Source organism: Oryza glaberrima, chromosome 4 (genome assembly GCF_000147395.1).
Source record: "Oryza glaberrima chromosome 4, OglaRS2, whole genome shotgun sequence".
Classification (NCBI taxonomy): domain Eukaryota; kingdom Viridiplantae; phylum Streptophyta; class Magnoliopsida; order Poales; family Poaceae; genus Oryza; species Oryza glaberrima.
This window is the reverse complement of record NC_068329.1, coordinates 25,817,112-25,888,198: the sequence shown is the minus strand read 5'-3', so window position 1 is coordinate 25,888,198 and position 71,087 is coordinate 25,817,112. Positions and strand designations below refer to the sequence as shown.

At 42.3% G+C, this 71,087-nt stretch overlaps 7 protein-coding genes and 1 pseudogene across 7 annotated transcripts; 6 read left to right on the top strand and 2 right to left on the bottom strand.

Moving 5' to 3' along the window:
* Positions 1-3,975: 3,975 nt before the first annotated feature.
* LOC127771983 (B3 domain-containing protein Os04g0581400-like) lies at positions 3,976-8,726 on the top strand. Its single transcript, XM_052297948.1, has one exon. It carries the CDS (start codon positions 4,639-4,641, stop codon positions 5,920-5,922), a length of 1,284 nt encoding a protein of 427 aa, XP_052153908.1. The 5' UTR covers positions 3,976-4,638; the 3' UTR covers positions 5,923-8,726.
* Positions 8,727-18,431: 9,705 nt separating this feature from the next.
* LOC127769610 (mitochondrial import inner membrane translocase subunit Tim13-like) lies at positions 18,432-21,651 on the top strand. The gene is made up of 2 exons (XM_052295209.1): positions 18,432-18,652; positions 21,215-21,651. Exons 1-2 carry the CDS (start codon positions 18,542-18,544, stop codon positions 21,362-21,364), a joined length of 261 nt encoding a protein of 86 aa, XP_052151169.1. The 5' UTR covers positions 18,432-18,541; the 3' UTR covers positions 21,365-21,651.
* Positions 21,652-31,105: 9,454 nt separating this feature from the next.
* Positions 31,106-33,183, top strand: LOC127769930 (protein DMR6-LIKE OXYGENASE 1-like). Its single transcript, XM_052295590.1, has 4 exons — positions 31,106-31,431; positions 31,540-31,787; positions 31,907-32,228; positions 32,328-33,183. The coding sequence occupies exons 1-4, from the start codon at positions 31,204-31,206 to the stop codon at positions 32,586-32,588; spliced, it is 1,059 nt and encodes a 352-aa protein (XP_052151550.1). The 5' UTR covers positions 31,106-31,203; the 3' UTR covers positions 32,589-33,183.
* A 693-nt stretch (positions 33,184-33,876) lies between these two features.
* On the bottom strand, positions 33,877-40,565 carry LOC127771357 (flavanone 3-dioxygenase 2-like). Its single transcript, XM_052297248.1, has 4 exons — positions 40,281-40,565; positions 39,768-40,015; positions 34,702-35,029; positions 33,877-34,385 (listed from the first exon to the last, which is right to left on the bottom strand). The coding sequence occupies exons 1-4, from the start codon at positions 40,479-40,481 to the stop codon at positions 34,140-34,142; spliced, it is 1,023 nt and encodes a 340-aa protein (XP_052153208.1). The 5' UTR covers positions 40,482-40,565; the 3' UTR covers positions 33,877-34,139.
* A 5,609-nt stretch (positions 40,566-46,174) lies between these two features.
* LOC127770025 (uncharacterized) lies at positions 46,175-47,055 on the top strand (annotated as a pseudogene).
* Positions 47,056-47,502: 447 nt separating this feature from the next.
* Positions 47,503-48,336, top strand: LOC127771762 (probable E3 ubiquitin-protein ligase ATL45). Its single transcript, XM_052297698.1, has one exon. The coding sequence runs from the start codon at positions 47,549-47,551 to the stop codon at positions 48,068-48,070; it is 522 nt and encodes a 173-aa protein (XP_052153658.1). The 5' UTR covers positions 47,503-47,548; the 3' UTR covers positions 48,071-48,336.
* Positions 48,337-52,727: 4,391 nt separating this feature from the next.
* On the top strand, positions 52,728-53,588 carry LOC127770013 (putative RING-H2 finger protein ATL50). The gene has a single exon (XM_052295681.1). It carries the CDS (start codon positions 52,903-52,905, stop codon positions 53,389-53,391), a length of 489 nt encoding a protein of 162 aa, XP_052151641.1. The 5' UTR covers positions 52,728-52,902; the 3' UTR covers positions 53,392-53,588.
* A 3,561-nt stretch (positions 53,589-57,149) lies between these two features.
* LOC127771503 (MADS-box transcription factor 17) lies at positions 57,150-63,097 on the bottom strand. The gene is made up of 8 exons (XM_052297422.1): positions 62,660-63,097; positions 60,638-60,722; positions 60,172-60,233; positions 59,987-60,086; positions 59,243-59,284; positions 57,846-57,887; positions 57,547-57,686; positions 57,150-57,464 (listed from the first exon to the last, which is right to left on the bottom strand). Exons 1-8 carry the CDS (start codon positions 62,839-62,841, stop codon positions 57,368-57,370), a joined length of 750 nt encoding a protein of 249 aa, XP_052153382.1. The 5' UTR covers positions 62,842-63,097; the 3' UTR covers positions 57,150-57,367.
* Between the last annotated feature and the right edge of the window lie 7,990 nt (positions 63,098-71,087).

The following is a 71,087-nucleotide window of genomic DNA, read 5'->3' as shown; positions in this document are numbered from 1 at the left end:
CACAGAATTACCATAAAATCAATAAGCAAAAAAAACATACGTACTTAGTACCATTGTAAAAAAATGATGATATTTAAAATATATTTACTATTATTTAATGATAAAACATATTACTCTATAAATTTACATAAATATCACCGTCGATTTTCATTTAAATTGGTGGACCCGATTAATATTTAGAACATTAGATTAGATGTCTAAAAGTCCATTAAACATCTAAAAAATGCTCATAATAGCCATATGACATCCTACAAGCGCTCCTAAGTTGCCATGTGATGCTCTAATAAATTAGTGAAATTATTAAAAATTCTAAAATAACAAAACATAGTTTCATTAAATTTGGTGGACCCATTATTTACAACCATTAGATTAATTTTCAAGAAAAAATTCCTTTCCTAAACCTGGGCCCACCTAAGACTGTATGTATAAGTTACTCGTTTTTTTTTACAAAAACGAACGTACGTATGTACGCCTCCTCTTCCTTCAATTCATTTCTCCACTTTTCACCTATTCCTTCTCCTATTTTCATGCCTTATTAGTTAGATAAGCAATAATTTTGTGTTAAACAATTAAGCTTCTAAATCACACAACTAATTTCTGATCCGCGTAAATCTTTAGATTATTTATAACTAAATTACAGTTGAAGACCAAATTTCACTACTATTTACCTTTGAAAAAAATGCCATTTTGGTTTAGATTTCCTGACTTTTGCGTGCCTTTCAAGTAATTATAAAAACATATAAAATAATGATAATAATATAGATTTTATCATCATACATAACTTCATAATAATTAAATTAGGTCTACAATCATAAAAGTAAAATGAATATTCTATGAGTAATGTTTCAAAAATATGTTTGTTAGAAAGCAAAACCTATGCAAAAAATAAGCAACTATAACATCTAACTCACACAACTAATATTTCATAAACTTATGTCTTTAGATTATTTGATTATTTTACATTTAAAGACAGAGGAATGCTTTAAAAAGCTACTCCCCCATTATAACATTAGAATAAGTCAAAATAACATTACTAGATTGTAGTGTTCGTATTTTTAATATCTACTGTGAATATACTGGAAAAGACAAGTACAAAGGATATATTTTAATCAATCAATAAATTGTTTTTCAATTTTTAGGTAAAAAACTAATTGCAACTAAAACACTACAACCCGGTAAAAATAATTATTAAAACTATATCCACGCGCAATCTCTTCCCTTCAACTCTCTCTTCCTCTTAAATCATAATGTTAACTTATTTGAATTTTTGCTTTATTTATAATTAAATAGATAATTTAAGATCCATGATACCCATATTTCACTATATAAAAATGAAAATACGTGATTTAAACATAGACACCGTTCCTTTGCATGGTAACCAAATAGAAAAAAGACAGACCATAATACAAAATGAAAATAAGTATTATATTATCGTAAATCATTGTACATCCTCTGAGCGCACTTAAGGCGTCACGTGTTACACCCTAAATAAAAATAAAACTTTACAAATTGGAAGAAAAATCATCTGACCATCAGTTTCCACTTAAGTATGTAGATCCATTATTTTCAACCAATAGATATACTTTTTAGAAAATCTTAAGCCGCAATGTGTTATGTTTTAAAAATTAGAAAAAATAACAAAAAAAATTGAGAAAAAAATAGATCATCGGTTTTACTTAAATCATTTAGAAAAATAGAAAAAAAACACCTCTCCACTTCGCCCTCCCCCCCCCCCAACATACGTACAACACGGCACTACTCGTCCCATCCCTTCTCGGCTTGAGCTCTCCACTCTACCCCTTCCTGTTTATATAGCCAAAAGTAATAAAAATATTAAAACATGCATAAATTGCAAGGTATGCATCTGATTCTAATCTAAATATTGTTGTATTTATAATTAAAACAATGATTTAAAGATCCAAAAAGCCTATATTTTGAACTGGTATAAAATATAAAATAAAGTAGGTAATAGAAAATATAATAAGTTCGTAAAAAATGGGTTCTTACATTTCACTAAAATTAGACCAACCATTGCATGTTCCATTTTCATAACAATTTTAAAATGCTTAGACATTAATGGCCTTACATCTATCCTATATCATAGCATTATGACTTTCTCCATATATTATTAAATATATAAACCGCACTAAGGTTCGCAGTATATAGTTCTTTGAAAAGTTATATTTGTTACTATTAAATTTAAAATTTTGGATTCATGTTAACTAGGTATATTCTTTTGAAAAAGATAGTATAGATCGCACAAATCAGAAGGAAGCGAGGTATATGACATGTCTTTATTAATTTATATGTAAGTATGTAACAACTTGCATCAACTTAAACCTACTAGAAGGAGAACTACTTGATGGTACAAATAAAACATATTTATTAACAATATAGTTCTTTAGAATTCGTAAAAAAATAAAGCATGTAAACATTCTATTAAAAAAATGGCCAAACACCTTAGTTCTAGTTTACACTTGATTTGTTAGACATGTTTTCCAAACAAACTGAATCGAACTTCCTTCTATATAATAAAGAGATCATAGATAATTATTAATACAGATGTATTAAATATGATATATTTTTAAACCTAACAAATATCTTGGAAAAATTATCAAAGCAAAATGCCAAAGAACAGCGAAGGCTTCACCTGATGTGTCTTATTCAAATAAAAAAAAGTACTTTTAAACATAATAGGTGTCAGCCGATTGATATTCTGTTTATATAGATATTTCAAACGCAATGTACAATCAGGGTTGGAAATTTCGGCCATTTCAGACCCCTCCGATACGATATTATTTTGGCCAAATTTTTTTATTTTTTCATGAATTTTGGTAATATTTGTTCAAATTCAACTAAATTTTGTTCAAAATTTCGGACCGAAATTTTGGTGATGCCCTATGAAATCGGCTAAACTGAAAAGTTTAATCATGTGTACAATACATGCCCGCGCGAATGCGCGGGCGACTTTCCTAGTTATAAAAGAAAATTATTATAATTAAATATTAAAATAGGGAACTCGGTTACGGTTAAGTACGGATATTCTATTGTTATATAGTAGTTATTACCCGTAGGTAACTATCAGAATCAATCCAATGTTTGATAATCCACTAAACCTCCGACTATATGGAAGGGTTTCTATCATGAATACGTACATAGACACAGAATGTCAAATCTTCTACCGTGGTCAACTCTGACGTCTATTTACATCAATATGCATATATATGATCTCCCTTGTCATCACTTACAGTATCACCCTTTTAATTTGGGCCAATAACACTAGTCGCAACTCGCAAATGCTATCAGCTATCCAGCCGTTGTTTTTCCTCTCCGGGCTCTTATACGACCATCTCACCACCATACATGCGCACCGTCAATGATCCTTCCGCCCTGTGGCTACGGTCAAGGGAGAAAGTGTGCTCCCCTGATGGACCACACGGGTGTTGCTCTCTGAAAGAACATTTCATATTTATATGCTACTGCAAATGATGGCGCATCACTGGAGACATTTTTATAACCGCGAATCATGTGACCATCAGTGGCTAATACAGCTTTGCATCACGTACTGGATAGGAGCGCGCGTGAATCCTAGGTTTTTACACAAGACCGAAATTAATACAGACGATGGCAGAGGCAGAATTAGGACCAGCTGATACAATACTCCTAATATAGATTACTAATCCAATGTAAGTGCAAGTGCTAGCAATCCACAGTCACCTTCCAGGAATCTTCTAGGGCAGGTCCCTCACACCCTCCCCCTCCACATCGCTTCGGCGCACTCTTCGCTTCCACTCCCCATCTCCCACCGGTGGGCCGGAACGCGAGCGCAGGCAGGCGCAGAAGCAGCAGCAGCAGCTTTCCTCACACAGCCTCACACAAGCCTACCCAAACAACAAGCAGAAAAAGGTAAAAAGCAGCACCATCAATTCCCATTACCTAATTACCGGGCTGCAGTTACATGCCCTGCCCGGCCTAGTAGCTTCCCCTCCTTTCTTCTCCCACCGCGCGCACCCCACCACGCCGATCGAAAACCCAACCCCCAACCCCTCCCTCGCGCTCGCTCGCAGCAAGATCCAAACGCGCGCGCGCGAGGCAGGCCGGTCAATGCCAGCGCGAGCCGCAGCAGCAGCAGCAGCAGCCCGCATCATCCCTCCTCTCTGGCTGTGGCGCTGGATTGGCTAGATTAGATGAGATCGCCTCCTCCTCCCCGGCCGGGCCTCGCGCGCGCGTGTCGTCTCCGAGCCGGTCAAAATTCGTTCTCGCATACGCGACGCGAGAGGGCGCACACACGCAAACACGCGCGCGGCGCGGCGCGCGCAGGTAGGTAGATAGATAGATGAGATAGATAGGCTCGTACCATACCACGGCTTGGGAGATAGATCCCGTCCTCCTCTCTCTCTCCGACTCTCCCTGTCTCCTCTCCTCCTATCTCTCTCTCGCTCGCTCGCTCGCTCGCTCTCCCGGCCCCCTCCCGCTGCGCGCCGCGCCGGCGGGACGACCGCATCGCCATCACATCTCCACGCCGCGTGCGACGGAGGCACGCTGGAAAAGGGGACGCGATCGAGGTGGACGCCGGAGGCAGAGGCGGAGCGGAGGGCGCCGCCGCTAGGGGGAGGTAGTAGTATCTACTAGATATATATGGAGTTTGCTACAACGAGTAGTAGGTTTTCCAAGGAAGAGGAGGAGGAGGAGGAAGGGGAACAGGAGATGGAGCAGGAGCAGGATGAAGAGGAGGAGGAGGCGGAGGCCTCGCCCCGCGAGATCCCCTTCATGACGTCGGCGGCGGCGGCGGCCACCGCCTCATCGTCCTCCCCGACATCGGTCTCCCCTTCCGCCACCGCTTCCGCGGCGGCGTCCACGTCGGCGTCGGGCTCTCCCTTCCGGTCGAGCGACGGCGCGGGAGCGTCGGGGAGTGGCGGCGGCGGTGGCGGCGAGGACGTGGAGGTGATCGAGAAGGAGCACATGTTCGACAAGGTGGTGACGCCGAGCGACGTGGGGAAGCTGAACCGGCTGGTGATCCCGAAGCAGCACGCCGAGAAGTACTTCCCGCTGGACTCGGCGGCGAACGAGAAGGGCCTTCTCCTCAGCTTCGAGGACCGAACCGGCAAGCTATGGCGCTTCCGCTACTCCTACTGGAACAGCAGCCAGAGCTACGTCATGACCAAGGGTTGGAGCCGCTTCGTCAAGGAGAAGCGCCTCGACGCCGGGGACACCGTCTCCTTCTGCCGCGGCGCCGCCGAGGCCACCCGCGACCGCCTCTTCATCGACTGGAAGCGCCGCGCCGACGTCCGCGACCCGCACCGCTTCCAGCGCCTACCGCTCCCCATGACCTCGCCCTACGGCCCGTGGGGCGGCGGCGCGGGCGCCTTCTTCATGCCGCCCGCGCCGCCCGCCACGCTCTACGAGCATCACCGCTTTCGCCAGGGCTTCGACTTCCGCAACATCAACCCCGCTGTGCCGGCGAGGCAGCTCGTCTTCTTCGGCTCCCCGGGGACGGGGATTCATCAGCACCCGCCCTTGCCACCGCCGCCGCCGCCACCTCCGCCTCCTCACCAACTCCACATTACGGTGCACCACCCGAGCCCCGTAGTCACCGCCGGCCTGCCCATGGTTGTCGACTCGGTGCCGCACGTCAACAACCCAGCGGCGGCATCGAAGCGCGTCCGGCTGTTCGGAGTCAACCTCGATAACCCACATCCGGACGGCGGCCAGTCGTCGAGCGGCCACGACGCCGGCCACGACGCCAATGCATTGTCGCTACGGATGCCCGGGTGGCAAAGGCCTGCACCATTGAGGTCGCTGGAATTGCCTCCACACATGCCGGCTGGTGCAGCTGGAGCGGAGTCCTCTGCCGCGTCGTCGCCGTCGTCATCGTCGTCATCCAAGAGAGAGGCGCACTCCTCGTTGGATCTCGATCTGTGAAGAGGGATCAGGCCACCTCGATCGATCGGGAGCGTACCAAAGGAAAGTTCAAAAAATCCTTCTTCCGTCTGCTGCCTTCTTCTACTTCTCCACCTTTTGCAATTCTCCATCATAACTTTGATCATAGAGTTAGCATAACTTTTGGTTTCCTTTTTTGTTTTTGGCCATTCACATTCTTATGTTTGTTTGAGAATATATAGAGAAAAATTAGGCGAATTAATGAATTATTAATGTTTTTATTTGGGTTTAGATATCTCATTCTTCTTATTCAAGCACCAAAGTACTATTGCGTTTTATTTCTTCGTGCTGTTATATTCCCATCCCGATTTTACTGGGTGATTCCTCGGCAGCTTGGAAGGTGAATCCTTTTTACCCTTACATATGATAACACACCTCCAAATTTGCACCCCCAAAGCTTTACGCTTCAAAGATCTGAATCATATCACCATAAAGTGCCATATGCTTGTCCTTATTGCATCATATATATATTTGTGCGATCTCTCTACTATCCTCCTAGATTGAAGTGGCAACACAATTCCCGAAAGACAAGGCGACCACATTGACGGAAGATTAAGGGAGCTGCGAACAGCACTCCAGTCCTCATGCATATACATATGGAGATAAGACACTTCTGGTACTTCAGGTCAGCCCTTTAAACTCTAAATTATCTCTTCCATTCTTTGTACTTCACTTCTCGTCATCTCTTACATTTAGTATGCGCTGAATGCTGGCATTGTTTTCATCTTCATGCCTTTTTGCCGGTGTGCTGAAGTCTTTTCGTTCAATTCTCTGTCCATAGATACTATAATATGTACCATCTGTTTGATCACGATCGATGGCATGGATCATGTGGTAGGCATGCACTAGGAAGAACAAATTAACTTTTTTTTTCTCCTTCTGTTGTGTTTTTTACCCAAGTCGAACAAAAAAATAACCCCCACAGTGGGCCAAATTACGTCTAGTTTGGATTGTCTGGGCCTTGAGTGGCATACACTCCAAGAGTTCTTTATGGTCTTGGCAGTCTGTAAAGAGGGGCACCGGGCACTTGCAACTGGCCTTAACTTCTTTGTACGTCTCTTAAGAATTTATGGGGGAGGAGGACCTCAGTTCTAACTTCTTACTGTTGCTGTAGGAGTAGGAACAGTGTTGTGCGTAGATGTACACATCTCTTGCAGTAGTAGTCTTGGTTGCTATTCTGTTCTTGTCCTTTTTGTGTACGAATCAGTAAGAGAGAGCATGTGTGTGCGTTTATGTATACACACAAATTTTCTTTTCTTCTCCCTCTTCTCCTTTTCACTGCAGTGAGTAGGTACGGCGTGTATGTTTGCTGGGAGCAACGGGGGCAATGACACCCACTGACTCGGCAATAGGTATCCATAACTAGCAAGGTGTAGGATGGGGATCCTTTTGCACAGGTAAGGCCAGAATAGATATATAGATGCTGTGCCTGCTTACAAAAGTACTTTTGGTCCATTGTATGCTGGAAAAAGGAGTGGGGAGTTATGGGGAGGTAAAAAGAAAAAAAAAAACAGAGAACGAGACTGTCTATATGTATATGTGTCTACTTGTTTTTCCTTTCCATTGCATGGTTTTTCTCTTCGTTTTCTTTTCTGACCATTCACTCCATCCATGTTGAACCTGCAATCAAGCTTATTTCTTCCACATGATGTTTGTTGACGCACCTGATTGGTGTGGTCTTTAGGAAACAAGAGAAATTTGACTATCTTTGAGAAAGTATCTTGAGGTATCTAATATGGAGGTACCATGTTTTGTATTAAAAAATATGGTATCTCTCGATATATTTTCAAGAATGGTAAAATTATCCTTCTCAATATATGTATATATATACCTTTTCATTCATCCAACATACTAGTAGTTTCTTAGTGCATATCTAGATTGTTTTGCTGTGCTTCCTTCCTCCATTCACAGTTACTCAAGAAGAAACGTGTGCCACTTTGTATAGACTCACTTCTGTGTAATCTTCTAATAGTGGTAAATCACAAAATATGTACATATATTATTTTGTATAGTTGGTCTAGATAAGAATGAGAAACTCAAGTATCTCTTATCTCATAATTTTGTCAGAGAACTAACTCATATCACTTTTGCATCAATTGCGCAATTCATTAATTTATTATATTTAAAAATAAATTGCATAAACATATATAGATATATTCAAGTAAAAGAATAATATATATGCTCTCTCCTTTTCTTAATATACAAAGTCAGTTAGTTCAGAAAAAAGAGAGTATTTTTTCCCCTAAGACCGAACAATTAGAAGTCATATGCAATCAATTTAGAAGTTTGGATTTTCGAAGGCAGAAAGAGAGTTCAGAAGTTCTCTGCATTGTTTTGCATGAAAACGTCATAAACAATGACTTGCCTGAACTAGCTTGCAATTCAACTACTGTCAGGAGCCAATCATACGGAAATCGACGGAAAACCTTTGCATGGGGATTATTATAATTGGGCACATCTTCAACCATAGGGAACTAAGGTTGTAGATTTACTACTAGTTAAGTAATTAATTACCTTCTCTTCTCAAACAACACAATTAATTCGTTTTTTTAGAAAAAACAAAAAGTCTTTGTTATATCGCAGCAAGTTTGTTACTGATTTTCTAAATCCAGTCAGGTGTCTATATATAGATAGATATGTAACATTTTGTTTTTTGATAGAAGAGTCATATGCTGTGTTGGTAGTAAGACTTTAGCATTGTTGACTACATGCTACAATTTTGCTGGAGGTTGGAGAACGAAATGTGTTGGGAGTTTTTGATAGTGCTAGACGGAAAAAAAAAAGGGACAACACTCAACCGTATTACATGCATGGACTATCTACAGTGAAACACATGTGTTAATTAATCATCTTCAAGAAATTATTTGTGCATATTTCTTCATTTTTCTTGATTCTTCATCCATATATGAGGAAAGGTTTTTATTGCTGAATATGCCAGAACTAGTAGTGGAAGATGTAAGCAATGTCATGTGTAGTGGTTAATAGATCTAGCGTATGATTTTTATCTATGTATCAACTTTTAAACAGCTGGTGGTTGTCTGCACACTGCTTAATGCACAATACTGATTTCAATATGCATTTGTAACATAATTATGGAAATGCTGGAAGCCTGGAACTACATATATGCAAATTATGTATCATGTTTAATGCACTTATTTCTTCTTTTCTATGTTAATATATAAGTATGGTTTACATAGCTCGTATCAGTATACTGTATAGTTCAACATATTCTAGATGATGTGATTTCCCATGCACACAATATATATATATTTGACAATATATTTCTCAAAAAAATATGAAAAAATGGTGTTGATCCATAAAAGCCATATTTGTTTGTTTTACAAAATGCATGCCGGTATGCAACACGTGTTCAAACTAGTAAATACTCAATCTACTAAAAATGATAAATTAAGTGGGGTATTGGTTGTTTATGCTACTTCAGATTGTATTAATAGATGATAGTAACATGCATGCATGTACATGTATGAGATTGAGAGGACAATCTATAGTACTAGTTTTATCCATTTATGATATGTAGATAATTGTATTTATCTATAGTTTCAACCTTTTTAAATGGAGTATGCATAGAATACTTTTGTAGTTAAAGTTTGTATATACCTGTCATACTACACTATACAGGGGCGAGCCAGGAAATTCTCAAACCTATTGCTGACCCATATGTTATATTATATATTTCCAAACTTTCCGTGGAACTGTCATATATATTCTAATTAGGATTATGGGTCCGAGTTAGCCTGGGGATCAAGCCCAAATTACATACTCCCTTCGTCTCAAGAAAAAAATAATCAAACTTTAGCTATAAATCTGAACATTTGGTTGTCCACACTCATAGTCAGAAGAAAAAATAAATCCTAGCTATGTATATGGACATAATTTGGCTATGTACACGGATATAGGGTATGTGTAGATAAAAACTACTAGAGTAGCAAGGGTTTGGTACAGATAGTACGTCCACAATCCTGATGGGAATAGCTAGAATTAATGAGTAGTAGCTAGCTAGCTAGAGTAGATGCAATCTGCAGGGTGCAAAAAAAAAACCATAGTGGTACTACTACGCAATTGTGGGGTCACTGGCTCACTGCCAAGAAAGTTTCACGTATAGTTGATCTCCCTAGGCATTTGGAGAATTATGTATTTAAGGGAGATGAGACATGATCACATGAAATGTGTAGTCATTGAGAACCTGATAAGTTGGTGTATATATGTATGCACCAGTCCAATGTATGTAGTGTTTGGCATGGAAAACTCCATCGTGCATACATACTTAATTGAATATCAACAAATTAAGGTTTCTACCATTTAATTACATATGTGTATTCCTGTGAGAAAGGAAGCACAGCAAGATATATAGCATTACAAAATTGTTGGTTGTGTTCTTGTAAAGTTTCATGAATAGATGATGTGTTAGGTAGCAAGGTGATGCTCGATGTCATTCCTCTTCTAGTAAGCTAATTAATGATCGCATAATGCGTTGTGTATGTGTGACACGTTAAGTGTCAGTAACCATACAATGCATGCTAGGCATATATCCCTTATTATCAACTAATGTGTATCTATTTCTTCTATCTTTGACTGATCTCTCTTAACCCTTCGTGCCAGGTCCAGTATCAACATATGTGTAGCTGTTTCTCATGGCATCATAATTGATTTTTCATGTACATTGTGCCGATGCTAGGAAACGACCGTCACAGTTAAGTTACCTTTTTCGTACTCCCCCATCCCCCTGCAGGCTCCCTTCCCATCCTCACCCCCAAAATCCCGAGGGAATCAGGAATTAATCATGCACTTCGTATCCATCTTGTTACATTGTTAAAGGTAGATATGTTTGTGCAAGCCTTTATTACTAGTAATGAAATCGTGAAAGACAGGTAGGAAATCTAATTGATTAGTAATTGACAACTACTCAAACATGAAGTAATCAGAACCGGTCACTGACAAACAGTTCGAGCTAAATTGTCCTTACCTTGGTGCTTTTATGTCCAAAAACTTCTATTCTCTCCGTTCCAGAATATAAAAAGTTTTAGATTTGGACACGGTTATTAAAAAGTAGGTACACCCTCCGTCCCATTTTAAGTGCAACTGTGAGTTTTCGTGTCCAATTTTGATCGTCCGTCTTATTTGAAAACTTTTTATAATTAGTATTTTTGTTGTTATGAGATGATAAAACATGAATAGTATTTTACTCGTGACTTATGTTTTTAAATTTTTTCAAAAATTATTCAAATAAGACGGACGATCAAAGTTGGGCGCGAGAAATCATGGCTGCACTTAAAATGGGACGGATGGAGTAGAAGTGAGGATTGTGATTGGATGAGTAGTAGAGGTAGGTGAGAAAATTGAATGGTGGAGGATTGTAATTGATTGGAAAGAGAATGTTGGTGGAGAAATTATATTTTGGGACAAATTCTAAAGGCTAAAAGTTGTTATATTTTGGGACGGATGGAGTTCCAAATATTGATATGGCATAAATAAGGATATATAGTTGTCCCATCTTTGGACCCACTCCTACATTGACTTGCAGATAATAGGGATAGAGTTCATGTTGTAGAAATCTTTCTTATGTGCAACATGTAGGTCCTAGTAATGAAATTACACACACTGCAAGAAAATGGGTAGTAGGATGGAACCATAAGGTGGATCCCACTATTTGTCCCAGCCATCACAATGAATCCATCATGTGACATGGTATGTGGAAATTATGGCCTAACACAAATGCTTTCATACAATTCCATGATTCCTCAGGTGAATCCATGTAATCTTTACTAAAACTTACAATATGTATCAAGACTTAAATGTCTTAGCCGATATTGCACAAGCTAGGTTGACACTCCGCTCAATTATATGGCGACATCCCTATAGTTGTCATCTTATAGGCTAGCACCTTGGATGCCAGGATGTTTTTCTTTTAAAAAAGAATTCTAGAAAAAAACAAGTTATATTATCCCTCTTATTTGGCATGGCAATGCCTTAAGCTGGGATCTGACACAATTTTAACTTCTAATGTCAACATCCACGTAACTTTAACTTCAAGTATTGGACTTCTACACAATTTTAAGATTGTAAAAAAAAAACACCTTTTCTATTGTTTTGATTTGTCTTTCGTACATACGTGTGGCTATGTGAGTACTGAGTATACTATATCTGCTCCTTGGTTATCATCTTAGTACAATTTGATTATATATACCGGAGAGCCAGCACACTGGCACGTACTACGTATATATGTATGCGATGAGCCAGCTTTCAGGAGCAATCAGTATAAGCCCACAGTACGCCGTACGCCGAGAGTCCAGATCTTGTGAGCAGTTGCACGCGGCGTACGAGTCCCTACAAGCTAGCATCACGGCGATCGACAAGTGGCCCAGCCATCCGTTGCCACATGTCCCGAAAGAACGTGCACACACTCAAAAAAAGGAGATGCATGCCGGCCGGTCGGCCGGCGTCCAGTTCTTCCTCTCCTGTCATGCATGCATGCGCGAGCTGATCCACGCCAGAAACTAAAAACTGCAAAAGGAAGGGTACACAGTTACGGCTAGCTAAGCTAGTCCATGCATGCTCAGGACATCTAGTCCAAGAGCAGGCTAGCTCGCAGCTTTAATTTATGTGCGTACGTTAGTGCTCCTATACCTACTTATATATACACACCACATGATGATCATCAGTACACTGCAGGCTTTTTTTTTTTCTTCAGATGTAGGAGTACACTCTCTATCCCTAAATCAAGTTTACTTTTATATATTAAGGGTGTGTTTAGTTCACGCTAAAATTGAAAGTTTGATTGAAATTGGAACGATGTGATGAAAAAGTTAGAAGTTTGTGTGTGTAGGAAAGTTTTGATATGATGAAAAAGTTGAAAGTTTGAAGAAAAAGTTGGGAACTAAACCATACCTAATTTACTACTCTCCTTCCCTAACAGATTCTAGGTATCCTAATTCACAGACAAAATCCCTTGTATTTTAAAGACGATGAGAGTACTCTAGCTATGAGATTTTTTCCTCATATTTACGCAGAAACACTATATTGAAATTTAATTTTGATTTGATATGCAACTCAAATTAATTGTAACATGCATATTAATTTTAAAAGTATATGGATTTTAATATATACAATTGCTACATTGGATTTTCAATGGACAATTTTACTTTCTATACAACTAATTATTGATCAATCTACACTGTTATAGTTTAAACCTTGGCACATTTTATTTTTTTTTCGTTTTTCCTTCTTCAATTACTATGCCTTCGTAGCAAATATGGTACCTCCTGTTTAAACTCGCCTATCTATCTAGCTATTTACCTATAACCGTAGTATACTCTAATAGAGCTCCCACTTAAACAAAAAACTATTGATTAGGTGGATTGTATGATCATGGCCATAGACTGTAGTATTGAGTGTTTCTTATTAAATAAAACATGCAACTAGGAATATCTTGTGGTCCTTATTTTTATTTTTATTTTTTACAAATTTTAATACTGTCAAAATTCAGAACAAAGAGTAAATATGAACCCAAATCAGAGACTCAATTTAGTAAATTTATTAATTTAATTATGAAATTCAAAATAATATTAATTAAGCAACTTGTAACTGACATGTGTACTCATCATTTAAGTCAAAGTCGTTAAGAAAAAAAGCAAATATTTAGCATATGATGAAAATTTAATAATTAGTGTAATATCCAACAAACAACTTCCAGGATTTAAAATGCCCCACAAAGATAGCATTATTACGGGCTACAACAGATCAGGGTAAGGTATATGCGTATTTTGTTGGAGCTTGCCAAATACACCTGGCCCTGTTTGAGAGAGCTTGTCCCAGCTGCAGCTTTTCCTAAAAGCTGCTTCTGCTAGAAGCTGCCCCAAATAGTCCACAGCTTCTGATTCTGAAAAATGAACTAAGAAGCCAGAAGCAAGAGAAGCTGGATTTCAGAGCTTTTCCAGATTCTCAGAAGCTGGCTACCAAACAGCTGCTTCTCAGAATTTAAAGCTCCCCCATACAGGCCCTAAGTGTTTTAATGTGGGGCACTATGTCTAGTCGTTTCTTTTCACTACTAATTTGTTGTTTGAGAATTGTTAAAACAAAGTTACTGTGGGACTGAGGTGTGTATGTACTTCCTCCTCCTAAAAAAAGTATAACCCAGGAGATATATCTAGACATGCAGGTTATACATCTCTACGATTTTTTTGGATGAAGGAGTACCTATAACTGTGGTCTAACATATCTTAACTGGCTTGACCGGAAATAAAATAGTACACATTATGGTGCGCGCGTTTTCGTCCCCGTCACGCACGTTTCCATATACCATCGCCGGAGAGGCAGTAATATCCTGCTGAATTTTTATCGCATGTCGGCATGCATGGACGGTGTACGACTAATCCACATCATGCATATTCATGTGTGATATATGCGATGTAAGCCAAAGTAAATTAGTACTAGTAGTAGTAGCAGCTGGCCACGTCGATGGTACTATGCATTAATAAGGTTAACTTGGTACGATAGGTACGACCACACATGACAGGGGATGAGTACTAGAACAAATCCAGACGAACTGGATACTATGGCCTTCTCAAAACAAAAATTTTTACACTGTCTAAATGTTTAAATGTTTAAACATATGTATGAAATATTAAATGTAAGAAAAAAATCAATTACGCATATGACATGTAAATTACGAGATAAATCTTTTAAGCCTAATTACGCTATGATTTGATAATGTAGTGCTACAGTAAACATTTACTAAAAACGGATTAATTAAGCTTAATAAATTTGTCTCGTAGTTTTCTGACGGAATCTGTAATTTGCTTTAAATATGTGTATACGTATATCCGATGTGAGAACCAAACCTAAAAATTTTCCCAAACTAAACAAGGCCTATATGTAGTAGCTTGCCAGCCGTACTAGTGTAGTATTTCTATACGGGTTTAAGCACTCCCTTCGTCTTATAAAAATCAATCTAATATTGGATATGACACATTCTAATACATATAGATTCGTTGTATTAGAATGTATCATATCTAATTTTAGATTTGTTTTTGGGACGGAGGAGTAGAAACTAGAAACTAAGGGGGAAATTATCATCATTATGCATATTAACAGTAATTAATTAGACGACACAGGGCAGGAGGGTGGGAGATCAGCCAGCAAGGCGGCCGGCCAGCCGAGCCGGCGGCAGCTCTGACACAACACAGTAATATATATTTTCTTGATTATTTTTGTTCATGACCGTAAGTCAGTAGTACAATAGAGAGATGGAGACAAAGCCGCATGGCAGATCAGGTGCAACACCAGGCAACAAACAACGCTGCCACGCAGGCGGCATGGCATGCATGCGCGCGCACAAGCTAGCAGCCGATCGACCGAGAGGAGAGGAGAGGGATATGCGCGCGGCGATCGAGACGATGCGATGCGATGCACCCACACACATGCATGCACAGATTGGAGAAACATGGCCGGCAGCCATACGATGATGTCATGATGGCGCTCCGTTCCTGATATACATTCCCGTCACGCCACGTACGCGCATGCGTTGAGGATGGGAGCTCGCGAGGACGACGATGGAGAGGATGGCCGTTGAGGAAAGTTGGGAGCATTTTGCCGAATGGGTAGGCGCGCGCGATGATAATAATAACCAGCTAGAGCCTAGAGGCTAGCTAGTAGCTAGAGCATATAGTGATATGTAGATACTCCTATCTCAAGGAAAAAGGTTTCTTCCCCCCAAAAAAACTGAAAATGACGACTCAGCGGAAAGAGGGATGGAGATGGCGAAGGACTCAAAGACGAGGAGATGCCATTGCCCATTGCCATCCATCTGATCTCCATCCAGGCCAGGGAAGTAGTAGGCTCCATTGATTAGTAGTTTGGGCAGCGGGGAGGAGGGAGAGGGGGCCCATCCGGAAAAGCCTAGCTAGCCTGGCACTGACACATGGGGCCGGCGCATGACACAGGACGACGCGCAGGGTGGTCCTCCACGCGTTAGGGCCGGAAATTATTGTAGTAAGACGAACGAACTATATATCCAGGGGCGCACACTGACGCGCGGCACAGTTGTTTCAAGACTTTCGATCCCGTGCACTGCTGCTGCTAGCTTCCCGCGTAGATAGTCTGAAAACATCGTCTCCGAAGTAGATTATGTGGCCAGTTAATGTTATCGATCATGGTAGTATTTGTGAACGCGTGTATGAAAACCTGCGCCCGAGAGGCTGTTTGCTGAAACATTAATTTGTACAGTATCGGTTTTGTTCGGTTAATCCTCCGGAGAAGGATTGGAGGGGATTGAGGTCTTGGGTTGAACAAGCCTGTGGTTGGTACATTCTACTAGTAGTTGGTATTGCTCCCGGAAATATATATACCGAAATTTGACAAATAAAAAAGTTCTGTATTTTGACAGGGAACTTCTAACCACCTTATAAGAGTGAGATGGTCATTTCCAAACCTGCTGGGTTAATGGGTTTAATTGAGTTGATGGTTATATTAATTTCCATAAACTTTTTAATTATTCGTAAGAAATTAATCTGAGGTGCAAAAATCCAGACGGAATAGTATATAGTGGGGCTTCCGGGGAGGCATCAACTGCAGGCCAAGCATTATTAACCTTTGCAGGTCCTCCAGCGAGTAGCCTAGCTACTTGACCGCCGAAATTCTATGCCCCAGCGAGGGCAATGATCTGCTGCAGGTTGGTTTGTGGCTGCACCACTCCACGAATTACCACTGATTATTATATTATGTCTCCAATACTCATGTTGTACACTGTGTACGCTGTCAGTCCTGAGCCCTCGCAACAAAAAAAACAACAATAAAACCGCCCTGGTTTCACGTAGGTAACGTATTCAATTCCACGGTTCGGAGGCCCGGAGCTGCCATGTTAGGCACTTGCACATACACAGTGCGCTGCGCGGCGCGAAGCATGCAGCAGCGCAGGCAAAGTACTCGGTGCCATGCATGCCACCCCTGGGTTAATTTACGTACGCCCACCAGGCGAGCGAGATCGAGAGATGGGCGCGCGCAGTCAGGCGCATGCAGATTGCAGAAGCAGCTGCAGCAGCATCAGCTGCAGATCGATCAGAGCCCCCATCGCATGCATGCGTTGTTGCTTTCATGAACAGGGCTCTCCTCCTTGCCCCCTAGCTCCCACCATCTAGCCATAGCGAAGAAGCCCAGTAAAATGATTTGATCTTTTTTTCTCCTCCCCTCTCTCCCCCATTAGATCGATTGATCGATCGATCAGAGAGCGCCTTTTGATTGATCTCGCGCGCTCGCGGGCCGCAGTTGCAGCAGGCAGGGCGCAGGTGGGGGACCCGAGGTAGCTTAGCTGCTAGTAGGACGACGTACGCCCCGCGCGCCCGCAGGCTTTTGCATGTCGCGCGCTGGCTTGGCTCGCTAGCTTGGAAAGCGCTGGCCGGCAGAGCTCAGCTCGCTACCAGCCACGCCGCTGCAGCAGTTCACCACCACACCCCCCTCCTCTTGATGCCCTCGATCTCCCCTCCTGTTTACCGTTTTCTCCGCCGCGTACTTTGTTACTACCGCGGCACCCCCCCTGCACCTGCACAGCTAGCTGCACTGCGCCCCCACTGCCCCTGTCTGTCTCTCACACTGCTCACAGGGGGAGCAGCTTCACGGGCAGGTGAAACAAGCCTTGCACATATACAGCGCACAGCTATTAATTAATCAGTTAGCTCTCTGCTGATTTGCTAATAACTGAAGTAAAGCTTCATTTAATCGTGTATATAGCTGTACTGAAGACGACGCCTGAGCTAATGTGATTGCAACGTGAGACACGGACGGATGCGAGTGTGTACTGTCCGTGCTTGGTGTGCATCGTCAGAGAGAGAGGATGCAAACGCAAATGCCCCTGATGGCGACGTAACGTGGATGCAAGTGCAGCTTCGCGACGACCTGTGCGTACTGCAGTGCGGCGTCACCTATCTCGTGGGCGCTTTCTTAGATTAGTATCCGTTACTGGTTCCTGAAGTAGACCATGCGGGGTAAAGCGGCGACAGCGTTCGCTGTCGAGCAAGCTAAGCCCCAAGGGTTCTTGACACTTGAGGTAACAAATGGAGAGAAAAAAGAAAGTGTGTGTGTAGCTCGGGTCGCCAAAAAGCAAAGCCACATTCGATGCTCCCACATCGACGGTTTCGGTAATGTCCAACAACTACGGGTTCGGAATCCGTTCTGTCGCCGCGTTATCGATGATGATTGATGGATTGATTTTGAGAACTCGAAGGATCACCGAACCTAGTATTTCTAGTGTAGTACTTGTTGCCCACAAAAGAAGAGACGGACTCGACGGGGCCCTGTACGCAACTAGGCCGAGGTGGCTACCGGCCTACAGCCTGAGCTGACTATATATGGGCCTCGGTGCCACAACATTATGGCCCATAAGGCCCAACAATGAAACTATTTGGGCCATTTTGGGCCTAGGGTTATGGCCCACGCCACAAGCCCACAAGACGCCGTGGGCACTAGCCACCGCCCACCGCCCACCGCGCCGTCGTATAACTCTCTCCATGTCTTGCTGAGGAAGAAGAAGCCGACCAGCGCGCAGCTTTGACGCGGAAGAGTTGGAGGGAGCCGCCGCTCGCCGGAGATCATGGACTCGTTCTCGTCGCCGTCGTCGGCGGGGTCGACTGCGTCCACGGAGCATCTCATGGAACAGATCAAGGCCCAGCTCGCGCAGGCCTACGCGCAGGAGTTCCTCGAGGTGAGATTACTGGAGCCTTCCTCGGATCGACGGTATTATCAGTTTGTGGGTGTGCGCATCTGTAGAGGATTCTCTTCTGTGCTGGATTTCAAATTGGAGCTCTTAAGGTGAAACCAATTGATTTATCCTTTTAGCTTGGCACCGGTTTGAATCCCCAAATCTCGCGTCTAATTAGGGGCGATGCAATGTTTTTTTTTTTTTTGAAAGGAGGGCAAAAGCTTTGCCTCGTATATTGATAGAGATGGAGAAAATACAGAGCGATAGAATTATGTACAGGGCTAGTCTAAAAAAGAACTAAGCCCGCAAAAGGTGATGGTTAAGTGGTATCTCCTAAGATTCCGAACTCTTGAAGCTTAGAGGCTCCTGCTTTGACCCATGCCCGACCTTCCTCTTTTATCTTGGCGAGGATGGATGCCGGTGGCAATGCAGTGTTTCGAAAAATTCTTGCATTTCGCTCACACCATATTTCCCAGGAGACCAAGATCACCAGAGTACGCAGGGGAATGCGGGGGTTGTTGGGAGAATCTACCACAAGGTTCCACCATTGTTCTACCGAGTCGCAATCGCTCCATTTGATCATTTGGAGGTCGGTTTGAGTATAGGGGCAATGCTATGAGAGCTCTAGTTTGATTGAATATGCTTGCCAAATCAGTACCATGCGAACATGTTGTTTTGGCTAGTGTTGCGTAAAATCTGTTTGATTAAGCCTCAATTGGAACAAAAAAAAAAACGTGCCACAATGCCACTGTTTTGCGGTAGGTTTGGACTTTGGAGAAGATCAAGCACAGCTGACTGTGTTTGCTTAAGTTAATTTAGCTTGTGGTCTTGAAACCTTTTGGTTTGCAGCTCTGTGCATTGTTTATCCGTTGTTCACGATCAGGTTTCTACAGAGCTTTGTTGCCGTTGTTCACAATGGTCAATTTGCCATTAACTTCTCTTCAACGCAAATTCTTAATTGATATAGTTTCTTTAATTTACCTTACCTCAATCATAACCATGCTTAGTTCTTCAGGAACATCAGGGTGCATTGGCCCTGTTTTGATTATGTAGGAAAGTAGATCCCACCCTTCTTATCTTCTTCTTAAAGTTATACACTTATACTGTGTACTTCTGTAGGTTCAACTATGCTCCTTAAGAGCGCTACCAGACTGTTACTTCTATCATTTCACACTTCAAACTGAACATCATGGCTTGTTATCTCTGTAAAGGCGAAAATATCATCTGCAAAGTGATCAAATATAGCATTTGTTTCCTAGTAAATCCAAATTGAATACCTTTGTTTTCATTAGATGGATGCCATATAGCATTCCGAACTGTCATACAAACCAAAGAGAATATTGTTACTTAGACTGATTGCTAGCTTAACTAATTCCTACTTCCTAGTTTAGTATTATTGTTTTTAAATTTTGTTGATTCATGGAACCAAGGATTTTACATAAATACATTAAGAGCTTGACAGCAAACCTTATTCCTTCTTTTTGTACCAGAACTATTTAAAGGGATTTTTTCTTTTGCTAACCTCAAGACATGTGTGCGTGTATTTGTGCTATGAAAACAAGGGACATGAACACATCTGTGTTAGGATTTTGCATTTCTGATTCATGGGATGTGTGGTCCATATTGGACTGTTTATAGTGCACTATTCTAGTGTACAGCTGATGCTGAAGTGCTGAACCCTTGTTCAAAACTGCTTCAAACTGAAAATCACCCTTAAAACTGCTTTCCATTCATGAATGCCTTTCTTCTGATAGATGTCTCTAATCGGTATGCAGTTATGTATGTTCAAACTGGATGCTTTCAGTCTAGTTATAAAATCATCTTCAATTTTTATATGTTTCCAATTAGATACCGAAAGAAACAATTTTAGTTTGTAACACTAGCAATGATCAGCTAATGTATACCTTTGAAGTTTTCCTGTTCAATACCAAGTTGAATTTATGTCAGTTTTTTTTAGTATGACTATCACCAATTTTGTTTAGGAGCCTAGCGGCCTAGTGAGCAATGGCTTGTAGACATACAGAAGGGTTGCTGTTTACATCTGATAGCTGAAATACATAATATTATATCAATTGAGACGGTTTAACGATCTGCATTGATAAGCTTTACTGAATATTCTGTATGATATACTTATTTTCCAAATTTGATTCAGTGTTCCAATTGGCTCAGCATGCTTTACCTTGCCCTTTTTGGGGTTGAATGTGATGAGCAAGTCTCTGAATCTTGTATCAGTCCAACTATCTAGTCAATCAGGGAGACACTGACTTAATTTAATTGTAGTGCATAATCTTCCAGTTTCTAATTGTGTGTAGACTATATCTCATCGGTTTGTTTGTCCATGGTGAAACCCAGGGGATGAAATTTAAATGGTAAAAGTTGTAGCACTGGAGCAAAAAGACATGGAGTAGATATAAGTTTGTCATGTCATTGTTGAAACTAGAAAGCATTATACTTGCATGACCAGATGTACCACATACGTCCTTATTTCACATTAACTGTCTAGAAAACTACATTTAGGTATGTATTGATTTTGGGATGCTTACATTTTTCTTCTTGATGTTGCAGACTGTTGGAAACAAATGCTTTGCAAAGTGTGTCACTAAACCAGGAACAAGCTTGAGTGGAAGTGAGAGTAGCTGCATATCACGGTGTGTTGATCGGTACATTGAGGCAACTGGTATTGTCAGCCGTGCTTTGTTCAGTTCGCAGCGCTAGGAAGCATTCAGGAATTTGATGGCTCTCAATGGTTTCTTAGGATGATGAAAGTGAACCTATCAGAATATGGCATCCATCTTTTATTTTTTCTGCCATTTGTCTTCTAAGAAAGTGCTATGCTTTTCTGCATACTAATTTAGAAAAGGCACATGGTGATAAACCATAAATGTGCAATATTTTTGTATTTAAGTTCATGCAATTGTTCATGGTCTCTTTTCATCCTTTGATGGAGAAATGCACCAATGGATTTGTGTGCAGGCTATCATATGCCATCGCGGTTTGCAGCACTAAGTTCCCTGTAGACCTTGCTTGAAATTTGGGTTAACAATGGCACAGCTTCCCTGAAGCTGGTCTAGACAAATAACCTGTGTACTGAACTACTGATAATTGTGCATGACTGTCCTATGCCCTTAACCTTTCTGATGAATACTGCAAGTGTCTGTCCTTCTTGTTTGTAAAGTTTGCAGCAGCTACCTTCTCCGAGAAATATTTGCGACGCAGACCCAATTCACCAAGGTTGAGAGGGAAGATCTAGGGAAGCATAAAGATGGAAGAGTAACCCGGTAAGTACATCGGAGCTTATTGCGCTCCATACTCTTCTGTATTGCGGAGGTTTGCAGCAATTATAGACGGGCTTTTGACAGTTTGAATGTTTCACAGGCTTCACTGGGACGGTGAAATTTGCTCCGAACCTTAACACGGGCATCATAGATCCTCTTCATTCAAGGTGAATGAGATGGTGGTGCAGCTCTGCAGTTAGCTCTCTCTTCAAGGAAGATGGTGATGCAGCGTCTTGGGCGACATGGAGATCATCTGCAGCAGGCTCGAGCTCGAGAAATGTCTCTTCGAGGGATATCTCAATCTTGCTGCTGCTCCCGATGTTGTTCCTCACGATCTGCATCAGCTCCTTGGCGACGCCGAGCATGCAGAGCCCGTTCTGGGCGCTCAGCATGTACATCACGGCGAGCTCGAACATCTTCCTCACCTCCTCGTTCGGCGCCGGCAGCTGCTTCCCGGTGAGGAGCGTCGGGTCGATGACCTCATGAAGCCTCCCTTCCCTCAGCTTGGGCGCAACCGAGTCGAACGGATGCTGGTGCTCAGCCCCGTCAGCAGCTCCAGCGTACCGCCGGCGAAGTGCTCGTGCACCGGGTTGCTGGAGTTGGGGCAGAAGCCGACGGCGCGGGCGATGTTCCGGTGCGAGACCTCGGAGAGGAGCTGATCCTCTGCACCGCGACCACGGTGCCGTGACTGCCGTCGTCGAGAACGGCGTGGACCGTGACGTCCACGACGTTGACGACCTTGTCGGAACCTCTTGGTCACCTCGTCCTGTCGTCCAGCTGCTCGTACGTGAACTGCCTCGCGTTGCACGCGCCCCCGAGGATCTTGGGGATGCACGCCGGGTCGATGTCCCAGTCCTATAGGGTGTCCTTGGAAGGCTGCCGCGAGGAAGAAGAGCGAGACGAAAGAACTTATCCGTGGAATGGGGATCAGCTAGTGGAGATTGATGGGCAAATGCGACCAATCAATGGAACGCATGGAGTGTGTAATTACCGGCAAGAGCAACTGACTTCTTGGTGCAAAACCTTCCCTGGCAACACTCCATGCCGCAGAAGTGGTTGTAGGACCCCCGCGTCGCTCTCGTGCGGGCGGCTCGGGGGGGGGGGGGGGGGGCGAAACCCTAGCCGCCCGCGCCGCCACACCTCCTCCTCTTTCTCCACCTCGCCGCCATTGGAGCACGTCAGCGGTGAGCCAGGAAGGCGGCGGCGAGGCCTTCCACTTTGGCGACCCTTTCCTTGGCGCAAGGAAGGCGGAGTTGAGCTAACGACACCTACCACCACGGTCGGAGGCGACGACGGCGAGGCGCCTCGGGGTGGTGGCGGATCCGGTGCTTCTGTAGCTGGATCTGGCTGCCCCACGTCTAGTTCGGGCGGCGCAACGGCCAGGGATCGGCTGCAGCGCGCGGTGGGCCGTGGGGCGTCGCGGGCCAGCGCAGGGCGGCGACGCGGCATGGCCTGGGCGGAGGACGGTAGATCCAACGCCCTGTGGCCGGATCTGGCCGCCCCACGCTCGGCGCGATGGCCGGGGCTCGGAGGCGGCGCTTGTGTCGCGGCACGGCGCAGGCGTCGGTGGGGCGCTGTGGCCCAGCGCACGGTGGCCATCTGCGGTCGGGTGACGGCCTAGGGTAAGCGTGGCGTGGCCTAGGCAGACGGCGGCGGTGGCCCTCCCGGAGGGCGTGGCCAGAACATGGCCCATGGTCGGCGTGATGCGGCATGGGCGGTCGGACGGCGACGGTGAGGTGGTTCGCTCGGAGACTGCAGTCTGGCCATTTGGTGCAGCGGTGGTGGCGTTGGGGTGTACATGGCAGTTCGTATGCCCCGAGGCTGGGTGTAAAGGGAGTGATGGCAGTGCTAACGGAGCTAGTGGCGGTGGGTCGTCTTCCTCGTTGCCGGTCTGCACCCTCACTCTTCTCACTCTTCCTGGAGTTCCTCCCCTTCTCTTTGGGGAGTTCCTATGTTGGATTGAGGTGGCAGTTGGTTAGCGAGGGGAGCTCAGAGCCTCAGACCACCGACGCGACGCCGTCCAGTTCCAGGCTCTCCTTCAGCCAAAACTGGCAAGGAGGCCGGCGAATGGCGGGATGGAGGAGGCATGGGCCAGTTCCTAGAGGTTTCTCCGACCTCGACAGCTTATGTTGAGTTTTTTTTCTTTTAACTTCATTCCTTCTTAATATACTTGGATGACCTTCCAGGTGAAAAAACACTCCCTGTCGTCACTTTCCTGCCCAGAATTGCTGCAGGCTAAACATGCATACAAGCAAACATTAAGTATTTGAATTCGAAAGTTCTCGGACTCACAGTGATTGCTCGCGTGACACACGGCGGGCACAATCATGGAGAGTATACATGTGCCTTTTGAGCAGACAGTGCCCCGTGCAAAACCGTCCCCGATGAGGTCGGTGTCGTATGCACACCACATGCCACCGCGCACCGCCGTGGCATTGACGAGGACCACACCATCAGCGCAAGTCACCATCTCGCTGCCCTTTGGCACGTTCCACTCTACCTCGACCCCCCTCACAATACCTAGCGCCACTCCTGCCGCGGCCGACCAGTTCTTGACCCAGCTCGAAAACTCCCGGCATTCGAACTCTGTGAAAGCCCACATGCTGCTGTCGGACAGTGGATAGCAGCACTCTGACTTAGCACTAGCCGCGGCGCGGCCGCAGGTAGCAACTTCTTTGCAACTGACGCGACAAAGGGAGGAGTCCTCGCAGGCGTAGAGGCGGAGAATGTTGGCCGGCCCGGCGTGACAGCAAGAAAGGGCACGGCATTGAGAGCGGTCGCCGGGGAGGATGGACAGGAGAACACGGCGTAGGCGGGGTCGCACGGGGACGGCGATGCGGGAGCGTAATCGAGGAGGTGGGAAACTCTTTAAATAGAAATTAACCCAATTATCTAGACAAGAAAACCCAGTCGTTGATGTTTTTTCTGATGAAAAGAAGCCTACTTTGGATTCCTCAACCACAGGTTGAGTTTCATTTGCGTCCCCTAACTAATGCAAATCGAATCTCTCGATGCTTTGAATGACGGTTCCATCTTACATGACGTCAGGTGGCATGCTGACTAAGTATTTATCTAACGTGACGCTTACTTATAACATAACAACTTAAAAACGTGGGTCCCATATGTTAGTCACAAGAAAAAAAAATCATGGGTTCACATGTTAGCCCTTTATTGTTTCTTTTCTCTCTGCTTCCCTTCCTCTATCTATCTCTTGCTTATCCCTCTGTCGCTCTATAGCCTGCCGGTGGCCGGCTAGAAGCCGCAGCAGCAGCTTCTAGATAAGTGGCGGGAGGAAAGAAAGGAGATGAACAAAAGCAAAATTCTTTGCATTAAATCAATCGTTCTGGAGGCGCTAAGGATTTGGAGCTGCCAAGAGCACAAAAGGAAGTGACGCTCTCCATGTAGGTGGTGGCGTTGCTCATCTCGTTCGCTTCGGCTGCTTCCTTTCAACCATCGTCCCCTTGGTCGTTCCTTTTCTTTTTTTTTTTCTGATTGTTATGTCTAGCATCAGCAAGGCCAGATCTTTAACCCTTTGTTCATGAAAAAGAACTTATGTTCGTTCTTTTAAAATGAAAAAGGACCCCTCTTTTCCCAAGTTTACGAATAGTTTATTACTTTATACTACCTTGTTTTTAAGTGCCGCAAAGCTAATAGTGATTTTATTAGACTTGTAATTGTAATGGTTGAAAGTAATACCCCGTTTCAAAATATAGCAATATAATACTGTAAAACGTATCATATCACTATGAATTTAAACGTATATTATATTCTGATTTATAGTGGTAGGATATGTCTCATCTGATACTATATTACTATATATTACTATATTTTAGGACGAACGCATTATTATTTTTTTTAACAAAGCAGCACAAATGCTAGGGACATTCTCCATTTTAGAAAGTATAAAGGGCAATAGGCCGCACTTACTGGAACCTACATTCATTTTTCTGAGCATCTTCCAGGGGGCAGCCACTAGACAGCACCTCCCTACAGGCCTATAAGAAAGAAACGGTTCTGCTGGCTGTGTTTTATACTCATCTTTTCAACTTTTGCTCTTTTATTTTTCACGTATATGTTTTTCTCAACTGTTAAACGGTATATTTTATTAAAAAATTCATAAAAAACTGCTTAAAAAATTATATCAATTTATTCTTTTAGTTTTATAAAACTAATATTTAATTAATTATGTGTTAATTCATCATTTCGTTTTTACGTACAAATAAAGGGTTCACAATCCTTTGCACCAAACACAGCTTAAAAAAAGGTCGATGATCAACCAAGGCAGTTTTCTTGCTAGGTTGCAACCTTGAAAGTTGAGACGAAGAATAATGTCTTATATATAACTGTGTGTACTAATACTTGACTAATGAGAAAAGTTTGTCAAAACTCTTTCTACCGCTTAACAAAAAGAGTGAAGAACAAAGGCAATTTTCTAGCTTTAGTTATTGGATTCTAGTTTGTCACCTTTTTAGCTAATAGTAACCCGGCCACTAAAATATTCGATCATATTTAATTTGACTTAACCATAGGATTCTAGCTCAGTTACAAAAGACAACATATATTGGGATACTAGCGGACTAGTGGTGGACCAAGGAATTTAGGCGACCTAAGGTAAATTTCTTACTTAATTATACAATAAATATGTAGGTATAGAATAACGTCCTAACGTTTTTTTCTTAAGAAAAGTTCCTTTCTTATTAAAGCATATTATCTCGGTGTATTTATCAGTGGCATGCAGATTTTCTTTTTTCATAAAAAATAAAAAAAAGAGGTAAGAGAGAAAAGGGCACCATCTATTGGTGAAGAGACAACACAATACGGTTATATGAACTCCTTTTTTTTTGTACTTGTCGTTAATTGGTAAAGAACAGTTCAATACCCATATATTGTGGGTTGTGTACTTTTTTTTCTGTGTTGTACTTGTCAACCCTTTTAGAAATAATTTGTAGCACACGTGAGAATTAAAAGTACTCCATTAGAGAAACGACCAGAGACAACCAAATGTGAGTTGTATATAGTGATGTCATTTCGTGATATTGAAACTATTAAGAAACAATTATCTATTTGATATCAGGACATGCCCCAATTTAATTATCAAAATGCACATCACATCTCGGTCTCGATCTAGCATTGTCCCACTAGTTTGAGTGACGCGGACGAAACCCTAGCACCCGTGCCGTTGTGCTATCCGCCTCATCTCCCCTATCTTACCTCAGTTGAGCAAATTGCCAGAAAATCTGCACGGCGTGAGGAAGGTGGCAGGCTTTCCTCCTTCCTACCGTATCCCCAACTTAAAACCGCCAATAAGCCAGTGATAGCGAAGGCCGATGACTGCATCCCCACCGGGTCAGTGGTGGATCCTAAACTGCACGGTCAATTTGATGTCGCAAAGGTCGGATCTGATTCCCAAAAATAGATATGTTCTAGGCTACGATAGTGGGCATTGTCGGCAGATGAACAATGGCGGCACTGCCATAGCGAGCGCATGGGCGAGCAAGGAAGAGGAGGCCACGATGAAGGTGTTGGTCGGCGGCGTAGAGTTAGCGGAGGTGCTTTCGCTTTGTGCAGGAGCTAGCCGGCGAGAGAAGTTGTACTGTGAGGTGGTTGACCACTATCGCAGGTGTGGACCAGATCCGTGATAGGGGAGGGGGGTAGGTGTTCGGTCCCAGAGACAACTTGTCTAGTGATAACAGAGGTGGTGGCGGGCCAGACCAATACCGAGAAAGAGTAGGTGTGCTTGGCCAATCCAACCACCCTGATCGCCACTATCACCGCTAATAAGGCCGTCTTCCCTTCTAGCTATAACAACCTTTGTCGCCTGGAGGGCAATGACCATTAGGCTGAATCCATCCAACCTTGATGCCACCGGTACTTTCAATTATCCTATGTCATAACTGCCAAGCTATTTTTCTCATCGTTGAGGACATTATGTCTAAGATGAAGCGGACCCCAATTTTTATGTATGAGTTTTATTATCCAAGTATTTTTCTCAAACAATAGATGGTCCTTCCTTGCTTGCATCATCCATGTCCTAGAAATTTAATATGACATGGTGCAAAATTAAAGTTCACAAATCTATGTAGAATTGTAATATTACACAAATTTTTTTAAAAAAACACATATCGAATCCTTGCACCAAAACGTAGTTCTCTGTACGTAGTTACGTGTGTCAAGTTCTCTGGTAACATGCGGCTACCTAACTTAGGTGGAAAATGCCTCCCCAGCTCACATCTGATGCACGCGCTAGAAAATTTAAGTTCCGACAAAAACAAAGCGAGAAACATGATTCAACGACGTGTTGCACTTTGCTACCAAATAGATAAATAAATGTAAGTTATATATTACAGAAACAATGTATAAATTATATTACAATATTATGAAAACGATATTGGGAAAGACAATTTGATATGTGTGTATACTGAGCTCTACAATGCAATAAATTATACATGGTGTGTTTAGAATAATAAATGCTACTAGCGAATAATATTGTGGTATGTTTATTGGGGTCTAACTTCTAAAAAAGACATACTCCCTCCATCTATTTTGATAGTAATATTTCATCTTGTCACAATAACTAATGATAAGTAATTCTACTTATCATCCATTTAAACATGATACTCCCTCCATTCACGAAAGTTACACATATTACTTTTGACATCAAGATCAAGGAGAATTAAATCACCTTGGATGTTATAAAATCAAGGAGTGAATGCAAGCATGCAACCAATGAGTATTTAGATGACTCATTGGGTTCTAATAAAACATTTAATTTATCTCTTCATTTAAGTTTTGAATGCATATAAGACTACAAATATGAACAATTTATTTGGAAAAATTCAAATGTGAAATAGGTGTAACTTTTGTGGATGAAGGGAGTACTGGTAATTCCTCGTAAACAAGCGATTCTAATATTTATATTTCTCGATGCCCATATAGCCAATCTTACGTGGAAGAATGGAGAGTCATGCATTAAATCAGAGAAAGTCATTAATGCCATTCCCAAATCAATGACTAGAATGGTGTCCATAGCATTAAATAAGCTGCTACCTAGAATGAAAAATGATGTGACAACTGAATAAATGAAGAAAGAGAATTTCTACACAACATCTAAGATATCATGTGAGATAAGTAACATTAAAATTAAGTATGTAATACTCCCTCCATCCACAAAAGTTACACATATTAATTTTGACACCAAATCAAGAAAAAAATAAATCACCTTGGATGTTAGAAAATCAAGGAGTGAATGCAACCATGCAACCAATGAGTATTTTAGATGACTCCTTGGGTTCTAATAAAACATTTAATTTATCTCTTTATTTAAGTCTTCAATGTATAAAGATTACAAATAAGAACAACTTATTTGGAAAGACTCAAATGTAAAATAGGTGTAACTTTTGTGGATGGAGGGAGTAGTGGTGTTTGTATTAGAAGAGTAGTATTTAGTACTAGTTTTTTTTTATGATATGGAGTTTATGGAAAATATATATAGTGTATTGGGTTAGGAATGGCATAAAAGAATAGGTGGTTGGATTAAAATATGCTTATCAAAAGTAAATTTGGAAATATGCCTAAGAGATTTTTAGGATCCGCCGGAATTCGAGTTAGAATAAAGCGCCGCAACTGGCCGATCTGTACACGTAGCCTCCCAGCCGTCACTCCTTTGACAAGCTAGCTAGCACACGGATGCCTAGCTACTGTATACATTTTGCGTCCGTGTCACCGTGAAGTCATCGGGATGACGTCATCCTTCCTGACGACAGCGTGCCAGCATATTGAAGCCCTCAGCGCCGACGTAGCATCTCGCTGTCTCTCACTAAAATACTGTGCACATAATATCGTGAAGTACCAGCTTCTATCGATGAGGCCGGCGAGAGCAACCGGCAACCAGCATCGACCGAACTACTCGCTAGATTTGTCCAGGGGCTCGATGACGGGATAAAAACGGTTAGAAATGGTAGAATTAGTAGCATGTGTTCGAAAACCATTTTCAGTTAATCAAACTTTAATTATATTTTTGAACAGTACTAAAAAGTGTGAATAAATTAAATAAATTTTATATGTTACTAGATAAAAATATTATCATTTATAAAAATGATATTTGATCGGTCGGGAATCTTCGTGACCGCCATTTTCATAATCGGAGACTCCCGGGCTGTAGTTGATGCCCGTCGCATCGCAATTATCGAGTGAGAGATCCCGATCGATTTCGACAGGTAGGCCGGGGGAAACAGATACTCCCCCCTGGTGCTGTAGCAATCGCTTGATCGCACAGTGGACGATTGATAGCTAGCATGTCGGTGCGCCGGCCATACCCGGCGTCAGGCCCGTGCCGCTCTTTGCTGTGCCCTTTTGCGGCCGTCTCGCGTGGGATGCGTGTCGCCATTTTAATATTTATCCTCCCTTGCGGTGCCTTGGCAGTTTTCTCGATTGAAAAATGTGGCCGTGGCGAACGTTGTCGCGATGGAGTAACTAATTTTCTTTCTGCGTTCTTTAAGACTATATTAAGCTTCCCTGCAAAAAAGAAAAGGACTCTATTAAGCCGTGGCTTTGAAATAATCGTGTGGGAAATTAGCACAATGCGTGGCAGATTGAATGCCTGCGTGTCAGACTAATCTCCGGTCAGTTGTAAATTATTAGTAGTAACGTTCACGGCACGCCGCCGGCCGGCGGCGGCCGTCCTGTACCGGTGTCGACGGAGGGCGATCGACGCAGACTCTCTAGAACGAAGACATCAGCGGCGGGGTAAGAGCTCACGTTCTGATAAATGGCAGCCTCAGCCGCAATTCAACAAGTCGGCACCAAACCGGCTGACAAGGAGGAAACCCGAAAGCGGCAGAATGATTCGAATACTACCCGTACTACCGACTGCGCCGCACGCACGAAAGTGCAGAGCTGGAGGAAAACGATCTGTTCGATCGTTCCTCGTCTGGTTTACCAGATCAACAACTACGACACCTTTGCGTTGTACAACTAACATGTTATATGCTCAATTGGTTGGTCGAGGTTGATCTAACGCAGCCATTAGTCTTGTATATCGCACCACAACTAAGTCAATCAATACTCGATTTTTTCTGTCCCATCTGCGTCTCCAAAAAGGATTCTCTCCTCATGGGCTAGCTAGGTGTGGTAAAGCTAAGTTAATTCGCCTATAAAAGGCCGCAGGGCAGACCGAAATACATGTACTAAAACCTCATTAATTGATCAAGGCAGCGAGTAGCCCCAGCTAACCATTACACGGGCATTCCATCTCCAGCCATCCCTAGGGCTGTAATTAACATGGCTCCAGCCATTGCCAAGCCTCTCCTGAGCGATCTGGTGGCACAATCCGGGCAAGTCCCCTCGAGCCACATTCGTCCGGTTGGCGACCGCCCGGACCTCGACAACGTCGACCACGAGTCCGGCGCCGGCATTCCGGTCATCGACCTGAAACAGCTCGACGGCCCGGATCGCCGCAAGGTTGTCGAGGCCATCGGTTCGGCGTGCGAAACCGACGGTTTTTTCATGGTACGTGCACGCGCCATAACACATCCGTGAGAGTGAGACTGATCGTGGCCATCGGCAAGGCCTGCTTGAACAGTGGATCTGACGGCGGTTTACGATATGAAAATATAGGTGAAGAATCACGGGATCCCGGAGGAGGTGGTGGAAGGGATGCTGCGCGTGGCGAGGGAGTTCTTCCACATGCCGGAGTCGGAGCGGCTCAAGTGCTATTCCGACGACCCCAAGAAGGCGATCCGGCTGTCGACGAGCTTCAACGTGCGCACCGAGAAGGTGAGCAACTGGCGCGACTTCCTGCGCTTGCATTGCTACCCTCTCGAGAGCTTCATCGACCAGTGGCCCTCCAACCCACCCTCCTTCAGGTCAGCCCTGGACGTAAATCATGAACGTTTAAAAAGTCAAAAATGCAAAGATGGAACATAGGCTACGCCTACGCACATGGAAGATGGTAAAAATTGACAAATTGAACATGCTGTACTAGGCAAGTGGTCGGCACCTACTCGAGGGAGGCGAGGGCGCTGGCGCTGCGGTTGCTGGAGGCGATATCTGAGAGCCTCGGGCTGGAGAGGGGCCACATGGTGTCGGCCATGGGGCGGCAGGCGCAGCACATGGCGGTGAACTACTATCCGCCATGCCCGCAGCCGGAGCTCACCTACGGCCTGCCGGGGCACAAGGACCCCAATGCCATCACGCTGCTGCTCCAGGACGGCGTCTCCGGCCTGCAGGTCCAGCGCAACGGCCGCTGGGTGGCCGTCAACCCCGTGCCCGACGCCCTGGTCATCAACATCGGAGATCAAATCCAGGTATGTGTACTGATCGTAAATATTATACGCAGTTCCATCTACTGAGTATATCAATTAATTTAGGCCGATCGATTGATTAACTGATTAAATTTCGTGCAGGCGCTGAGCAACGACCGGTACAAGAGCGTGCTCCACCGGGTGATCGTGAACAGCGAGAGCGAGAGGATCTCCGTGCCGACGTTCTACTGCCCGTCCCCGGACGCGGTGATCGCGCCGGCCGGCGCGCTGGTGGACGGCGCCCTGCACCCGCTGGCGTACCGGCCCTTCACGTACCAGGCCTACTACGACGAATTCTGGAACATGGGCCTCCAGTCCGCCAGCTGCTTAGACCGGTTCCGGCCTAACGATCAGGCCGTCTGATTATGGTCCATAAACTTTTCTTGAAAAAGGAAAAGATTGTGATCCATAAACAGGCCATGCAAAATATATCCTTACATCCGATGCGACGTGTTATACCACTAAAAAAGGTGCTCCTCTACCCTAGCTTTCTCGAAAATAATAAAACAAAGTGGAGCACTACCAATCTAGATCTATGTGACGCTAAACAATAGACATGTGAGTGAAATATGTTTTGACTGATAACTCAGTCCATATATACATAGCATCCAGGCACTTCCGCAGATGTTACTGATGTGCTCTTTTTTTTTTTTTAAGATGATGGAACAAAAATCACAGTCTCTGCATTTGCTCATGTGGAGGAAGTCGCAAATCACCTTTACGGAGCACTGAATCTTTCTGCAAAATCTTTGCATGTCAACGTAGCGTCAATCTCAAAATATATTGTTCCAATTTTTGTAGATACTTATCTCGAGATAGAATATGTGTTTATAGTAGTAAGTGTGCGTGTATTTATAGGCGTTTGTGTTGTACTGTGTTTAGCAATAATAAAAAAAACATCTTGTAAAGAGCTGTTGCTCGGCAAGTTCATATCTATTTTTTCTCTAGGGCCTGTTACCATATTTCCTCGTAATCGATCGCAACTACAACATTCAAATAACATGCATGCATGGAGTCCACGCATGAGAAAAGGTTCAATGAGATTCCACCGGAGGATATTCCAAAATAGTAAACGTTTGTAAAGGACCGTACCAAACTCAAAAATCAACATAAGATTATCTTTTTTTTTTCTAGAAACACAGTACAGACGTAGGCGTCCACAATGCATGTACACTTATCAATGTGAACGCACACACGAAACCCTACTCCTATAAATACCTCCGAAATATCTTGAAACTGACGAAGTCACAACGAGCGACTCGCTGGCAACGTACACACACTCTACCCCTATGAGTATCTCTGGAAGACTAGGGCAGCATAATTTGAGATTGACGAAGTCACTAGGGCGCCTCGTTGTCGACAAGTACGTCGCTTACCACTGAAAGAATAATTAACCGTAAATGTAAGCATCCATATCAAATCTAGAATTTAAACCCAGGTAGACTGATTTTACCATAAAAAATCTAACAAGTCGAGCTGCCCTCATTTCACATTTGTGTAAAATCAGCGCAGAAAGAAATTTGATCTACTTTTATCTTCTTATCCCGTTGCAATGCAATAAACGAGCATCTTATAATTAATGAGATTCCAGCAAACCGCCATCTGCAACCAACCACACGCTGAGGAAAGGCTATCTAAAATGAAGATACTGTTTGAGGGTAATTAGGCATACCAATTTTATTGGAAGTTTTAGGAATAACCAAAGCATTATGTGATACATAACATCGATAAAATAAGTAAAGCATTGCCCGACATAATTAAGTACTGAACCGATAAATTAAGTGCACCAGACAACCACACACAACCGTCAAACGACGAGGATATCTGCACTGCAGCAACGAGCGGCAAGCAATTTTAACTTGGATGAAGCGCAAGTCTGAAGTTTCTGCACACGATCGAGTTCATTAGTCGTTACTACTGGCCTTTGAAGAGCTCTAGGCAGTGCTCCTGGTCCAGGTTCCTGCTCCAGAACTTCTTGTAGTACTCGTCGTAGGTGAAGCTCCGGTACACGGGCGCGTCCCCGTCCGCGACGAGCTTCCTCGCCGGGCTGATCACCGTGCTGTTGCACGGACACATGAAAGATGCCACCGACATGCGCTCTTGCACCGCGTTAACCACCGCACGGTGCCACACGCTCTTGTACGCGCCATTGCTCAGAGCCTGCATAAATATCAGCAGTTCAGCCTGACGGTACACACAGTGCAATGACAGAAATGTATACTCCTTCGCTCAAAATAAATTAATAGCATAATTATCCAGATTTATATTATTAGAATATGTTAGTACTAGATTAATTTATTTTAAAATAAGTGGAGAATGCATAATTAATACTTCATCCGTCTCAAAATATAGCAACTTTAACCTAGTATTATGAATCTGAACAAGCCGTCTAGATTCGTAATATTAGATTATGTCCCATCTACCTAAAAGTTGTTATATTCTAGAATGAATATAGTATGATTATGTACTATGTGACCTGTATCTGGTCGCCTAGGTTGACGACGAGAGCGTTGGGGCGTGGGTTGACAACGATCCACTGGTCGCCGTCCCTGAGGACCTGGAGGCCGGCGACATGCGGATCGGGGAGGAGGATGGTGAGGGCGTTGGGGTCCGTGTGCTTGGGAAGGCCGTAGGTCAGGTCCGGCTCCGGACACCGCGGGTAGTAGTTCACGGCCATGTGCTGCTCCTGCTCGCCGAGCACCTTCTCGATGTAGTCCTCCTCGAGGCCGAGGCTGACAGAGATGGCGCCGAGAAGCCGGAGCCCCAGTTGCCGGACTTCTCGGCAGTACGTGCTCATAATCTCCCTGCATGCCAGGAAAAAGTGCAACGGAAAATTAAGCGTCCACGCCTTAATTTTGGCGTTTTACTGAAACTAGTTGCTGTCCTGGACTTCAGCTAGCTTGATTTTACTCCAGCACATTGGATTTTGGAATTAACAGACGAAGTAGGAGACCGATGAAGAGTCGGTCCCCTTCTTTTTGCGAGGTCAAGGGTGCGGTTTACCTTTTCCACGATTTGTCTCGAGTAAAAATCTCGCAAGTTCATGCATGTCTCTGGTAGGGTGATTAGTCTTCTACGTGATTGAACTGTATTGCTCGGTTGTTGTAGACTTCTAGGCATGGCTGCGACCGCGGACCGTGCGACTATAACGGCATGTGGAAGATTTGCTAACTACTCCATCCGTTCTATTTTAAGTGTTGTCATGGATTTTCGTGTTTAATATTTGATCGTTCATCTTATTTTAAAAATATAAGAAAAAATAAAAAATAAATCTCGCATAAAGCACACTATTCATATTTTTATCGTCTAATAACAATAAAAATATTAATCATAAAAAATTTTAAATAAGACGGACGATCAAACGTTAGATATAGAAACCCACGTCTACACTTAAAATGGGACAGAAGGAGTGACACTAAACGGAGGTTGAGGGATACTGTTTCCAAAGTAAAACGTAGAAGTTTTCGGATTAGGTAGCTAGACGAGGTTTTGGGACATCGTTGTTTCCGGAAATTTCCTTCTTTTCTTAACAAATACTCACTCCATTGTAAATTATATTTCTAACGTTTAAATTTTGTTTTAAAATATATATACAACCCCTTATTTAGCTAACTTCCATCCATAAATTCCCTCCTTTTTATTCTATTGTACATGAAGGTAGAATGGATATTTAAGGGCAGCCAATGGAAAACGAAAATCTCACATTATGAGGGTAGGCTATATAATATAGTTCATACGTTGAGTTGTCTATGTATATAAATAGGCCAAAAGGAATGGAAGAAAAATATTGTTCTCTGTCATCTTATTCCTCCTCGGTCCTATTCATTCATGTGCCAATGCAATGGACGTGGATCTCACCTTTTAAGTTACATATTGTGAAATTTGCAACAACAAAAACCCAGCATTGCACGAGAGAATGACGAGACATTTCTACGTGGCCTTTTTAATGGGCTCAAGGACTATACAAAGCTACGTGACAAAGTTTTAGGATATTTTTTTAAATATAGAATATCTGGGACTAAAATGATCTCGAAGTGAAAGTTGAGGACCATATTAGCTAGTATTCAACAAAAATGAAATAATGATTCCCCTGTGAGGGTGGAGCTTGTCTGAGCCACTCCCTTCTGCAAATTAATTGAGCGACACAAGTACTCCTTTATGTGCATGCATATTCCATTCGACCAGTACACATATAGTGCACGCCGCACTTAATTGTGTTCTGGACCATATACGCTACGTACGGGCACTTAATCCCATCTTTATTATATGGGTAATTTACTATTCTTAAGAAGGTACGCAGAGGTACCATATTTTCTATGAGATTTACTTCAGTCTAATAAAAATAGCTCGAGGCATCGTTACCTTATGGTATCAAATCATTTTAGATCGTTAGATTTAGCTAGACAGGATGAGTATTGTTATATCCAACGATCGAAAACGATTTGATACCGTGAGTACCTTGAGTTATTTTTTGTTGGACTGTAGCAAATCTCTGTTTGTAAAATTTGGTACGTACCTCTAGGTAGTAAGTACCTCAAGGTACTAAAAGCTGCTTTTAGTGTAAAGTTTTGGTACCTAAGTATTTTCTCAATAACCGTAAAAATTCCTCTTATTATACATACCACCAAAAAAGCAGCACCTACGTGTACGCGTAGCGACCATTATGGCCCACCGAGGGGTATGAGCGCATGATAACTGTCAAAAGTGTCAATCGACTTGGCATGATGATTATCTATCGACTGCACTGCGTATTTCTGGAGAAAATGAATCGATCTATACATGTATGCATCGTTTGAACATGTGAAGTGCTCGCCATACATGCATGGCCGGCCGGTCACACCATTATATTTGAGCGGGCCATGAGCTAAAAATCTAAGTTTAATATGAGGTGCATACTAACAAAGTTGTGGACCGGTCGATTGTGAAACACGGACCGCCGGACAAATACACATATTAATTAGCCAGGGATATACTATGAAATCTATCAACTTGAAAGAAGGTGCGACAACTTAATTAATTACTAATTAGCTAGCTAGATGTACGTACGCACGTATTTAATGTTTTTGCCGTTAATTAGCATCGTAAGTACGTGACCATCCATTACCGTATAAAGCTATAATTAGTAGTTATACAAATGGAGACATGTGAATTTGGTTGAACTAGGTGCATGCACCACAAGTCTACAACGTCACAGGGCTACAGGAGAACATCAAAATAAGTGAGAACAGTAGTCTTAAAGAAAGAGAGAACAGTCTTAAAATAAAGAGATCTAAACAGCTGCAGCTGTGGCATGCACTGTACTCGCTTATTTTTTTTTTCAACGACGGTAAACAGCTTTCAGCATCTAAGCTATGGTTTTTTTTACGAACTAGTAGCTATTCTTTTAAGGAAGTACTCCCTTCATTCACAAATAATTAACTTTTTCAAGTTATTCAGAAATGATAAGCATATTTGGTACTTGTGACTTTTTGTTTTTCTGTGAAGTATTAAGTGGTTATTTGCATGCATTGTTCCATGTAGTACCATTCAACTAAGAGATTTGCTTCGGTTTAACAAAAAGTATCTCGAGGTATTGGTACCTCACGGTATCAGATCGTTGGATCTAACAATATTCATCCTGCCCAACTAAATCCAACGATCAGAAATGATTTAGTACCGTGAGGTACTGATACCTCAAGATACTTTTTATTGGACCGGAGCAAATCTCTTAAACTAACTATTACTATTGTGGTGCATGCATGCATGCAAGCAATATCATGTCTAAATTACCCTTGATGTATGTGCAGGACACACGAAACAGTGTTGCATGTTGATCGATGCCAATTTAAGTGGTATGTAGGAATGTATTGGTATCGCTGCATAAACCATATATGCTGATTATTTGTGAATAGAGGGAGTAGTTACGAGGAGCTAGTTAGGAGTACATTTTGTAGTACTCTCACCCTTTACAAATATAACCATGTTAGATATTGATATAGTCTCTTGTGTCCTACTTTGACCAATAGTATTATTGATAAAGTTAAATTATTTTAAATAGAAAAGGTTGCATACTATTATGTAATTAGTTTGTTTCACGATAAATTTATTTAATTAGTTTGTAATTAGCATTTTTATGCCATCAATCTTATGATCTTTTTTCTATTGGCATTTGGCAACAAAAGTAAAATTAAAGGTTTGTCATGTTTATCGCGCGCTATTCATAAAATACTTATATTTGTGGTGGCAATTGGGATACTAGCTAGCTTGCCGCAAGCTCGCTACGTTTGTAGAAGCCTTGTATATAGCGCATGCCATGCATAGAACAGACCCATTGAGATGAGTGGACACACTTCCTTGAAGGAAAGAGTGTGCAGGCTGTAAATACAGTCTGGCCAATTTCTTTGCTCAAACTGAAATACTCCCTCTGTTTCACAATATAAGTCATTCTAGCATTTTCCACATTCATATTGATATTAATGAATCTAGATAGATAGATATGTCTAGATTCATTAACATTAATATGAATGTGCGAAATGCTAGAATGACTTATATTGTGAAATGGAGGAAGTAGTAACTATTCCTCATGCGGCCGGCCACTTAAGGATTAAAAAAAATGGGAAGGGGAGGGCAAGAAGGTCAGCATTTTAGTTCTTATTATATATATGTGTGCCCTAACAAATTGTTGGATTTTTTTTTTTGAATGATTCGCACGAGACGATACGAAGTTCTATTGATAGAGCAGGAAAAAATTACAAGATTACAACCATACAAGGTCGTAACTAGGAAAAAAGAAAAAAGTATACCACCACCCACACATCGACAGTGCCAACACACAGGTCTGGGAGAAGGCTAGCATCGGACCGGCCACCGCGCTAAGCGTGACCGACCGGCGCTAGACCAACAAAGGAACACAGACGAGATCACCCAGAGAAACACCCTTACAATCAACACAGAGCCCAACTCTAATCTAGAGCGCGCCTGCACTAATCGTTCGAGTGGTATCAAATTGTTGGATTTGATACCAAAACCATATGCATAGATCATGGGTGAGAACAACTAAATATTTATCGACATCTGTACTATATAATTTGACACTCTGCGTAAGCTCATATGTTAATTAGTTAAAGTATCACATTTTGGACTGAGAATTTATGTTAAATACACATGGACTCTTTAATTAGTTTTAGTTATTATAGAATAGGATATGTTGTACCTATCTTAAACTCTCGGTTTAGCTTCGTTGATCTTTAACGGACATTTATTCTTGTTTAATCTAAGTCGCTATATATGGTTAAAAAGACAACCAACAAATTTAATATGATTAAAAGTTTAGCATACTATCGATAATAATGTGTAACGCATGGATTGACGGCCAGTTTTGCTGATTTTGGGTTGTGCTATATCTCAGGTGGGACATCCAACGGACGCGCTCATGTGGGATATAGCGAACTTGACCTTGCGTGTTCTAGCACAAGGGTCTCCGTGTCACGAGGGAATATATGATCTGCTGAAATTAATTTATTTCCAAGATCGATAATATATATCTAGCTAGTGTGTGCTTACTTGAACTGTGCCGGATTAGAGGGCCACTCGGGTACGAATTCCTCCAGCGGGTGGCAGTGAAGGCGGAGATAATCTCTCCAGTTGTGTACTGTCTCCTTGCGGACGTTAAAGCTCGTAGAGAGTCTGATTTTCTTGGATGGCTCATCGGAATACAGCTTCTCCTTCTCCTCCGGCGGCAGCCTGAAGAACTCCAACGCCACGGCCATCACCTTCTCCAGTAGCTCCTCTGCTATCCCGTGGTTGGTGACCTATAATAAAGGAAAAGTTAGGAAGGTTTATGTTTTTACTTCAGTATCTATACATCAGATGATTCAGAGAGAGCCCAGAGCTCTGAAGAGGACGCAGGCTTGACGACTGAAGGAGAAAATAATGCCGTCAAGGCGATGTCGCCATGGTTGGACATAATATTTGTGAAGCCCGCAGTGGGAACACACAAAACCTAGCTAGCTAAGCTATATGCCGTACGGGATCAGTTAATTAATTAGAGCGCGCGTGTGAGAGCTAGCTAGGGACCTGGAAGAAGCCGTAGGTGCGACAGGCCTGAGCAATCTCGGCGATGACCCGCGGCTTGTCCGGCGAGGCGAGGTCGATGAGCGGGATGTTGCTGTCCGTGGCAACTTCGGCGAGCCGCGGCCGGTCGGACTCAGGCCGAGCATAGCCCTCCGGGAGCGTCTCCCGGTGCTCGACGGTGGACAGCAACTGCGTCGTTGCCATGGGAGACGAAGCGCGAGGTCGCTGGATCGCGGCAAGTAGATCAGCTAGCAAGCTAAGAGAGAAGGGGAGCGAGAGGCCGGCCGGAGATCACGCGAGGGAATACTTGAAGGGTGAATGCGCTATGCGTTGACGCGCGCCGCGACCGTCATTGCCACCACACAGGTATAGTTCATATTTACTCCTAGGTGTGACCAATAGTAAGCCGGCCCGAGCCAAAGCCCAAAAAATGCCGAGCTAGCCTGTAGCTAACGCAGCCGTAGTAGATTAAGGCCGGCCGGCCCATCAACTAAAAGCCTAAAGGCATCACCAATGCTTAGTATAGTTACTAGTACCTACTTCGTGTGTAAGGATTAAGCGTGAATCTTGCATCAGTGGATGTTAATTGTCATGGAAGCTATAATAATAAAACAATAAAAGTGGGTAGTAAGTTGGGGCTCACAACCACTAGTCATGAGAGAGAAACCAATGCTTAGTATAGTTACTACCTACTTTGTGTGTAAGGATTAAGAGTGAACCTTGCATCAGTGGATGTTAATTGTCACGGAAGTTACAATAATAAAACAATAAAAGTGGATAGTAAGTTGGGGCTCACAACCACTAGCCATGAGAGAGAAATGAAAGAAACCATTTATTTATTCCTTATACCTGGGTAGTAAGCATATTACCTAGTACTCCATATTAGTTATTTACAAGTCCCACTATGTATATAACTGTTTATTTCTTACTACCCACTTTAGATACATATTGTGGTTACCTTAATGAGGCAAAACATGAACATTCCGGAGTACGGAACATGCCGATGAAAAAAATATATATTTCAAACGTCCAAAGTTCAGAACTTGCCTTTGAGAAGGGATTTGACTTGTGTGTTGTGGATTGTTGCAATCCTGAGTGTTGTACAACCGCAAACACTCATAATGCACGCGCACTCATTTCTATAAACATATGCATGCACACATCTAAAAGACTGAGTCAACATATATTAAGATTCATGAAGTCACTAAAACATCTCCGAAAGACTGGACTAGCATATCTTAAGATTTCACAATAAATACCTCCGAAGTTTGCCACTAAAAGAATAGTCAGCCGTAAATATAAGCTCACATATTTAAGACTTGAACTCAGATGGACTGGTTATACCAAAAGAAACATAACCAGTTGAGTTACACTCACTTTACACTACATCTTTTTATATACATTTGTACACCACTACTCACGTGCTCCCTCCGTTTTATAATGTGAGGCTTTCTAGTATTGTTCACGTTCATATAGATGTTAATTAATCTAGACATATATATGTGTTTAGATTCATTAACATCTATATAAATATGAGTAATGCTAGAAAGTCTCACATTATGAAACAGAGGTACGTCATATTTATATATTAGTGAATGTGGTGTGTGTAATAGGTAAAATATTCCGGTACCACTGGTCAAGGTCGTTTATAGGAATTTGGAGTCCCATAGACAAAATGCAAATTAGAACCCTAACACTCAGACGATCAGTGGATTCTTGGTGTAAAGGAGACGACCAAATGAGCAGGCGATGACATGGTGGATTCGAGAGTCTATGACTTGGCGTGGCAACGTGGGTCATGCCAAGACGAAGTGCCATTAGCGTCTTTTTTTTTTTTGAACATTCCATTAGCGTCTCACTCACTTATTTGTTCAAATGAAAAAAGATAAAGTAAGTAGGCATTACGAGGACCTTTTTCTCAGGCCACATATAAAGCTTATTACACAGGTCATGGATAACCATTCGATTACCACATCCACGACAATCGATTGAGGAATACATATATATAGTATCAAAGTGAAAATGATGGAGCCGAACTTGATCAAATAATATATTAGTTTTCTATGCTGAATTCATGGGAAGTTCATAAAAGTATATCCAGCGTTCTGCATGTCGAGTGGATTGCTACTATTAATTGTTTTATACATACAACTACAAGATGAAGTCTACATGGAGTGTTTATTTCTTCAAGTATGTGCGGGATGCATGCATAATCTATCTCCTTAATGAAGTACAGCACCGGGAGCATTACGTGAGATGTAGCCGTACGTGCTAACCACCCAACTACCCAAGCAAAGTACCGAGTACGGACGCAACACGCAAGCCTTCCACGTCATTGGATAAAGGCAACATAAAGCCTCCAATAGGATTAGACCAATGGTCCGGAGGTGATGAGGAGATTTAAGACGCCACCCACCTATTTTAACTATAGACGCCTGTCAATCTTATCAGGGCAATTTTTTTATTGTGTCTTCTTTGATATGGTGGATTTTTCATAAATAACTTATCCCTTATGTTCTAAAATATAAGCATTTATATGTTATTCATCAAATACTAAGGTCAAAGGAAGATATTCTCTTTCACTATTCTTAACAGTTAAATTTTCAGTTTTAAATTAGTCAAAATTCCCACACAACTACACATGATGATTGTTGAGTAGTCCTACTGTTTTAAATGGACGCTCACATAGCCCCTTGAGCTCATCTTAGGCCTAGTTCTGAGGAGTGAGGTTGGGTTAGGGCAATCCTTATTTACAGTGAGAATCCTTCGTGATCTACTAAATGGTATATTTTATAAAAAAATACAATAAAAGGTTTTAAATTTAAAAATCAAATTAATGCATTTCTAAAATTATAATAGTTAATTACTTATGGCTAATCATGTGTTATTATTGACTTGACTTGTTTTCCATGCTACTAACAAGCTAAATCCAACCGCCAATTGAAACGGAGCCTTAGGCTGTGTTCGCCGCCACTGGATCCCAACACGCGCACAGTGCTTATGGAAAACGGAGCGGTCCATTAGCACGTGATTAATTAAATATTTGCTAATTTTCTTTTTAAAATGGATTAATGTGATTTTTTAAGCAATTTTTGTATATAAACTTTTTGTAAAAAACATACCGTTTAACAGTTTGAAAAGCGTGCGCGCAAAAAATAAGAGTAGAGAGTTGGGAAAGGGGGATTCCAAACACACCCTTAGGCCGCTTTCGATTGTGCTTTTTCAGCTAAGCTTATCGGCAGGACAAGTAACAGGTACTCTCTCCGTCTCAAAATATAATAATTTTTAGTTCTCAGGATTTGTCCTAAATTTAACAACTTCTCCACCAACATTCTCTTCCCAATCAATCATATCCCTCCACCATTTACTTTTTCCACCTACCTCCATATATTACTCATCCAATCACAACCATGTACCTATTTTCTTAATAACCGTGTCCAACTCTAAAACTTCTTATATTCTAGGACGAATGAACTATATTGTTAGCGTATGGTTAAGTAAGTATTAACTATTATAAATATAAAAGGTACATTCATTTGATTTTAAGAAGAAGTTTCGGAGTATATAGAAAGCTTTTGCAGAAAATGCATCATTTAGTAATTTGAAAAAATACTCACAAAAAATGAGTAATAAGTAGTTAATCCAAGTAGCTTAATCAAGCGGGGGGCCTTTGTTTGGTGTACCATACTGTACGTACGTATTCCATCCTTTTTCTACACGAAACTTGAGAATGATCCAACACTAGCTAGCTATTTTTGTAGTTTTATGAAGACAAGTCGCGCTGTGCACGCTGGCGTCGTCGCGGACTCGCGGCCATGTACGCTCGCTAACGCGCGCATCCCTCTTGCCTCACCACTTGGGCACACCAATCCAGGAAAATCACTGTCTTGCTCTGTACGTGCTAGGCGAGACTCTAGACCAGATCAAAGTCACCGCCACCCGCTAGATGCAAGCGTAGTCCTGCATGACACTGCATCTCATCATCATCTGCATGCAGCGCGACCATTACTCCTTGTCTATGGAAAATGATATATACGTACTCCATCTTCCATATAATATAGGGTATGTTTAGATCCATTTGAAATGGCAAATGGCAAATAACAAAAGTTTTAGTGGCAAAAGATTTAACATGGCAAAAGTATTGGTTGGTGTTTAGATGCATCTTAAAATTTTATTATTTCAGCACTAGAGAGAGAGAAAGAGAGAGGGTGTAGTCCCAAAGCACTTTTTAGCAAAATTTACTACTCCGTAACATGAACTAGCAAATGCCAAATTGCCAACTTTTGCTACTAGTGTTTAAATCTAAAATGATAAAAAGTGCTCTAAAATGACAACCTTTGCTATTTTGAAAAATCTAAACAGGCCCATAGCATGTTGACGCACCAAATCGAGTACGAAAAGCACCGCAAAATGCACGTCTCTACAGCTTGACTGCTTGAGTGGTAGGCCAGCTAGCGCATCTCCCACACAGCACGTTCTCCTTCCCCGGAGAGGAAAAACGAACCAAACAAAACAACGAGCTTGGAATAATATGGTGGATTGGAAGCGAGCCAGGAAAACAGCGAGGCAGAGAGCACTTTGGCGGTGCGCTCGGACGGCGAGGTTGTCGACGACGGCCGGGGAGCCGGGGACCGCATGGGACGGCCGGGAGCACGTGGACGGATCGGACAACGCACAGGGCGAGCAGTACTGCAGCAGCAGCCCGTGATACACGTTGGTTTCGACGCGATGCGCGCGTCCTCGACAACGTGCTGCTACTACTGGTCGCCGTGTGGTTCGGGCATGCATTTCCTTCCTCTGGTCCTGCCCCAATCCATGTCGACGTATCGATCACCTTCACCAGCTGACACCTTCTCCGGGGCACCTTCTAGGATATGCTATCTAGTGTACATGCATGCAGTTTCATGGGCTTGGCTCTGAGTGACAGCATATCCGTTTATCCGGTGCACGGCCTTCTTTCAACTATCAATAGGCGATCTACTGGATTGGTTTCAGGTCTTGTGCGTGTCCGTATAGGCGTTTGTAAAAAAAAACGAGGAAACCACGGTGAGAAGCAGTTCATCCTTTTTGCTGTGAATATTTTTCCCCCTCCCGAGGTACTAATAATCGGTGATGCTCTTGTAATATTTTTTTCAGAGTTTCAGCTCCGCTTAAGATCAGTTGTCTCCAAGAGCCACTGACACATACTACTACGTACGGTGCGGACGTGCGTCGTGGGCTCGTGGCAACCAAGCTGTCCGAATGCAGCAAGATATTTCCGGGCCTGCGGATTCGGCTGCAGCAGTGCACGAGATCTCGCGGAAAAAGGTAACCTCATTTCCTCGCCTCGTCGCCCACGTTTCGGCCCTCCTTAGCACGTCCAGCATTAGGAGCTTAGCAACGGCCCAGTAACTAGCATTGCATAATCTTGGCGGATTTAGGCCAGTGCTAAAGTTTGGAAAAAGTGCACCGAAAGTCCATCAACTTGTCATGGGGATTAAAAAACATCCTCGAACCATAAAACCAGATATGTGGGATCCCTTAACTGTACAAAACCAGTCACCCAAGATCCTTTGGTGGTATTGAACCCGATTTTGGTCTACGTGGCGGCTAAATCAGCGTGAGACCCACATGTGCCCAAGATGTCAGCTGGCCACGTCACCCAATCTCTTTCCCCTTTCTTTTTCTCTATTCCTCTCCTTCCTTCTTGTCGCTCTCTGCTCGGGGCGGCCAGCGACGGGCGGCGGGGTGGCATGGCGACGCAGCGGTGGCAGCCCGGGCGCAGGTGGGCAACGCGGCGGCGGGCCAGGAGGAGGAGGGCAGCGACAGCGGTGCCCGCTAGTACGAATCCCATCACCGCGCCGCCATGTCCTCCTCCCACGGGCCACACTTGTTCCGCCTCGGCATTGTCGCCACCCATGTTGTCGTCGGCCATTGAGGCCATGGACGAGCTCATCCAGCTCGCCGAGTCCATGCGCCAGGCCGCCTCCCTCCTGGGTGACGACGACCCCTCCGACGAGTCCAGCCGCGCCGCCCCTCCACCTTCCTCAACGCCGTCGCGCTTGGCAACGTCATAAGTGTTTGCTTCCACTGGAGCCGCTACCTCCTCGCTGCTACGGCAGCTCCCCCTCCTCCTCCGCTCGATCTGACTCGATCCGGTTTGTTGTTGTTCCGTGCAGGGTGCCAGCAAGTCGGCGATGCCCCGGCGGCCGCGCGCGCGTCCTCTTTGTCGTCGACATCGTCTCCTCACCCACAGCGGCGGTCGCGTCCGCCGCCCGCGTCGCTTCGTGCTCCTGCTGTGTTGGACGCCATCGACGAGCAGGGGCGGATCCAGAAAAAAATAGCAGTGGGGTCTTAGCAAACTAGATAGAGTTATAGTCCCCCTTCCATCTACATATGGTAAAAAATTTTAGTGGGGTCTTCATGGGGTCTCTCATAGTCTTCACGCCAGTAGTGGGGGCTCGAGACCCCGCCGCCCCCATGCTGGATCCGCCCCTGTCGACGAGGCCGTCGGCAAGCTCAAGTCCGTCCTTGATAACGGCTAAGGCGACCTCGACGAGGTGGTGCTGCAGGCGGAGGAGCTGATGGCACCGCTGGAGAGCCACTACAGTGGGTGGCGGCGGTGGCTTCAGTGGGATTCCGTCCAGGCGGTCGTGGATGCATCACCGCCCCGGCTCCCGCCGCCGTGTCGCCTCGTGCTCCTGCCTCCGCGTCGCCGGCCGTGTCACCTCGTGCTCCCGTGCTCCCGCCACCACGTCGCCGGCCGCCCTGGCGTCCTCCTCCCCACCCGCCCCGGTAGTTGCCCGAGAGGAGAAGTGAGAGAAAGGGGAAAGAGATAGTGGCTGACCTGGACAGGCTGACTCGTGGGTCCCACGCTGACTCAGTTGTCACATAGACCAAAACCAAGATCAAAAATGCTGAAGGATCTCGGGTGACCGGTTTTATATAGTTAAGGGACCCTGTATATCTAGTTTTACGATTCAAGGACGTTTTTGTATCTCGCTGAAAAGTTGAGGGACCTTTGGTGCACTTTTTCCCCAAAGTTTCAACTCCGCCACCAACTAAACTTGGACCCAATCCCATCAATTTCTATTCGCACATGCGGAATTAGCGGAATTACCTGCAACGACTCCACGCTACCAAAGGATGGCATTGCGCCAACTGCATGGCTACTGCATGGTGGTGTCAACTGCCACATACCCCACCTCTAAATCCCAATCGCAATTTATAAGGAGAAGATATGCCTGTCGCAGCTGAAGCATCGCCAATTCAATTCACAATTACCTGCACGCATGGCGCGTTCCTGCAGCAGCAGCGGCAGCGATCATAGTAGCTACGACCTCGCGTTAACGTTGTGGCGGAAGCTCCTGCTCCTCCTCGACATCCTCGCCGTCCTCCGCTTCCTCGCGGCGGCCCTCCTCGAGCGTCTCGGCGTCGTGTCCTGCCAGGAGGACAATGAGCTCCCCGGCTGCCACTCCTGGTGCGACAGCGACGTCGTAGACACCGGCGCGATGGAGCGCCTCATGCAGGCGAAGCTCAGTACGTCGTGGTACAGGCTACGGCGGCGTGCTTCGCGGGGCGGATCAGACAACATGGCCTCGCCGCACGGCGACACGAGCGCGGACATCTGCACGATTTGCTTGGCGGAACTGGAGGCTGGAGGTGGAGGAGGAGGATGCCAGCGCCAGGTCGCGGAGCTGAGCAGCTGCTCGCACGCGTTCCACGCCGCGTGCATCGACGGTTGGGTGGTGGAGGCGGGAACCTGCCCTCTGTGCCGCACGCCGGTGCTACCGCCTTGGCAAATGGCGGCATAGTGTTTTATCGAGCTTGTACAGTACAAAACGAGCTTAAATGTAGGAGTACATTTTTATAGCTTCAACAATCATGCCTGTTGGCAACTTCCCGTGTTCTAGCTGCAACCTGGACGATCTTCAGGTTAGCAATAGAAAAAAGCATAATAAATTAACAGTGTTTTCTTTATTTTGTTGGACATCTTTGTCATGATGATCCGCGCGTGCATTTGTCGATTCGATCGGTGATTCAGTCTGTTAGCGGGCCTCCGTACGTTCTCTATTCTCGGCTTCTGCACAAAGCTTTCATGGGTTTCAGATTTCATTCAAATTCTCCTCCGGCTCTTTTCGCAATCCAAAGCCCTGGACAATAATACACTCTTCTCGTTTAAGTCTGCTTTAGCTAGTGCTTTCGCCAGATTTAGGAAGTACATGGCGTGGAAAACTGAGTGCGCACAATACTTGAATTTCTTGGCGATATTGTTAGTTGCGCGATGTTAACAGCAACTTGTCAATTTATTTCCCCCCCAAAAAAAAGGCAAAAAGAAAAGGCGCACCATGTCAAGTAGCCACGGCATTGTGCACCTTTAATGACGAAAGGTACCGTGCACTGCTGCAGCTGCACGCAACCACCCGATCGAACTGAAAATACTTTTAGCCGAATACAACCATATATCAATCAAAATATCAAATTAAAGAGAGCATATTTATATATATGAATTACAACCATTTACGAACGTTGATCAAATTCAATTATACGTGAGTCGAACAATTGAGTCGTATGCATAGTAAATTACATTTTAGCCGTAGCTAGTCTTCGAACGTACTTCCTCCGTTTCATATTATAAGACTTTCTAGTATTGCTCACATTTATATATATGTTAATTAATCTAAATATATATATATGTGTACGTAGGGCGGTCTAGGCCGCATTTGGCCCGTTGATACTGCATGCGCCACGAGAAACTACGACTGTTACCAGCGATCTAACAAAACACAACAAAATATATGCTGTAGCGGTTTTTATGTCTGTGGCCAAAAGACGTGTCCAACTGTCCATTGTCACTTTAACACGCGACGGGTCACCAAATGGCCTTCATTGAACATCGAATCCAACCAATAGTAACGTTTAGATAGCTTGCATGTGCAGAAACAAAGCGTGCATATATTGTGACCTGCTCTGATGCTCTGAAGTCTGAATAAACACGTATGTATACTAGTATATCTAGATACACATCGAAATTCCATTACTTGCGCAAGCTTAGAGCAGGTTTAATAAGAAACTCAATTGCTAGCTGCAATTACATCCATGTCATCTATAGATCAGGTAGGATATAGAATATACAATAAACGAGCTCTATTCCACAGCTACATACTCCATCCGTTCTAAAATATAAATATTTTTAGCATAGTATCAAGTCAGATATTTTTAACTTTGACTATTAATAGCAAAAAAATATGCTCAATCATGTAGAATTGATACTGTTAGATTTATCATTAAACAAACTATAATAATATGTAACTCTCTTTTTATTTAAAATATATTACTTTTATAGATATTGTTGGTCAAAGTAGCATCTCGAAGACCATAACGAAGTCTAAAAATGCTTATATTTGGGACAGATGGAGTACTTTGTTTTATTGGTTAAGTTGGGCCCACCATGTAGTTGTTTCAGCTATCGATTGGGGAGGAGGAAGGTAGGGTCCACACCTTCATCGTAGCTTGTGCTGTAGTCGACGCTAATTTAGTCGCCTATTGCTATTCTCTTTTCTCTTCTCTCTCTTCTAACTCATCTAAAAATCTGATGTGGTATATATAGCCTGCTGATGTAGTATTGTATTTGATCTTATAGGGATAGGTGGAAAACTGGACAGGTTCCTCTATTCGCGCTTCTCTCTTTTTTTGTGTGTGTGACTCGATGTAAGCCATTTAATTTAATTTTCAAAGGTTCATTTTAAAGTTGTTTTATCGTAGTTTAATTTTTAGATTTATCGAGGAGTAGAATTTGTATAGCGGCAACGATAGCTGGTCGGTGCACCAGCTAGGCATCCACTAGCCGGAAGAGAAAAACTGAGGAGAAGAAAAAGATATGTGGTCACTTATACATACTCCCTCCGTCCCAAAATATAAGCATTTTTAGATTCTGATACAGTCTTTAAGATGCTACTTTGACCAATAATATCTATAAAAATAAAATGTTTAAATTAAAAAGTTACATATTATGATACTTTGTTTAATAATAAATCTAGTAACATCAATTTTACATAATTGATCTTTTTTATTTTTTTGCCATTAATAATCAAAAGTTAAAATTGTTTGACTTGTCACTATTCTAAAAATGCTTATATTTTTGGATGGTAGAGTACTGCTTTGACAAAAAAAAAAAGCCAACCCTAGCTATGAACCTAGACACATGAGAGTACTTTATTTTATTGATTTAGTTGGGCCCACCATGTAGTTGTTTCAGCTATCGATTGGGGAGGAGGAAGGTAGGGTCCACACCTTCATCGTAGCTTGTGCTGTAGTCGACGCTAATTTAGTCGCCCATTGCTATTCTCTTTCCTCTCTCTCTTCTAACTCATCTAAAAATCTGATGTGGTATATATATATAGCCTGCTGATGTAGTATTATTGTACTTGATCTTACAGGGATAGGTGGAAAACCGGAAAGGTTTCTCTGTTCACGCTTATCTCTTTGTGTGTGTGACTCGATGTAAGCCATTTAATTTAATTTTCAAAGGTTCATTTTAAAGTTGATTTATCGTAGTTTAATTTTAGATTTATCGAGGAGTAGAATTTATATAGCGGCAACGGTAGCTGGTGGGTGCACCAGCTAGGCATCCACTAGCTGTAAGAGAAAAAACTAAGGAGAAGAAAAAGATATGTGGTCACTTATACATACTCTCTTCGTTCCAAAATATAAGCATTTTTAAATTCTGACACGGTCTTTAAGGTGCTACTTTGACCAATAATATCTATAAAACTAAAATATTTAAATTAAAAAGTTACATATTATGATAGTTTGTTTAATAATAAATCTAGTAACATCAATTTTATATAATTGATCTTTTTTATTTTTTGCTATTAATAGTCAAAAGTTAAAAATATTTGACTTGTCACTATTCTAAAAATGCTTATATTTTAGGATGATGGGGTACTGCTCTGAAAAAAAAAGTAACCCTAGCTATAAACCTAGACACACATGTGTCTAGGTTCGTTGGTAGGATTGAGTTTTTTATGGACCGGAGGGGTAGATCTTAGTACTAGTTTCTAAAAAAAATGATTTTGTTGACTGGACTACATATAAGTCTCATGTAGGTGAAAACTACCCTTGTTTGGACTGATTGAGGTAAGTTGAACAATTTTGATAGATCAGTGGTGTATTATACTTCCTTCTTTCTGAAATATTGTTCTAGGATGGGGTTATACTCATCTTAGTACTACAAATTTCATCTTAGGTTGCAATATTTTAGGACGGAGGGAATAGTTAGTTTTAAAGTCGAGGGGTGTTTTTTAAACAAACACAATAGTTGAAATGCGCAAAACGGACTTATGCAATTTTTAAATCCATCCACTTTTTATTAAAAAAAATACACACTATTATAAATCTTTGCACATATAAGTTAGAAAAAATACGAATTACCTCCTGAACAATTGTGATCGTACAAATTACCCCCCTCAATTAAAAGATCAGACATTTTTCACCCTTAACTTTTTGTACCTGACAAATTACTCTCCTAGCCGACTCCGGATCAGTTTTGGTCCTATGTGGTGCACATGTTGCACTCCAGTCAATATATAAAAAATAAAAATAGTGGGGGTCCATTGGTCAGTTTTGCTTCTTCTCTCAGTCACCACATATGGGCCCTTCTTTTTTTACAATTTTTTATACTGACTGGACTACCATGTGTACGTCACGTAGGACCAAAATCGCTCCAGAGTCTGGTAGATGGATAATTTGTCCGATATAAAAAGTTGAGGGTGAAGAATATCTGGTTTTTGAAATGAGGATGGTAATTCATACTGCCACGATAGTTCAGTAAGTAATTTGGATTTTTTTTCCCTCTAAGTTATTGCCGTGTCGTTCTTATCTTAACCACCTCTATACGCAATGATGTTTATGTGATGACCACGAGAGTAACGTGCAAAGACTTATCATAATAATTTGTGGTTAGATGACACTATCTTTTCAATTCTGTATTTTTCGGTCGTTTTAGCAGCCCATATGCATGAATGTACCTGGTCCATTTCATCCCGGCCGGTATTAATACGTACGTGCGCCCGCAACCAACTTGATATGAGTCGCATCTAACATTCGCACGACATGCCAAAACCCGGATCACGCTGAACTCGTGAATACGTACGCAGCTCGGGCGGCCTCCACAGGGGTCCCGTTTCACGCTACGCCAATGAGACACCGACTCTGCAACACACGGTGCCCGCGCGTTCGCTACGTGTGACGGCGCGGAAGTCCGTCCCGGTGTTTGCACGCACCCATCGTGCTTTTGGAACGACAGCCACGCCACAACCTTTTTTCCTGGCTAAGCTACTCCCTTAATTCCCAAAGCGCCATGTTGATGAGACCGTGCAGTGCAGATTGCAAACACACGATAGCATATGGGAGTATGTATGTACGAACCGCTTTTCCCTAACGGGGACGTCTCTATAAATGAACTCTCCGGTACTAGCCCGACGTTTCGCCCTCTAAAACCAGACACTGCTGCTGCGTGTCTGTGTGCCGCGCCACCTATGCACCTCGCGCGCGCGGCAAGCGCTCCTCCTGCCGGCGCCTTCCCCTGTCCCTCGCTTGCCTCCAGCTGCAACAGAGGAGCGCGTGTGCGTGTGTGTACGGTGCCATGAGCTTTCCGCTGGTGTGCTTCTGCCGCCAGATCCCGCGGCCCATCGTCGCGCTGTTCAAGCTGCTCCAGGCCGTGGCGCTGGCCTTCGTGCTGATACTCTGCTTCCTCGGCCTCTACGAGTTCCCCTACACCGTCGAGGACCACGCGCCGCTCATCCACGGCCGCCGCCGCGATCGCCTCGGCGACGACGGCCTGCAGCCCGAGGCGGTGAAGCGGGGCCTCCCGCTGGTCGAGTACATGCAACTCGCCGACCTGTCGGCGGATTGCCACGACGGCGAGAGCGGCTACCCGGCCACGTGCAGGGTGTGCCTGGAGAGGCTGGAGGCGACGGACGAGGTGAGGCGGCTGGGCAACTGCACCCACGCCTTCCACATCGGCTGCATCGACCGGTGGATCGACCTGGGAGAGGTGACGTGCCCGCTCTGTCGGTCCCACCTGCTGCCACGTCAACGAAGGGGCCTGCTTGGCAGTAGGCGGTTAGGCTAGATTGTCTCGCGGCACGGCGCCATGGGGGCAGTTTCGTCATTTCAGGCTGTACATCTCGCCATTGTTGCTGGATGGGTGCAGGCCAACCGCAGACTGATTCTGATCAGGACGACTAACCACCAAGCAGTACCGGTGCTAATCAATTGATAGTTGTGCTCACGCGAAAATTAATGGCATTTTGGAATTCCACGGGTGTACTTTGACGCATAGTTGCATCCGACGAGCTAGGTAATGTGCACCCGTTTAGAGCGAGTACAATAGCAGGCTACAAGTAAGCTATAAGCATACGTGGAAAAGAGAAGAGATAAGAGAGAAGGAAAACGGGCTATATATTTACAGCCAGCTGCAGCACGGAATCTAATACATTGTGCGTGTATGAGATGTAGGACCATATATTAATAGTGTACTACTCCCTCCATTTCACAATATAAGTCATTCTAGCATTTTTCGCATTCATATTGATGTTAATGAATCTAGATAGATATATATGTTTAGATTCATTAACATCAATATGAATGTGGGATATGTTAGAATGATTTACATTGTGAAACGGAGGAAGTATATGTTTATAGATAACTATTGTATAAATGAACTATTAGATTGTCTATAAATAAGTTGGAGCTAGTAGTTGGCTATTTAAACTTGCTCGGGTTCAGACTTCATGCAATACGCACACGCGCCCTGTTGATTGATCAGCCTCAACTGAATCGGATTGGTGGGCAACTAACCATGTATAAAGTGTATGAACATAATCACAAATTATGGTAGGAAGGTGGCATCAATCTTTGTGGGGATCTGTTACTACGACATAAACGTTTCCTCAATAATAGTTAATAACACGTACTTGGATGTATTTTCCTGGTAACATATCCAAAATTCAAACTTGAAATTTAGTTGCTCTTAAATTGAATGTGTTTTGAGAAGTTTTCCTTAATGATTTTAGGGGGGGGGGGGGGGGGAAGAAACAGTGCATGCGCAAAGTGAATAAATATGCCAATCAAGAGCGAGCCATCTGTGGTAATTTAGTCAAATATATTTGTTCAATCTTCTGAATATGCTCATACGGATAAAATGTGTGCTCGTGCATATGTGAGAGTCCGGGTATGTACTATGTTTCTTAGAAAAAAACAAGTGCTCCCAATCCCAAACAACACAATCGAGAAGCTACACGGGATGCAAATTAATGAAATGTTAGGTAAGATAAACACTCGCCAACAACAACTAAATGTTTAGCACCAGCAATCAATTTCTTCATATGCAAAGAAAAGCATACAACCTAACCAAGATAAATTGATCTTAGAAACAATAAAAAAAAACTTCACAAACAGTTAACATGGTGCCTAAACAATGTCAATCCAGTCAAACAAATGAATTTAAATCAAGATTTAAACCAAGGAAGTTTATTGTTTTTGACGGCTAGGGTGATTGGCGGATGGGCATATCACAAAACTTATATATTTTGTCAATCTTATTCCGTTACATTTGAGCTCTCTTTTCTTTGGCCGATCAATCTTTGTGTACGCTTAGTTAAGTGCACCTTGTTATCTATATGTATGTGTTTGGTGTATGGGTGTGATGATAAGGTTTTTGACGATAATATCTTGATTGCGTTATTTGTGTATCTAGGATACATATGGTGGATACGAGGATATTGTCAGACCTACAACCAAAGACAACAGAAAATGTTTTTATATAGGTTTAGACCCTCAGTTTGGGTAATAGTCCTACTCTTGTTTATATATACTTCCTATGTTTGAAATTACTTCTTGTTTTAGCATTTATGTTTTTTAAAAAAATACTTATCGTTTTCACACTCCAAAATTTTTTTTTGAGCTAACTTTCCCTTTCTACTCTTCATAAATACAACCACAATAGTATTACTACTCCACACAAGACCTTTGATACTATTTGCTTTAGGAAATTAATTAGGATGCAACTAATGAGGATAACTATGTAACTTGCTATACCTCCTTGGTGAGATTTGCTAGAACAACAAATAAATTAAAACGGAAGGAGTATTGCCCTAAAAAGCAGACCATGTACATATATGTGGATGAGAACTCTCATCTAGTCTACCCAACAAAGTTGGCGAGATGGGACCTTGGCGATGTGGTTGGTAGCGAACTGTGGAGCTCCTCCAGTTGTTAACTCGATGTGGCTAGTGTTCGCTCGTGGGATTGTTCGATATTCGATTCCATTCTCTCCTCAGAGGACTTATATATATACCCTCGGTACCCCTTGTCCAAGTTTGACTAAAGGTGTGTTCCGGAGGTAGGGTTGGTATGGCACGCCAAACAAAGCACGCATTAGTGCATCATTAATTAAGTGTTTGCTATTTTTGCAAAAAAAATGAACTAAGTAATATGATTTTTTAAAATAACTATCCTATAGAAAACTTTTGAGAAAAATGAACCTGTTGAATAGTCCCACATTGGTTGTGGAAAGACAAATGAACTAAGATATAAGTGGGAGAGCCCCTCACCTCAATGGCTAGCTTTTGGGGTGGAAAGGCCATTTACGATCGTACAGAACCGTTAGTCCGTTAGTAGTTTGGGAAGCGTGCATGCATAAAACGAGGGAGATGAAGTTGGAAAAATTGACTTAGAACACAACCTAAGGAGGTACAATAAGACATGACCCTTTATCCAAACTCTTATGTAGCGTTCAGTATGGTAGCATTTGCAAAACTTTTGTAGGGTAAAATAAACAACAAGTCTTTAAACTTGAACCGAGGTACCACTTAGGTCCATCAACATATAAATCGTATATCTAGATCCGTAATCTTAGATTAGTGTATCACCCGTGAAACAAACTGTCTTTAACTGGCTATGGCTCTTAATGTGGTTGTTCATAGTGGCCAAAAGCTTTGCATTCGTCCTTCTCCCTAACTCAGTGTGACAATAATTATGCATTTAACCCCTCTGCTTCGAATTTGTCGCTATCCCGACTCCTGTATACTCTATCTCTTCTCTTTCGAATCAGGGAGGGGACGCATCACGAAGTGCAACAAGGGTAGGGCTGCACGAAATGCAGCTAGGGAGGGGAAGGAGACAGTGAAGTGCAGCGAAGGAGGGGAGGGGACATCGAGGTGCGGCATCTTTTTGTCATAGTTGGTAACAAACTCGGAGGGGTTAAACGCATATTTGTTACCACCATGGGTAAGGAAGGGGGTTGGATGTGAACTTTTGGCCTCCGTAGACAACCACGTTGGTAATCATATCTGGGTGATATATGTGCAGATTACGATATTATGGACCTATCTAACACCCTAGTCCAAATTTAATTACTAGTCATGTATTTTAGTACGTAAAACTAGTTGAATTGAAGATTTTGAAAACCCTTTACTAAATAAAACAAGCTCGAAAAAAACGAGTTGCCTTCTTAAACCTCATATTTTGTACACCATAATTTAAATATTGACCCCATTTTCAAATTTTCATACCTTTAAATATAAGAGTCACCGCCTAAGGGAAATAACGGTAGTTGAGGGCATGAATAGGTTTGTGTTATGTTTGTGTATGCTCTGTTTTGTTTGTGTTTGCTCTGTAGGACATATGCTACCGAAAGTTTCTTCGAATTTAGGTGTTCTATAACAATGATCTAACAATTCACACAAGTCCCATTGTGCACATTAGAAAATTTTGAATAAATAGAATTAAATGATCGCTCTAGCCAAATATATTCATGCAAAACTCTTGGGATCTTTACAGTAGGTAGCACACTTAATCCGGTAGCTACACAAAATTTGCCAATTAGTATGGTACGTATAGATAGATTGAAAAGATAGACGTCTTACCATAATAGTATAGGGTTGCCTAGCATAGAGTATAGATAACGTACAAACATACACTCATAGGTACGTGCTAAGAGTACCACCGGATAGGGGAGAAATATACATACTGAGAACACATGTGTTTCAACATTTGCCGAACTATATATTATAGCACGCCAGCGTTTTTATTAGCAAGCTTGGACTTCAGAGGGGCCATCCCATCACAAAGTTGTTGTTCTGATCCCCTCCTCCTCCATTGCTTCTTGGATTGGCCGCCTCAGGACGGACAAATTGATAGTACCTGTAGCGTGCATGCATATTTTCAAACACGTTGGTTCGGGAGATCAGATTGATCAGGTTTTAGTTTTGTCTTCCAAACTTACCCAATTTGCAGAGTAGGCTCACAGTCAATATCTGGTGGTGGTTGAGCATTCAGCACTCTGCCGCCACTGACAACGGTGCCATGGACCCAGGAATCCTGGATGGCTGATCTGCAGTTGCTGCTATCGGCTTCAGCTTCTAGCTGAATGGTGTAGCGATGTGTTAGTACTACATGGCGAAATGACATGACAAAATTCGAAGATACACTAATTAACACTAGAAAACAGAGAAGTGGTTGTACAGTATTCCCAATCCACCAAATTGAAAGGCAGAAATTAATTGTGGAAACGATAAGTAGGACCTTGTTTTTCAGTTGCTTATTGAGTTCTCCAAGCTGGCGTTCCTGCAGGCAGCCCAGATAATCAGTCAACTAGGGAATATACAACTAGCACTTTTGAGGCAGGATTACTAGATGTGATTAACTATATTTTATTTTTTCGAGAGAAAAACATAACACTCTGTCCCGCTTCTATTATCAGAAACGACATGCTACAGGGTTCAAGTTCAGGAGTACTACACTACTCCTACTAAGCAAATTAAGCAGAAAGGCTGAGTGATTTTGGTGTAATGTCATCCCCATTACATATGGAACATCAGCACCCCACCAAAGCCAGTTAAACAGGTCAGCAAGAGCTAGCCTATTCCAATTTCCAGACAATAGAACTTGGAGTTCCAGCTAGATAGGTAGATGTATACTCCCTTTATTTCTTTTATGTCTAATGCCATTGACTTTTTAACATAAATTTGACCATTCATCCTTCTATTCCATTTTGTTTGTACTTTAGACATGACTTATATTTCTATATATTTGCACGGTTCTTTCAATAATATGAATGGTTATGTTTAAAAGTAAATACCATCAAACATATATATATATAAAGAGTATATGCAGCAACATATGAGCCACAGCTAGGGTGCTAATTGGCCCAAGTTTTTAGTCTATAAAATTTGAAGACTGGATCTAAAAATATACAAATGCTAGATACGGATGTAAAAAAATCCATGGACCTTAATCAGCTATCACCCCTAGCCATAGCAAGAAAAAAAGAATTAACCCTAAAAGTCTTGCAAACAGCTCCTTGTGATCATAATGATTTTGTGACATGATAGATAATATTGGTATGTAATTAATTCATTCTTGATAAGATTCAATAATTCGTTCTGATAATTGACAAAATAAATCCCTTTTTAATTAATAGTTGGTGGCCATATTGCAACTTGAAAAATTAACGCATAAACATAAAAGCCGTATGAAATGTAGGTACGGACGCAGCGACTCAGATGGGCATCTGTATTATAAGGTGTTACATTTATTTTCCTAGGTATAAACCGTTTTTTTTTACGATTGAGTAAAATCAGGAACAAATACATTCTCATCTAAAGGAGAGAATATATAGTTCCTCACGGAATACCCTAGTAATAACCAAAGCATATATAAATATTTAGGAAAGATTCTGAAAAAATGGCAGCATAATGTTTGATGTCCTCGAACTCTGTGGTGCACTTGAAATTCCCCATATCTGAAGCAACAAGTATTGAATTATAAAGCAATACGTCCACAACCTTCAGGATTAATTATCTAGATCTGATAAGCTATCATATCATACAAATATATGGTTTAGTAATCTTGATCATATGATTAATTACGATGTTACAGATTTATAGAAAAGCGACAACATTTGACAGATATTCCAATACCTTCCGGCGAAGATCGTCGACCTGCTCCATCATGATTTGTGTCTGAAATAAATACAAAGAACTCAACTAAAATTTAGATAACTTTTATATGGACGAGCATGCAAGTTAAGCCCTGTACTTTGTTGTCTTCTTCTTCTGACATATTTAGTATTTCAGGGCATAGGAGCATATAAACCATGTCCCCCCGAAGTTGGAAGGAAGCAAAAGCAATTATAGAAAATTTATGGTGTCTTTTTATTATAGAAATAAACTTGGTGCTCAATCAAGTACTTTTATTAATTGTGATATTTATTGATATTATTTTATTATCAGTAGAAATTATATACAGTTGATTTATGAATTTTACTACCTATAGACAAAATATTCTACTACCAATGGTTAAGTTAGTAATATAAATATATATTGGATGGGTAAAGATGAAAGGTCCAGATATTGATCCTACTACCAGCAGAGATCGCCGTAAAATTTGTTGATCAAGTACGTACACTCATGCAATATTTGTTGCTTATATATATTACGGCTGCGTTGTCTTTTTTAGCACCATTTACGGCTTAAGTGGTTAATATCTTACAATTCATCAGATGGATATATTTGCAGTATATATCCCTTTTATTTGTCAAGATATAGGTTGTATATATAGAATAATGCATACAGTATTGTACTAGATACTAGCAGATATTATTGTATGTTAATTAACAAGGTAATTGAAGGAACTACACTTATTTTATTGTGTGGTGATATAACCTTTCGTTGTCGAGCCTGTGACAGTGAGTACTCAAGTTGCTTCTCCAGCTGCTGCAGTTCCTTTATGCTCAATGGTCCATGATCTTCACCAAGCATGTGCCTGTTGTATATGCAAATATAACACCCAAACATTCAAGTGGTGAAGCATTTCAAGTGTTCCTGAAACAGCTGATGCAGTGCAGTACCTCTGAGAGCGTTGGAGACATTCAAGCTTAGTCTTGAGCCTTGACATCTCTTGGTACCAGCTCTATGGGTCAAATGGGAAAAAAAAACTAAAACCAATAATTGATAAAATCCAAAATAGTAAGCATTTATTTTTGTTCTTATTTACCCTTGAATTTTATTTTATATGAATCTGAATGTTTAATTTTTATTGCATCAAGGAAAAAAGCGATATTATCATTAGGTTTAGAAAATGTAAGTACTAATATCTTATTCACTGAACTAGTACATATATTAGAATTTGATTGCAATCTTCAAATTAAAATCAGAAATATTTAAGTACTATATATCTCTTCATTGATCCTCCTTGCATCTCAAGAATTTGAGACAATATTACTGGCAAAGAGGTCTAGATATGTATATTTGAACTTTAAAGGATTCTGCATAATATGGTTACCGAAGTGTGTTTGACAACTATTCTATGAATACCTGATGTTCACCACCAGCAAGAGCACTATTTGAACCTTGAGCGTTGTAACAGCAACTATTGTACTTTTCCAATGTCTTGTTTATTCTGCAAACAAAAATAGGTTTAGGATATGTTACTCACATACATAAAGCCGAATGCAATAAAATCTACTCTGCGCCCTGCATTTGAAATTACTTGCATTCTAGTTTTGTTCTAAGTTAAACATTTGTACGTTTTGCCATCAAAATTTAAAATTTCATATAGTTTAATATCATAAGATTTATGTTTTTAGATTCATCATGAGAAATACTTTTGTAATATATAATTCGCATGTTGTTAACTTATACAAATTTCTAGAAATTGACTGTCAAGGATAGAAATGTTTGACATAAATTAGACAAGGTAGAATGATATGTAATTTTAAACAGCAGGAGACTAATATAACAGAATGAAAATACATAAATTTAATTGCAGAAAATAGGTAATGATAATCATATGGCCAGGTGAATTTGTGGTCAAGAACAATTTTAATAATTGTTAGAGTTCAACGAATCCCTTTCGATCATCGCTACTGAAGAAATTGCTTTCAGAAATTGTTTAATGATGCTCTAATTCGGACACAAAGCCTCATTGTTTCGCTTATTCATATGCTTATCCGAATCACTTATTAGCAAATAAAAAGAATATTTCTAAGTAAAGCTTTATATGTGTGTTCTTGGCGACTCAAAAGTAAATGTTGCAAAATAAACTATGATGAAAAAAAGAAAAAAACATATTCATGTGATAAAAGGTTAAGAGAAAGTTAGAAAAAGAGTTGCCGGTCACAATAACACAAAACTCTTTCCTAATGTATTTACTTTATTAAATTTTTTTTCATGGAAAGAATGATATGATGGTCATGGAGAGAAGCCCTACACACTGATCACGGAGAAGAAATAAAAGAATTTCCACAACTAAACGGTGTTCAATTCGATCCATGCATTTCAATCAACACAGTTATTTTTCGTCTATATATATTTATGATTTTCCCGTCAATACATATAGCAATTACTAACATTCAACTCAAAATGTGCATAAGCCCCTCTCGGTTACCTTCATGTATTAGCAAGAGGCAATTCAACAACAAAAAACTAATAATACCAGAATCACAAAATCTTGCAAAAGAGCGTATACACATAAGAGATTTGAAAGATCGAATTCATATATATGCAGCTAAAGTGATGATAATGTTTGAGGGTTTAATCAAATAAATGAAAAAAACTCATGTACCTATCAGGAAAAAAAATCTGAAAGCTTTATTTAAACGGGGACACGAACCTTTCAGGAAAACACAAATGCATCAAAAGAAAAGAGAGGCATATGCATGGTTCATATGTAATATAATTTACCTGAGAGATGGCAAGAGAAGATGTTATATACTTGCAGGAATGAAATATATGGATATCAAATTAGGCAATAATTCTGAAAAAAAAGATTTAAACAAAGTTCTTGGTGCGGCATCTAAATGGAAACAGGAGACCCCATCACTTTCCCCTTCAAGTCACTCTTGCTATCAGAAAACTTGCGCCTCAGAGCCTCATATACCTAGCTGCTCCTGACATGCGCACGCCGGGCACACGCACGAATGAAAGAAATCAATGCTCTTTAGGTTCTGAAGAAGAAGAAGAAGAGATATTATGTGCTTTATTGAGTTAGGGCTGGAGGATTTTCATTATGAAAAGATTACCCAAGTATGCAAGTAGCAAGAGCTAGGCATACATCCGGCAAGATTACCTAAGCCTAAAAGATGTATGAAAACACATGCACGCTAGCGAGAAACAAAAAACCATATAGCAAAATAAACCAGCGAGCACATATATATACTTGGTAACAAAAAATCTAAGAAACAATTTCGGATTTAAGCTGCTGCAGGAAGGAAGCAAACGAGAATACGCATCCCATGGAAGGAAACAAAACAAACCAAAGGGAAGAGAGAAATTAATCACCAGATCTGCAAGAATCACATACGATTAGGGTACTGAACGGATCATGCACACGCTTACCCGGCGCTACCGAATTCGTACAGCTTGCCGCGGCTGGAGAAGATGATGAGCGCCACCTCCGCGTCGCAGAGCACGGAGAGCTCGTACGCCTTCTTGAGGAGGCCGTTGCGGCGCTTGGAGAAGGTGACCTGCCGGTTGATCTTGTTCTCGATGCGCTTCAGCTCAACCCTTCCCCTCCCCATCTCTGATCGATCCACACCAGAACAACCACACAGCAGCACAAAGCCAGTAGCAAAATCAAGCTGCTTCTTCTCACAACCCCTTACCTCAACTTTTGCAAAGCTATATTATTAAGCTAACTAGTACTCTTGTCAACCATTCGCCTATAGCTCAGCAACATGAAGCTGAGGAGAATATGACCGATGATGGGATGAGATATGATCTAGGAAGAGGAGGAATATCAGTGGAGAGAGGAGACATCCCAAAGGGGCCCAGCTAGTAGTACTACTGTTGCGGTGTTAAATTTGGTTGCCGCTTTCCTTCATCTTTTTGGCCTCTCTCTTGAGCTACCAACTTTAAGGACAGGTAACTTGCGACGACGAGGAAACCGGGCATGCAGTAACTGGGTGCCAGGAGCAGCTAGTAACTGCATGCCCGGCATTACCCTAGCTGGTAAGCACGAGCCCGAACAAGTGAACACGGCAGCCAGTGCAAATGTGCAATGCACATGCCTCAACCTGGATTCAAACATGCAATGTCATGATCGTCATCTGCATGCATGAGACCACACAACAACATGTGCAATGATCCATACATGAACTCTGGCTACACTTGCAGTGTGCAGGCACATGTAGTACACTCCTAGAACTAGACCAAACCATGCATGTAATGCTCACTGGCTGCATGGCACCCTGCTGGTTCAGTGGTTCTGTCGACCCACGACCAGTCTCCAGAGATATTCACAGGAGACCTAGAGCAACCCAGAAAAATAAGTAAAACACACACACGGATTAATCCAGCATTAACTGCTGGGAATTAGGGCACGTCGATTGTAGGGAAGTCCTAATCTGGCACATCTGGCCGGTGCCTGAGAAATTCCAGTTTTGAGCTTTGTTGACTGCCTATTTGCCATTATTTGTTCGTCCATGACATGATAAGTATTAGGGGGGTGTTTGGACCCAAACACCCCCCTTAGGTTGTGTTCGGAAGGAGGGGTTGGCCTCATCATGTAAAACGAAACACGTATTATTATATAATTAATTAAGTATTAACTAATTTATTTAAAAAATAGATTAATATGATTTTTTAAAACAACTTTCGTATAATTTTTTTTTGCAAAAAGCACAGTGTTTTTAGCTGTTTAAAAGTTATATGCGTGAAAAATGATAGATGTGAGTTAGGAAAACTAAGAAGAACATAGCCTAACAAAGCCCCTTTGTAACCTGACGCGTCCTGGTAGCGCAAATCCACGGGAAACCGTACGTCATCTTCTCGGAACGTGGATCATCTGTCACTGACATGTGGGTCCAGGCGAGAAGGGACCCAAGTGTCAGCGTCATTGACTCGCTAACTGGATCCCGGTTGTCCTCTCAGGCGGCCCACTCATGTCAAGCAGCAAACGGATTTATCGCCGGCATCGGGGTTGGGTTTCACCGTACGCGGATTTCCCTCGCCTGAGCCACTGACTGGGCCGTGTGCCAGGAAACCGGCCGGTGGCCTGCCACGCCGTACGTATCCTTTGCACGTGACTGGAGAATCTGAGGCCCGCGAAGCCCGTCAGTGCGTAAAAAATTGAAAAAATAAAATACTCCATCACAAAGTGACACAGTTGAGAGAGGGCTCAATTCATAAGTTCATGCATGGCTACACATTTACTCGTATGGACTGATATGCAAATACCATGTACGCGTACATATGTGCAGTGTGATCATGTAGATGCTCGTAGTAGCTATACGCCTATACCTAGCTAGCCTTTCTCGATTAGCCCTCTCCGAGGCGTGGCCAAGTCCCCAGCTGTTCCCTGGCCATCGGCCATCTGACATGCTCATCGCATGTGTTGTAGTCCACGGATAGGCTAGCTCATCATGTGCACTCGGCCATCTAATCGCATGAAACCAGGAACAGGGTACAAACAATCACACGCACATGTACATGCACTTGCACAGCAACCACGCAAATCGTTTCCACCATGCATGCATGGAGCTATACGGTATACTGTAACCCCATATAAAGGAGCAGAGAAGTACATGGTCGATCAACTGCCTTGAATACAGATCTGACGACGCTTTCAACGTCCCCAAGCTAGCTAGCTCGGAATTTACGGTGCTCGGGGGTGTACAGGCATTCACAGCGCGGCACGACGAGACGTCCCTCTCCGAACCACTGTTCAGTTACCAGCTGCTATGCGGCCATCACCAGTACGCATGCATGCAACAAGCATGTGTACTGTTGCTGCTGATCAGTATACATATATATATATATATACGTACTTAGCTGACTCATACTGTCATATACATAAAGGTAACGTTGATGTTGGCTCGCCATCGAGGAGAGAGAGAGGTCGATCGATCGTGTTGAATTTAATATCGCCAGCCACCACACGCGGATCTTGGACGATTAATTGATGACGACGACGAGAATCCAGATGCTATTCGCAGGTGAGCCGAGACCGGCTGATGGCTGTTGGCTGATCAGACGACTGACGAGGTGTTTTGCAGTGACATGTGTTCGATCTGTTGGCGATGGCCATGGCATAGACGATGCGACGACGAGCGTTCGTCGTTCGGTTAATTCTTCCCTGTCGCGATCCGGAGAGAAAAACGCCAGGCATGCAGTAGTGCGCTCTGCGCTGCTGCGCTAGCTCAGCCGAGATTCCGGAGCAAAAGTGCTGATACCCTAGTACCCGCGGTCTGCCACGCTTGACGTGACTCACACTTGTACTAGAGATCAGGTCGACGACTCGACGTCCATTTGGTGCAAGTCTTGGAGGCGGGAAGCAGGTACGCGTCGTCCGTCGGTCGTTTTGTACTACAAAACATGAGCTCCGCTAGGTGACAGGAGGTGGTCTTGTCCAGTGCTGCAGCAAGAGGGCTTGTGTGGTGTCAGCAAAGAAAGCGATGCTTTCCATGTACGAGACTCTACAGTGCACAGCATTGGAGCGACAACCGTCTCCTTGTAGCGGTGCAGTAGGTTGTACTTGCCCGATCTATCTATCTATCTATCTATTATATTACTAAGACAGCTCGAAAAGAAGGCACCACGTTCACTGTGGAGGCTAGAAATTCCCACATTAATAGGAGAAAAAGAAAAAAAAGAAAAGAAGAGTCTAAGTAGGAATACAATTTAAAAAATGCTGAAATTCGGAATTAAACATAAGCAATATTGAAATAAGTTTCCATATAAGAACCCAATACGAGATTAATCAAAAATAAAAATAAAATAAAATCCAAAATTAGAAAAGGAAAAGAGAGTCCAGATAGAAATACAATTTAAAAATAGCTGAAATTCGGAATTAAAAATAAGCAATATTGAAAGAACTTTCCATATAAGGACTCAATACGAGATTAATCAAAATTCGAAATAAAAATAAAATAAAATCAAAAATTAGAAAAGGAAATGAGAGTCTAAGTAGGAATACAATTTAAGAATAGCTGAAATTCAGAATTAAAAATAAGGAATATTAAAAGAAGAGTCCATATAAGAACCCAATACGAGATTAATTAAAGATTAGAAAAAAATAAATCCGAAATTAGCAAAAGAAAATAAAAGAAGAGTTCAATTAGGAATACAATTTAAAATTAGCTGAAATTCGGAATTAAAAATAAGCGATATTGAAAGAAAAATCCATATAAGAACCCAATACGAGATTAATTAAAATTTAGAATAAAAAATAAAATAATATCTAAAAATAGAAAAATAAAAAGAGAGTTCAAGTAGAAATACAATTTTAAAACAACTGAAATTGAAAATAAAAAATAAAAGCATTAAAAAAACACAATACGGTATTAACTAAAAAGTTTTTTTAAAAAAATCTGAAATTAGAAAAATAAATGTAAGATTTTAATTAAGAATACAATTTATAAATAACTAAAATTTTTGATAAAAATAAAGATTATTGAAAGAAAATACCGTCTAAAATACATGATGAGATAAATTAAGTAACATGCATATAAAGGAGTAGAATATAAAGGAGTAGAGTGGTGGCGGTTAATACGCCATATAAAAATTGTTAATAAAACACCAAATAGAATCCTAAATGACGATTAAAAGGAGGGACGTCAGGCAGGCTGTGAAGCAAATGAGTAAGGTGGTTGCCGGGACTTCTAGAAAGTAAAAAAAAAACAAACCTCATTAATTGATAATTATATTCGATTTTTAAAATCTCAATGACAATAAAAGCAGTGGGCGGGGTGTATAACAGTATAGTTGCAGAGCCGCCAATGGTTAACGGGACTTCTAGAAAATAAAAAATGAATTCCAACGATAGTTATGTTCGATTTTTAGAATCACAATGACAATAAAGAGTCGGCGGCGGACGGGCTGTGGAGGGGCATAGTGGCATCGTTTGATGGGACTTCTAAACATTATAAAAAATAAAACTACAAGTCTAATTTTTAAAGGTTCGGAACTTCTAGAAAGTAAAAAAAACAATGATAATCATGTTCGATTTTAAAATCTTAATGACAATAAAGAAGGGAGACAGTGGGTGAGCCGCCGAGGAGTACAATGACAAAGCCGCTGACGGTTTGGCGGGACTTCTAGAAAGTAAAAATGAACCCAAACGAAAATTATGTTCGATTTTTAAAATCTCAATGACAATAAAGAAAAGAGACAGTGGACGGGCCGTAGAGGAGTATAATGGCAACGTTTGACGGGACATCTAGAAATTATAAAAATGAAACCCAACGTGACAATAAACTCTAAAAACTATAAAATCCAATTTTTAAAGGTTCTAAGAAGAATGAATAGAAATAGTGGTAGATCGAGTAAGCAGATAAATAAGAAGATGACATAAGGGGTAGCAGCTGGTGTGACTTTTAAAAACTATATAATTAGAAACACGAGGATGATAAGGTTTGGTCTTTCAAAGTCTTAAGACAATGAAATAGCTATTTTATAAATTTTAAGTAATATCATAAAAAAATATATGATTTTGTTTGGGTGCTAACCGTGCAATTGCGCGGGCCACCCAGCTAGTTCTTCTAAGGACAACTTTCGAAATTTTTTTTATGACCGTGCAACCTCAAGTAATGAATTGTTGAGGCTTTACGCACTCAAAATTCAGAAATACTAGAGGCTGAGATACTACCTCCGAATGCCTCGTTTTGGACTTTGGAGACCCAATTCGATGGACCACCCCAGGGTATTGGCTGGAATTTTAGTTCAAATTCAGAACAGCAGAAGAATGTTTGTACGCAGATTAGCTGGCCCAGCACAAGTAATCGGGTGAAGGCCTGGAGCCTCGACGTCCTCTAGAGTTGCAAAAAAAGTTCATTTGATACCCCTCAACTAGAAACAGTATATAGACTCCTCAACTATCAAAAACTAGTTCATATTGCTTCCCTTAACGGTTTGTAAGGTGATTCTGGATGACGTGGTGTCTATGTGAAATCCTAATATGGTCTTTACCCTACATGGTGCTTACTTGGCTTTATAAAAAAAATACAAAGAATTTAAAAATAGCCGAGCCTATGTGGAGCCCATACGTCAGTGACCCACATGTCCTCTCTCCTTATCTAGTCGAAAGATGGCAGAACAGGTGTCCTGGCACGATGCCATCTTTAGGAGCGGTAGCTCGATGTCGACGTAGACGTCCGATGCCAGCACATCCGCAGGCACCGGCGCCACCGCCGTCACCAGCTTCTCCTCCACACCACCTACAGCTATCTTGTCTATCCTGCTGGCCGAGGCTTGTGGAGCTCGAGGAGTGGGGAAGCAAGACAATGGTGGTGCACCACAATCGCTGCCTCACTACCGACATCACCTCATGTTTTCCCTATTTCAGCAAATCCCATCAATCCTAAGAGCAGCAAACAACAGCCATCACCATCTCGGGGGATTAGTGGCGGAGATAGCTCCATGGCACCATCACTTTCGACGCTTGTAAAAATCAATCGATTACGGAAAAACGCTACTAGTCGCTCGGACTCAACGGCGGTATTGGCTCCGTCACCACGGAGGATGAAGACGAGCAAACCCTGCTATTGCTACCAGTGGTCCGCCTCAATTTTTTAGGTCTATTTTTATGGTGAGTGGTTTAGGTAGTGGTCATGCGCGACGTCAGTTGTACATCGGGAGATGGAGAAGGTGGTGGCAACGACAAACCCGACCGTTAATGACAGCGGCGCGCCAGATATGAGCCTGAAGAGGAGCTCGAGATTCACCCCTAGCACCCATGACCTCGCTAATAGGTGGGTCCCACCAAATAGAGAAGAGAGGAGGGAGGGCGTGTTCACTCATACGTTGGTCCCAACAAATCTTTTTTTTTTACTGAATAGTCATCACAGTGCCATGTATGCGCCACGTAGGTATCGTGTCAGATAAAGACAAAGTCAACACGTCACGTAGAATATAACCATATGTCCATATCGCTTGGGGAGACAAAATGAACCTGTTTGACAGTTGAGGAATCTCCACATCTAGTTTTCCAGTTGCGGTATGAGAATTAGACTCGACCCATAGTTGAGGCACATAAAATGAACTTTTTCTCGTTTATTCAGATGTCCAAGCAGTAGGCTGTTGGTCCTAAATTTTGTGTATCTCCACCTTATGTTTTACTCGCATCGTTCGCGACCGTCTTATCCAAGGTTCAACTTGGAAGTTGATAATTGAAACTATTGTCTGATGACAAACACCTCTGCCAAAAGGCAGGACTCACTCGAATTGGTGGAAAATGTAGATAAAAAAGTGTCTTAATCTCTCAAAAATTCTATCAACTATTGCATGTCCCTTAGGGTCTACTTATAAGTTTACAGCCTTAGGTTTACAACTTTAGGGTTCTTGTACGCTAGTGAGTTTACATAACCGCTTCTGGGATAGTAACATTTACAAAGGGTAATAGTCTTTTGGTCCAACCTACCAGCTCATGAGCCCTAAAGGCTCCTCTCTTAGGCTGTTTATTAGGCTTCCTTGAGCAGATGTTTCATCCAGCCAAATCGGCTTCGCTACTTTGCGAACGGGCTTTGGCTCCCGCTGGTTAGGCTTCGCCACCCATGGTCCGCCTTCGCTGTTCCGTACTCAGCTTGGGCAGTTGGTAAACATTGTTTTGGCAGGTTCGACTGAACGTGCTATTAGACATGCCTCCTGCCTCTAACAAAACTACTACGTCCCAGATTGCTTGACGTTTTGCCTCCTAACATTAGGGGGTGTTTAGATCCATGGGTGTAAAGTTTTGGCGTGTCACATCGGGTATTATATAGGATGTTGCATGGGGTGTTCGAGCACTAATAAAAAAACTAATTATAGAATCCGTCAGTAAACAGCGAGACAAATTTATTAAGCCTAATTAATCCATTGTTAGCAAATGTTTACTGTAGCACCACATTATCAAATCATGGAGCAATTAGACTTAAAAAATTCGTCTCGCAAATTAGTCGCAATCTGTGCAATTAGTTTTTTTTAGCCTATATTTTATACTTCATGCAAGTGTTCAAACGTTCGATGTGACAGAGTGTAAAATATTTGTGTGGGAACTAAACAAGGCCTTAGTCCCTAAATACTTGTCGTTTTGGCAGTGAAGTAGTACTAGTATTGCTTCTATAAGTGGCACTACTTAATTTTAAGTGGCACTACTTAATTTTAAACTTAAAATATTCTGGTGTGCCTTGCGTGGCTTATGCCAATTGTGCTAATTTCCTGATTGAAATGACCACTTGCAACTAGTACTAGTAATAATTTGGGGTAACTTAGTAATTTTCATCTCCTGCTAATGTAACTCATCAATCCTAAAACGACCAGCATATTGGGACAGAGGAAGTAAGTAGTAGATATCTTTCTGTGTATTTTCTGTTTATTATAAAGCCATGTAACTATGTAAGCGACAGGAAGCCCCTCTCGGAAAATAAACAGAGAAAGTGGGATAGGATGGTCTGTCTCTGAGACTTGATACAATTGTCTGTATACAGCCAGAGAGGAGCGTCAATGATGATTGTGCACAAAAGTTATCAGGTGATCGAGTTATTGAAGAACACAAAAGGATGAGTTCGCGAGGACGGTTAGCTCAGTTTCTCACCAGGATGCTAGCTTACGATTTGCTGTATGGGAAACCGTGTCTAGTTAACTTTGCAGCGACAGGCTACGAAAATGCTCCGTCTCACGCACGATGGATTCAGAAAAAAAGAGCAGTTTAAAACCATTGGTTAACGGCTGATGGCTATTCACACTGATCTGTAATAATGCGCGTTTGGTCCCCCCAATTATGTCGCCATATGGATCGAGGAAACCGTTCATGGACAACAGAATACGCAAGCCTAATGGTGCCCTGAGCACG

Excerpts from the sequence above, each read along its gene's own strand:
- LOC127771762 (XM_052297698.1), top strand. The coding sequence starts at position 47,549 with ATGGCGCGTTCCTGCAGCAGCAGCGGCAGCGATCATAGTAGCTACGAC.
- LOC127771357 (XM_052297248.1), bottom strand. The coding sequence starts at position 40,481 with ATGGCAACGACGCAGTTGCTGTCCACCGTCGAGCACCGGGAGACGCTC. Across the intron at positions 35,030-39,767 it reads TCTAATCCGGCACAGTTCAA|GGAGATTATGAGCACGTACT; the intron begins GTAAGCACACAC and ends CCTGGCATGCAG. Across the intron at positions 34,386-34,701 it reads ACCTAGGCGACCAGATACAG|GCTCTGAGCAATGGCGCGTA; the intron begins GTCACATAGTAC and ends ATATTTATGCAG.
- LOC127769930 (XM_052295590.1), top strand. The coding sequence starts at position 31,204 with ATGGCTCCAGCCATTGCCAAGCCTCTCCTGAGCGATCTGGTGGCACAA. Across the intron at positions 31,432-31,539 it reads AAACCGACGGTTTTTTCATG|GTGAAGAATCACGGGATCCC; the intron begins GTACGTGCACGC and ends ATGAAAATATAG. Across the intron at positions 31,788-31,906 it reads TCCAACCCACCCTCCTTCAG|GCAAGTGGTCGGCACCTACT; the intron begins GTCAGCCCTGGA and ends ATGCTGTACTAG.
- LOC127769610 (XM_052295209.1), top strand. The coding sequence starts at position 18,542 with ATGGACTCGTTCTCGTCGCCGTCGTCGGCGGGGTCGACTGCGTCCACG. Across the intron at positions 18,653-21,214 it reads ACGCGCAGGAGTTCCTCGAG|ACTGTTGGAAACAAATGCTT; the intron begins GTGAGATTACTG and ends TTGATGTTGCAG.
- LOC127770013 (XM_052295681.1), top strand. The coding sequence starts at position 52,903 with ATGAGCTTTCCGCTGGTGTGCTTCTGCCGCCAGATCCCGCGGCCCATC.
- LOC127771983 (XM_052297948.1), top strand. The coding sequence starts at position 4,639 with ATGGAGTTTGCTACAACGAGTAGTAGGTTTTCCAAGGAAGAGGAGGAG.
- LOC127771503 (XM_052297422.1), bottom strand. The coding sequence starts at position 62,841 with ATGGGGAGGGGAAGGGTTGAGCTGAAGCGCATCGAGAACAAGATCAAC. Across the intron at positions 59,285-59,986 it reads CACAGGCTCGACAACGAAAG|ACACAAATCATGATGGAGCA; the intron begins GTTATATCACCA and ends TATTTATTTCAG. Across the intron at positions 57,687-57,845 it reads ATAAGCAACTGAAAAACAAG|CTAGAAGCTGAAGCCGATAG; the intron begins GTCCTACTTATC and ends TACACCATTCAG.